Source organism: Amyelois transitella, chromosome 22 (assembly GCF_032362555.1).
Source record: "Amyelois transitella isolate CPQ chromosome 22, ilAmyTran1.1, whole genome shotgun sequence".
Lineage (NCBI taxonomy): Eukaryota > Metazoa > Arthropoda > Insecta > Lepidoptera > Pyralidae > Amyelois > Amyelois transitella.
The window spans coordinates 4,704,868-4,776,956 of NC_083525.1; the positions used below are offsets into that span (position 1 = coordinate 4,704,868).

The 72,089-nt window shown below is 33.9% G+C and overlaps 2 protein-coding genes across 4 annotated transcripts in view; one reads left to right on the forward strand and one right to left on the reverse strand.

The window, feature by feature from the left end:
• The first annotated feature begins 8,965 nt into the window (after window positions 1-8,965).
• LOC106129869 (uncoordinated protein 58-like) lies at window positions 8,966-51,628 on the forward strand. Its single transcript, XM_013328560.2, has 4 exons — window positions 8,966-9,049; window positions 19,630-19,660; window positions 48,999-49,783; window positions 50,457-51,628. The coding sequence occupies exons 3-4, from the start codon at window positions 49,057-49,059 to the stop codon at window positions 51,263-51,265; spliced, it is 1,536 nt and encodes a 511-aa protein (XP_013184014.1). The 5' UTR covers window positions 8,966-9,049; window positions 19,630-19,660; window positions 48,999-49,056; the 3' UTR covers window positions 51,266-51,628.
• Window positions 51,629-67,232: 15,604 nt separating this feature from the next.
• LOC106130028 (alpha-tocopherol transfer protein) overlaps window positions 67,233-72,089 on the reverse strand; it is a 6,809-nt gene continuing 1,952 nt past the window's right edge. Inside the window, exons 2-8 of one of the 3 annotated variants that reach the window (XM_013328781.2) lie at window positions 71,831-71,915; window positions 71,270-71,445; window positions 70,914-71,067; window positions 69,872-69,992; window positions 69,027-69,158; window positions 68,528-68,741; window positions 67,233-67,560 (exon numbers count right to left, since the gene is read on the reverse strand). In XM_013328781.2, the coding sequence (XP_013184235.2) occupies window positions 67,406-67,560; window positions 68,528-68,741; window positions 69,027-69,158; window positions 69,872-69,992; window positions 70,914-71,067; window positions 71,270-71,438 (945 nt within the window). In that variant the 5' untranslated portion in view covers window positions 71,439-71,445; window positions 71,831-71,915 and the 3' untranslated portion in view covers window positions 67,233-67,405. Of the gene's footprint in view, window positions 67,561-68,527; window positions 68,742-69,026; window positions 69,159-69,871; window positions 69,993-70,913; window positions 71,068-71,269; window positions 71,446-71,826; window positions 71,916-72,089 lie in introns of all 3 variants that reach the window. The other 2 variants (XM_013328780.2, XM_060950728.1) reach the window with 2 other exon arrangements.

The following is a 72,089-nucleotide window of genomic DNA, read 5'->3' on the forward strand; positions in this document are numbered from 1 at the left end:
TGCTACATTAAAATCTTGATTTAAAAAGGTATCTATAGTGTTCTAAATTCTCATTTTTGTTTGTTTATTTCAACAGTCATCTTTTTGGTTGTATGTATACATACACATTTTTATGTGTTCACATGGGTGTCACATCTTTCCCGGATTAACAGAATTCACAAGTATTGAAAACTACCTTTATCATCTAGATATTGAAAATAAGATTTAAAAAATAGAGTCAGACTAAATCATCGCCTATGAAGAATCCCTACTGTAACCTTTCCTTAGATTGAATTTTCATAAAACTAAATACTTTCTTCGTCAGACAATATATGGAGCACACACCAAGCTCCAAAACATAGCAAAGAAAAAATGAGTTCTTATAAAATATGAACGTAAGGAATGTGAGTAAACGCATGAGTAGTACATTACAAAGGTTACTAGGTATATAACATAATTCCGCCGAAACTCCAAACATTTTTTGTGCAAACTACAGGTTTTGTGTGAAACGTCAAACTCACTAGCGCTGGTGGTAACAATGGGGGCTTTTTGTTCAACATGACTGTTCGTATTGCGAGACCAACAAATCTGCTAGTGTGTTGAAATTGTATAGTTCAACTTTAAACTTCGAATGTTTTTCAACGAACGTTATTTTTTAGTTCATATTTTGGAGAGAGAGAATATCTGGTGACATTTCATAGACCTTTTCCCATTTTTGATTCACCAATGTATTGTTCATTAGATATACTTAAGAGTATTTCATCCAAAAACTCAGTACATGATGCAACATTTAACTGACTCGCATTTAAGTATAATATGAGAGAGGATTTATGCTTCAAGCAGCTGAAAAAGTCCAAAAATCGCGTCTATTATTTTTCTTTTCTACTCATAATCCTATCGCTGTCATTATCTTTCTAGTTTATTTATTTTTAATTAGATATAAACGGAGGTTTGTTACGTTTGCAAATCGCAAAAAGAGAATGGCCTTATCCTGTTCGGCTGGAAAGCAAACAAATGAATAAAACAATACACTTCTATGTTCTCATTACACTTAGAACCAGCGCCCGAACTATGGTAAGCGCGCCGCCTGAATCCGAGGTGCGTACATTAATCATAGCACAAATCCCTTGAAATGCCGACGTATTAGGAATGCCAAACAGCCTGCTTCGTAACTCACCAACGGCTTATTGGACTACTCAATTTGATGCCCAACTTCAAAAAGGGGAAATATTCACGGCGGGGGTTAGTTAAATTTTGTTGCAAGGAGTTGGTGTTTCAAAATTAAATTTTACCAATGGAGTGCAGGTAAAAAAATATTTATTAATACTAATACGTTTAAGTAACATCCCTCCAAGAAAGAAGCGTAGTTTTATGTATGTATAATGTATGAGTACAAATGCTAAAGTTGGAAGGGAAGGCCAAGACAAACGAACGTAAATGGATTATTTATTATCCTATCTAGTCTGGCCATTTTTTCTTCTTTATCTTCAGTTGTCGGAAAATTGTGAGATTATCATTGCAACTTACACCCTTAAATTCAGTCAAAACACCTAAAAGACAAGCCCAATTTCCCATTCACTCGAAGATCCGGAAAGGTCGAAATGCCCCGTCTCTAATTAGGGGCCGGCCCCGAAAACGTGATAAGATAAACTAAGGCTATTTTCTAGAACACCGAGTACGACAACACTAGTTTACTTCGGAAATCTTATCTATCCCATCCATACTAGCTATAGTGATATGAAATTGTTAGTTGACACAGTCAAAAATATATATAGTGACGTCTATATCCCTTGTGGGGTAGACAAAGACAACAGTCTTGAAAAATTTTAATGCCTTGTTTAGTTGTTTGGCTTAATGATATAATTGAGATTGGAATAGTGACAGGTTGCTAGCCCATCGCCTAAATGAAGAATCCTAAGTTTATAAGCCTATCCCTTAGTCGTCCCTTTGTCGTATTACGACATCTGTGAGAAAGAGATTGAGTGATCATTTTTCTTTTTTATATTTTTGTAGGGCACTGCAATGCTAGTTTAATTTAACTTAGATTTAGCGTCAGAATATTCAATCAAAATGGGCCTTCATTTTAAAATTGAAAGGTAACAACGAGGAACTTACAAGTAAAATAATATAAATATTATTGAAGGGGGTGACCTAACGACTGACAAGCAATCTAACTAAACATGTTCCTGTGACTTTTGTATATATATATATATATATGTCTGTTTTCCTCCTTAGAGGAGAGGGACATAATAGGTAAATAATGAACGGTCAGTATGTGTTTGAGTGAAAAACAAAACTATTCCATTAAATATGAATTGTCTAATCTGATTATTTATATATTTACTGAAGGAATAACTCAATCTGTGTAATTTGTCCCGTTTTAACTACCTTGTTCATTGTAATTAATAATTAAGAGAAACATCTAACAGACTCATCCATCAGTTCCAAAGTCGTTTACAGTTCCAACCGCAGATACAAGCCGACCAAATTATCTGTTTTCTTATGTAACTCAATGAAAGAGCCAAGTTGAAATTAATTTGATAGCCAATGAAATTCCAACACCGTTCTATGTAGAACACTTATTGTATAGAAACAAGGCCCTAACTGTAGTTAATAGATCAATGAGATGGCACACAGCTTTTGAAGAATTAACAAAATTTTTATTTACCACATTTTATTAATTGGATTGACGACGTACCCATTCTATCTGCCACGACTGTTCTTAGCTAATGATGCCTTTTATTCTCTCTTAGTATACCTCAAGACTTCATAAAGAATCTTCTTGCAAAATTTCAAATCTCAAGATGAAGAAGAACCCGCAGTGTATTAAAATACTAGGTACTTAACAAGTTCTCTTTTATATTTTCTAATACAAGTAAAATATATTTAAATTTTACGTTTTACGTTGTCAAGTTTGAACCAGGAGCGATTGTGAAGCGATAATCATCAAATAAAAAAAAACCAGTTCAGAAAGATCAATTACCTATGTATGAAATAGCCATCTTGCTTCTTAATCAGTTTACAAATGTAGTACTTCGCCTAATTACTTCTCGAGGTCGTTACATGCGGGGTGGCCACTTACTTGGTTTGAACTTTGCTCCATACACTAAGTGTTTTGTACCTACCTCGTAGTCAGAAACAGTTAATAACTGCCGTCCTTTGTTTTACTGAAGTAAATAACCTTTTAAGTGGTGTTCCGCTTTAATTTGCTCTGGCATTAAAACCACATCATTTTTATTGCCGGTCTTATAACAAATCCAGGAATAAAGTAGGTGTCAGTGACGCTATAAACCAATGCGGAATTGTAAGAAAACCCCTTTTAATTATTAGCTCAGAAACAAATATTAGCATTTTGGTATAAATTTATGATACTTGACGCCATTAGCAAATTAATTATGAATCAAGAAAACGTTCTTTTATGGTTAAGTAGCATTTTTCCATTCAAGTCCTGTTTTCATATACCTCCCCATCAATTTAAAATTTCTAAAGCACAGGATAATACATCTTGGATATTATTGCATATAAAATTCAAACTATCATTTCTTGATGTTTCCACTTATTATCTGCTCTCTCTGTAAGAATGTCCACGATCATTCTTGCCAATACAAACACAGCTCATGATACAGGTCCATTCCTAATTCATTGGCAAGTTAACTAAATCGTAGTAAACTAAACACGTAGAAAACTTGACAATAAAAACTAAACAAACCAATTAAAGCTTTCTTCCTTATTTATGTGCTATTTTTAATGAAGTGATGGGAAATATCTAAGTGGATCAACCAATGGTTGTATGTAATTAAATATTGATTCTTCATCGGTTCATCTCATTATACCTTCGTCGTGTCTGTCAAATTGTAACTGGATTAAGAAGTATCCTTTGTTGGTAGTCGTGTTGGTAACGCCACCTTAATTCAGTTTGAGCTCGTGTCGGTCAGAATTACCGCGTTCTGAATTCCTCATGAGACAAACGGATACGTACGAGAGCAAATAATTTGTATTATATTTTCGCAAAAATCAAAAATTACCTTTTGTAATGGACTATTAGAGTTTACTAAAATAATGTTATTTATAAGACATAAGTCGTCTTAATCTAATCATATTTCCATTGAGTCAGGTTGTCTGTCATCATTTGGATTGTATTATCTTCTCTCAGAATCCGTTTTATATGTTGAGCCACCAGATCGAATGGTGTCTACTTTTTCTCTCCTAGCATATGTAAAATAAAGCTTGTAATATGTTATCTGCGCTTCACCTCAATATATGATCTTACAATCAGCGTCATTTAACATTTTTTTTTTAATTTTTTTTTTTTTTCATTTATAGGAAGACATCACATTGCAAGATATTGTAATAGCATACTCGATTCTTCGGTTTGCAGTTTTTCATAAGAATAAAGGGTAAATGTTAAATACGGCCTTTTTAGCTAAACAGCTGAACGTGGCCTATCAGTCTTTCCATGACTGTTGGCTCTGATACCCCGCAAGGGATATAGACGTGACTTGATCTTTTGATTTATAGCGACCACGATACATAGAAGTGGTATAAACGAGTGGTTACACATGAAGAAACTAAACGATTGCTCATCAATATTACGTAATTGTCTAAGTCATAGGGCACACTGTGCACACAGAGAGTAACAAGAAAGGCCACGTTATATATGTTAAATACATGAAAAACTTAAAATTTTGAAAAAGTATCAACCAAACGCCTAAAAGCCTCTCAAGTTTATAAACTTTTCCCTTGATTGAATTTTACAATCTGCGTGGAAAGAGAAGCACCTGGCACACGCTTTGTTTTTTTTTTTTTCACTAGTAGTCTAGCATGGATGATAATGTATAGGGCGAAATTAATTTAACTGATTTAGTAGCGGAGTCCCTTCGTGCCTTTGATTAGTTCAATACAAAGCCTAGACGACCTTACGATTAATTGAATTTATTAAGGTTTGATTGAACAATATAAGCAAAATTAATTGACATGGTTAATTGTCTAATGTTTCTTCGTTATTGATACATATTATTATTATGTGAGCCACTTCACATCACAATGGATTTGCTATTGTTTCTAGTTCCATATACTTCCAAAAGATGGAGTTCTTAATGAAATGAATATAAACTGTTGCCTATATTTATAAAAATAAATATTAAATTCAAACAGGTGGGCTGTTTGCTTAAAGTGAAAAATAAACACATTAAAAACGTAACTGGACACTGTAAAAGGTCAATAATACCGCGTTTCAGTTTTAAAAATATTAGGAAAATACTGGCAGCATGTCGAACTAATCAACTTTTTTGGAAAAAAAACGTCAGAAAAGAGGCATTAAATCCAGGTATGCATTCAGTTTCAATTAAGCTAGGGTTTAGTACGAGCTCAAACCTGCGGCGTTCTGGCAGGTTTTTTTAGTTTTCCCAGTTCCAAACTTGAATACAGTCTAAGAGCTAACTGGCTGAGTTGAAAAGTAAAATTTTTGAACAATTTGTTATGTAAAGGTTTTTAGTAAATAAGGTTTCAATAGATTTTCTCACAATATACAAGTATGTATTAATAAAAAAAATTGTGTTAGAAAACTCTATTTCTATCTTTGTTTAAATTGGTCAGTATTAAAAAACTCACTGAGAATATGGAATTTCATTCCAAATATCAATTTAACCGAAAATTCCACTGTAAAAATTACAAAATCTATAAGGTTAGTGTTTCAAATGAAGCCGATATTTTGGCTGGAATCCAAAAGATTTTTACAGGAAACTCGATGTCCGTTTTATAAATTGATTCAGCTTTATAAGCTGATACCTATCTATGCTTTTCCAATCCCACTTTAATGATGGGACTCCATATTTCAAGACGAATAAGATCTTTTTTCTTTTTGCTTGTGAATCGGATTTGCAGCTGCATTTCGAGTCGCTAAAACTGCGGCGTTTTATCAACTTACTTCAAAGAAGGAGAAGATTCTCAAATATAAAAAATATAGATTTATCACTCCCATACTGCAGACAAGCGTAGAAAAAAAAAGACATAGTCTGGCTACTTATAGTGATTAAGAATATTGAGAATTCATTTATGGGATAGGCATATAAGCTTGTAATTCTTATTTTAAGGATGATAGAATTGAAGTTCATTTAGTGACAAGTTGCTTACAAGTCACTGTAAGCTCTGTCTACCCTGTAAGGAATAGAGACATAATTGTTTGTACATTAACCAAGGTTATAGCTTCATCTGCCCAAACTGTACCTACCCTTGTCATAAGAAACGACGGTCAAAGTTTTAATAGAGGTATTGCGTAACACTATCTCGTAATTTTGGGGTTTGATATCGCCATCAGTAATTTTATAGTAAATCACTGAGTATGGACGTTTAAGCTAGTTAGCCGCAGTTAAAATATCACAGAAATATATAAACGAGGACAATGACTGACTAATTGACTAACATATCAACGCTAAGCCCACAACGCAGGGTCAAATTAAATCATTGATTCCTTATTTTGGTCTTGGGGTCATACATGACAGGATAACTCAAAATTTCTGTTTTGTATTATTTACGCAGTTGGTTCCGCTGGTATACTTGAGTTACGAGTAATATTATCGGTAAGAAAAAAATCTATTCCTTTTTAGTGGTTTAGTATTATTTTTTTCTACGACAGGACATCTCCAACCCTAAATTAAAGTTGGTATAACAATTTATATAAATATAAATTATGTACATTAGTTTGATTACGAGTACTAACCGATGCTTTTACGGTGAGGGGAAACCTGCAAAGGTTGCGGAGGTCAGACGGGAGACGCTTCTTGTAAAAACCTGATTCATCAAATCCACGATCCATCTAGGCTCCAGGGCTTACTCCGGGCTCCTCTCCAGAGTGGTGAGGATGCAACCGGGACTACAGCCATGAAGAAGATAAAGAATGATAAACTTTTTGCTTTTCAATATTTCATTTAGGTACCTAGGTAAAGAAGCAGCAACGTAATAACTTCATCTATAGGGATAATAAATAATAACCGTGTAAATTGCACAGAAATTAAAGATATTACGAACAAAAAAATAAATTGAATTTGAACTCCACTGAGAAGGAATTGATATACTTGGTTCATTGCATTATTCCAATGGAATTATTAAATTTACAAGCACAAACAACACAAGTAGCAACAAAACTACTTTAAAGTTTGAGTTATTTACTTATTTCAAAGCATATCTTTGCAATGTAGATATGAATTTATTTTCATTTGGCGTTGAAACAGAGTAGAAATAAAATAAAGATATGCTTTGCATTCAATATTCATTTGCTGAAGTTAAAAAGTTAAAACAACTACACTTATTATTGGCAACTTAATGAAAATTGGTTGTAGTATAAAAGAAAGACTTCAAAACCTCTTCTTGAAAATCTACTTACGACTAGAGTTTTTTTCCCGTTTAGTGCAAAAAAACCGTCAACTGGCAAAACGAACTCGTAAAAATCTTTTTCACGGAACCCCAAAGAAATTTACGTCGTATTTATGAATTCCCCTATTCATATCTCTTGAAAATTTTCCACACATCGTTTGTAACTTTTATGCCATCACCTAACTCCTCTAATATGCGAAGTTTGGAGCGATATCTTGGAGGCTTTTAGACTATTTACCTGCTCAGTCCGTATAACACAGACCCTTTAGAATTTGCATTAATTACGCATTACATTTTAGAATAGCATAATTTTGTGTGAGTAGACGAGATACTACATATTTACTTTTGTTTTGTAAGACTAGATTCATACATTATACTCTATATCCTCTGAGGGGTAGACAGAGTCTAGTTGTAGTAGTCACAGTCTTGAAAAGACTAAATATAAGCATAAATTTGTGTGAGTAAGAGATACTAAAGTACATACATAAAAATCACCTCTTTATTTCTTACCGTGTAGACAACAGAGCCAACAGTCTTGAAAAGACGGCCACGCTTCAGCCGTATGGCTTAATTATTGAATTGAGATTCGAATAGTGACAGGTCGTTAACCAATAGCTTAAAAGTTTTTTAGCCATTTCCCTTGTGTGACTTTTTCTAATTTTTACTTCATTATAATTCATGCTCTGTTACCCCTTTTTGTCTACTCCAGATTGACATACATCTATCATTGCCATGATCCTTACATATTTTTTTTGCTTCTTTTATATAATTTGGTATTGGTAAACCTTCTGAAAAATTGTTCTACTTATGAATTGTATGTACTTCTTCTTTAACCGCTGTGAGAGCATGGCGTACTGTTACACAGGCTTGAGTCTTTAACAGACGCCAGTCCCCACCAATATTTTGTACATTTTTTGTAATTTTTCTGTGCCTACGGAGACGAAATAAATACTTTTTTACTTTTTTTTCTTTTTTTTTACTTATTTCGTCTACGGTTTAATATATGTACGTTTGTACTGGGCGTTGCCCTTCCAAAGTTCCCATTAACACTCGCCTTTCATAATGCCTACTTTTTTACCCTATTGTAATCAGAAATGGCATATCACATTATATAATATTATATTCCATTACGCATCTTGAATTTGTACTATTTGATTGCAAATATAAATCAAAAAAGCCATTCCCATTTTAACCATTACTAGCCGTATCAAAGTAGATTTTGAGAAGTCTGAATTAAAGTAGCTTTTATGATCCACGCGACCTATTAACGTTGGTGAAGTCGTAATAATAAAAAAGTAGTTTTTATGTTCAGCGTTATGAAGTTTTTAAGTACTTCCTGCTTAGTGGGCAATTATTTGTAATGTGTTTGATGTGTTTAATGTAACTGTAAGCATGTTATCTTGTGAAATATCTACAATTAGGTTCCCATCGAGTTGGCCACTTTTAACTGCCTTCAAAAATAAAGATAGTTTTCAGATTAACCTGTATGTATGTTTGTTTATATGCATGTATATTTGTATGTGTGTGTATGATTGTCCGCGATTATCACACGTTTGGCTAAACCGGTTTTAGTGCGGTAGTCAGGAAATTGTTTGTAAGTTTAAGGAGAAGTGTTTAGAAATTTAATCGACTTCAAAAAAGGAGGATATCGATTGGAGGCAGTTCTCTTTTTACAAACGATTTAAACAGGAAGAAAGCAGTGAGTTATTCCATTTAAGTTTCTTTCTCAAAATTGGAAATATGCAATTTATTAATTTATAGGACGTGATTATATGTATGTATGTGTATGCACCACAAATGTACCACAAAAGTCTGATCTGATCTTTAGTCGCAGAGTCGCAAGTCTGTCGTCGTTGTTCCGTGAATTTAGACAGTAAGGAAAAGCCCGCCACATCACTTCGGGATTTAATCTCGCCTTAATAACGCTTTTAACTATAAATTGCTCATGCAGATTATTGCAGACTAGCTTTTGTCAAGGAATACGCCCCCGTGAGATTTTCTGCAATTTACCTTTACAATTAATAACACTTACTATAGAACTAGAACTGTATGATTTATTTATTTTTTGCAATAAATAGCTTACAAACAAACAAATTTACCGTTATATAGTATATGTACATATATATAATCACATTCTTATACCTTATGTAGGAGACTAAGCCCCTATTCTCAAAAAGAAATCATAAATAACATTTTTAAAAGGAGATGAAAAAGATAATTTTTTAGACAAGTTCTCAAACTTTGACTGTGAGAGCGTTCAATTATAGTACTGGATATATATGTATAATAACTAACCGTTGCGTGCGACCTCGTCCTCTATAAATTTTAACTTATTATGTCATTCCAATGTCTAAGCTGTATTACCGCAAACATTCATGAAAATCTGTTAGGTAGTTTATGCGTGAAAAAGGAACATACTCGTACCAATATCCTTACAAATCGTATTTATATATAAGAAGGAAGTCATCTTTCAAAGAATAATTGAGATATCATTTCAGTAGGTGCTATAAGTCATTTAACCAGGACTCAAAAATTGAATACTATATGAAACTAAGGATTATTTCTGCTGGCTCCATAGCCTTTTGACGGTAAGTCGACTGAAATCCCTTAGAAAATATGCACTTTAGCTATGACAATATGGCGGGCTCCGGATCTTTGAGATGCAACAAAGACGCGGACCAGAGATAAAGTATATCACTAAAATTTTACGAAGAAAACCTTCTGAAAAATAAAGTTGCTCGGATGTTGGTGTTTTCATGCGATTCTTGAAATAAAACACCAAATAACTTTTGCTTATAGGTATAAGAACAATAATACACTAAAAATAAAATAAATATTTTCACTTATTAAAACTAAAGTATGGATCATTCGACATATTCGTAAACGTCTACAGATCAAAATAAATCAAAATAGTAAAATCTAATAATGTACCCGATACACTGGCCGCTACTCCCCTTTCGAATCGCCATACTATTTTTTGGGCAAAGTACAACATTGTTTAACTTGCATTTTTTTATATTCGACAATTCTTAAAATTAAACTGTTTATATATCCAATAGTCTAAAAGAGAATTCCAAATTTATAAACAACATTTTACGCATAGCTTTGCCCGCCAATTTAGCCCCACTTATAAAAGAATACAGGTTTTTCGCAAATCCCACGGGAACTATAGTTTTTACTGGCGTGAAAAGACCCTATGTCCTTCTCCAGACTCTTAATTACATATGCCCAATTTCAAAAAGATTGGTTCAGTAGATAACGTCTGAATAGACAACAAACAAATTGGGCCTCTATTGGAGAAGAAAAGCAGCAGGCACACAATATAATTTTTATTTTTCTTTCATACCAGTATAGCATGGATGCTTGCATGTACTTATTCCTTTAGTTACCTATGTGGCATAGAGATGGAATAGACCTGTTCTAATGTGCGTGTCACATGGCAGGCCGAATTTAAATCGCTATTTGACCGCCCATAGTACTACGAGTACATCTAGGTATATTTGCTATTTTTACAACATTGCTTTTTTTGGTTGCATTTATTTATTAATTAATTCATTCATTATTCGACCCGAACGTCTTTGAACTTTTTTAAAACAAACCAAGTATTTATCATTAACAAAATAAGAAATATTCTATCATTTTTCAACACAATCAACTCATCCATTTTTGTAATCGTTTTACATAAATTATCACCTTATCCATAAGTCACGTATGGGGAACTTGGTAGGCGTGTGTGGGGTCTAAAAGCCCTATTTGTCACATGGCAAAAAGCGGTATGTCGTTATACGCGGTCGATACCGCAAATAATGCTGACCTATATAGAGGTACTTGCTGCCAAAAGCCTTAGAGGTATAGGCGGATCTAACTTTATAGATTGGTTAGAAATGTACCTACTCAATGTACAGGCGCATGTACTTTGTATAAAAAAATTGTGCTTATTGATAGACATATGCATTTACGGGTTTGTACGAGAGAGTGCGATGTTTACTGGACATATTGTTAACATCGCACTGGTACTCGTTAATGAATATTCATCCATACTATTCATATTATACGAGTATCATACTTATTGATCTCTTGACGGATTTCGATGACATTTTTAATGAATTTAATTAAAACGATATCAATCAGAGGCTCCTTTTTAAATTCGATATAAGTATGTAGTTACGAGTATGTTTGAAACTGTGCCATAGATAATCTACTGAACGGATATAGGTAGATGAGACTTTATTATTCTATAACCATATAGTATGGTTTCAAAATTAGTCAGTCACCTTTTTATGCAATCAATTGATTTATATGATAAATAATAATATTTATCTAAAACTAACAAAGTAATATTTAAAGTGTGAACTCTTCATATAAAATGTATTGTAGTAATACTCGTATACACGTACTTTGTTGTGATACCTGAACTAGGTTACATCGTGTTGTGCTTCATCGATGATATCGCTTCCTTCCCCTGGCAACATCGGTACTTCTCATTATACGTACTCAGTATGTACGAATCTAAAGCTACAAAATTTTATATATAAGAATCATAATGAATTGCTACTTATTAATTAACATTGCTAACTATAAAACATCTGTTCCTTCTACTCCTGAATTTATGGCCATAGGCGGTACACAACTTCATAGCAACAGGGACAAACGTAAAAATACAAATGAAGATGTTATTTTAGCGTTTTGAATTACATACATCACAATACATTAAATGAAAGATGCTAAGCATCTGAGATTTAAACAAGTCGTCTTTCTAGATTCAATGGACTACAAGGTCGAACTCTTAAGTGGCTAAACTTCGTACATATAAGTTGTACTAATACAGTAACTTCCGACCAAAAATCCAATGATAGATTATTATAAAACCTATAAATTCCTGGTCCCAATCGTACTGACGCCCAGACAACACTCCAGGGGGTGCTTGCAACATCTGTTTATCAAAGTTCCCTCTCTATTGATTTATACAGTCGCAGAAACTTCGGGAAGATATTTAGGATAGTTCTGCCTATTGTAGCAGCATCGGATTGGGCATTTGAGCCGTGTTTTACTTTGAAAGGGATTGTTTTAGTATTTGTTTATAACTATTTGTTGGTAGCCGGTGGAATCTCGTATCCTGAACAATGGGTTAACATAGTTGATGTCTATACATTCTCGTTTATGTTTTACGTGTTACATTTTAATAACATAGTTGAACTCAATAGAATGTGTTATTTATTGTGTCTATTGAATAGGCTAGAGGATGATTGAAAGCAGTTTGACTACTGGGACGTGTGAATGGAAACTTTGGAGTGGGAAGGCCTAGACGAACGTATTTGACCAAATCGGGGACAATTTGATGTAGTCTCCTCCTACTCTTCCGGGAAGATATATAGAGAATTAATTGTATGTATGTTTTATTTTTATCTATGTATTATTTTGCTCCCTTTTTCAAGTTTTCTTTATAAGTGTTTTATATTTTATAAACCTTTATTTTTATCAACTTTTTAACATAAAAATACATTATTAACAGATAGTTTTGGATACACCGACGTATTAGTATCTAGGTTTTCTGCGAAGATTTATCGAGTTGTCAGTATCCAATAGAAAAGTTTCGGAAAGTTGTGATTTCTTCGCGAAGTTTTGTTGTTACTGCAACATACTTGCGGTATATCGGTTCTGGACTTTGATACTTGAAGAGTTTCGATGTTCAACTTGTCTTCAGTAAGAAAATTTGTTGTTTACCATTTGGGTATTGGAAGATCTGTGTGATTGAAAAACTTAGAAGTTATTATTCTTGATTTGGTATTTGTAAATAATGGGTGGGATCTTGATAGGTTTCAAATTGTTTATTTCTTTTTACGAAATATTATAATAAGATTACCCTTTTACTTTAGGGGTATACTTCTCATGATAACACCACTATTTTAACCATCAGCGTGATGTTGATAATCGATATTATAAACATTTGGTATAATAGCTGATTAAGGGGCCTGCCACTTGACGTTCATGCTGAAATCAGATTGTCATTAACCATTTTTACCCACACATATCACGTATTATGAAAAGAAGAAGCGTGAACAAACCAAGCAGCTAGGTGGTCGGATGCCTTTATAAAATCGTCAGGATGAACCTGCGAACTAGGCTAGATTGGAAAAGAATGACAGAGATCCAATAAAGGGTGGACAGAGCCAATCATTACAATACTAGATAGAAGATGAGTTAAAAGAAAGAACAAAAGCAGAAACTCAAAGTTCAAAGTTATTACACATTGATTGACTTTTACAAAAATAAAATCTCTTCGCTTACTACTTTCAAACGCTTATGAGCCTGATATTTTCAGCTGATACCTAACCACTTGACCACCGAAACTACAAAACCCAAATTAATCCTAAAAATAATGCAAAACTTGTGAATTCATAAAACCACAATCAGAAAGCACCACGTGTCACCAACAAGGAGATTACGACACCTCGGACCCTCCATAATCCAATCATGGGTTGAATCGAATCGTAACAGGCGAACCCTCGTCTTGGCAAAATTTAATTGCCCGAGAACGATGTGGACAGATTAAAGGCAGCGTTTGTCTTCGATTTGATATGAAATGGAGATGTATCAGATTACTAGGGTAAAAATAACGTATTGCCATTGGATAGGCTTTGAACATGGACGGAATAAGGTTTATTTAGTATCCAAGGAATAGTTTACTTTAGTGATAATGTGATGGGAAAGAAGTCCGCTGGGTCCGGGTAATAGGGGCAGGCCGAAGATTGATAATGATATGCGTGCAAATCTTCTGAAAACTGAAGACGCTGCATATAATAGAAAGTGGAAAAAAAATGTAGGAAAGCGGACCTCAGGCTCTAAAGCACTATGGTCGAGCTTACAACTAGATATTCGCAAAGATTAGAGAGAAAGAAATGCGAAAGAAGCTGCAGTTACGAAAAAGACATGTGAAAGGAAAGAATAAATCAAGCCGCAGAAAGATATCACTCTGCTGATCTCCGTTATTGGTTCCACATCAGTTCCGCCTTTTGTTCCGAGCAGCGATCTTGAGAGCAGGTGATCTTGATGATCACCAACATTCGCAAGAAGACGGCACCACGAAGTCGTGTGAAGAGAATGAACGAAAACAGGTAGACTAAGCAAAGATACAAGCAGATTGTGAATGGAATCGCTGAAAGGGGAATGATTTTTTGAGTTTATTATTTTAAGAGATATAAGTGTCTTTGTTAGAATTTTAATGCATACATGAATAATCTATTGATCACAACAAAATATTTGTATTCTGAAAATGTAAAACAAACTGTTCGTTGGAATTTTGGCACTAATATTCAGTCGACATAATATTTATAACGTTCCGTATCCAAAAATTTTAAACATAACGAAATATAACTGTGACACTAATGTATTTTGGATATCGGCCAAATCGCCCGCGCGACTGTGAAGTTAGACTTTACTTTGTTTCGCTTTATTATGAGAAATGTACGAATTGTTGAACTTCTGAACCTTAGTTCCATTCAGCTAAACGTGGCGTCTGTGTCTTGCGACTACTCTGTCTACCGCATAACATAAATTAAAAATTTAAATTATAAAAGTTTTAAAAGACTAAAGCAAAAGCACTAGTTCCTACTTTAGGAATTTTTGGGAGTATCTCAAAAAACTATAATTATGGTTATAATTATTATATTTTATAGTGATCATTTCATTTTCATGCCGTGAAATAAATTTAAAGTCATCATTCATATCAGATGCCTGAGAATTTGAGAGAGATTATAATGCATAGGCTTAACAAGTTTGAAGTAGTATTTTGGAGTTTCAACAAGACTCAAAAATGCAAATCACAAGTGATTGTGTCAAGTCTATTCCAAAAAACGATTGAAAAACGAATGGGATTGTGAATTTATAAGAGAGAATTCTAACTTTACTCACATTCTTAAAGTAGTCAGATATACCAGACAACCATTAAAGCTTTCAAAGGCTGTTCAGTTCGCCCTTAAACAAGTCATCGATATCGTAAACTCGATTCAGAGTATCGATTAGACTCGTTTCGGCTGTTATTTGTTACTATCAAAAGGTAACCGAACCCTTTTCCATACCATTTGTCGGGAAACCTATTCCGTTGGAAACGATACATTTAACCAAAGATTAACTGCCCTATTTGTTTACAAAATTCGGCACTATAGTGTGATTTATAAATATTGATCGCTATATAATATGTTACAAATTGTTTGCTCAAGTATTATAAGAAACTATATTTTATTTGAGGTCACTGCAAATTTTTAAAATTTGACGAGACATAATCCTTAAAATTTGTTTTAATCAACTAGGTTTTTCAGGGATAGGGTCGAGTGAGTCTAGGTTTCTAACTAAATCTAAGTACCTACTAATTAAATAAAATTAAAATGAGGTATGCACATCAATTTGTTTGATAACCCATGCTAAAGTTGATATTTTCCTAACACAGTGAGACCTACAATTTCAGTCAACTAGATGTGTAATATTCTGTATTAAGTTCCTTTGCAAAATTATGGAGAGTCAAACGTGAATCGCATCAAATAAAAACCTTATAAAATCACTCCGAGATGGTTACAGGTCATCATGGTGAGTAGGTTTTACCTTTCTATTTTTAAGACGAACGTCTTACAAGGATATCCAGAAAGACCTCGTAAAACTCGAATCCTATGTAAAATCCAAACGGTACTCTGAAAAGAGTATCTAAGTAAAAGAAAAGCACACAATTCTCGTATTTAATTACGTTAAGGAAGAAGAAGGAAGGCGTACGGAAGGGCCACTCATATCGTATAACTTATTTACGTCGGGATTAACTTTGTGGTTCTTCGCTGTGGATTACGCACCCATAAATTTTTTATCATATGAGCTGAACATCGCCACGAAATTATATAACAAAAATATATTTTCTTTTTCGCATCATATTCGAATCATTTATCCTAAGTTTTGTAACTATTGGCTATAATATATTATATTGGCCTGATCAGTAAGGAATAAATATTTTCAATATGTTTTACTTTTTACCAAGCATTTTTTTAAACCAATAATAAAAAAAAGTGTCGGGCACGTGCAAAGCCGTTTTTATCGCGCAAAAAACTATTGCTGTCCCATTTCACGTTATAATAAAAAGCGTAACAGCGATGTTTCGAGGCGGGGCGTTTCGCGTGCTCAACGAGGGCAGAGAAATGACATTTCTCTTACATAAGACGTTGTCAGAATTGTCTCTTAACCTGACACCAATTTCTGAGAAAAGAAAGAAAGACTCCATTTATAATCACTGAACATATTAAAACAGTCTTTCGCTATTTTAATTGTCTATCGATTTGTTATGTGCTAACCAATGAAAATACCATTAAAATAGAAAAGGACGTAGCACGGAACTAACTTTTCGAATTCGCTATTTCGCTAGTGTAGCGTTCCTTAGCAACAGGTTCATTAGAGTGAGCATAGCTACTTATCTCGGTGGAAAGTGGCGCGTAAAATATTCAGCTTCGCATAATGGCGGCCTGCTTACGTGGCGGCAATCTGTACATTACTGGAGTACGTCTAACTCCCAAACGGTTTCATTTTAGAAATCTTACGTGATTTTTAACCAACTTTGAAAATAAGGTTCTTAATATGAATAAATATATTAGATAATTATCGTAGGCATTTGTTATGTGCAAAGCTTTACATTAGTAAGAGTTATGTAAAGCAAATATGAAGAATTTGATTTCTTATTTTCGGTATCACAATATGATAATCGATTAATTTTGCAGATAAGTTTAAATCTGTACATGGAAATCAAGTTTCCGGTAAAAGGTTTAAGAGTACAGTAGGAAGTAGGTATGCAGAAGTCGTAACTAAAGAAAAGATTTAGCGTCTGCCTATCCTAGTGGGAAAAGAGGCGTGATTAAAATAATATCTATCGTTGTCAGATAACATCGGTTGGTATCTGATAGATAAGCATAAAGCAATCATAATTTGACCACAACATCTTCTTTTACTCACAAGGAAAATATATTATTATGCATAGCCTATTTTCCTTATTGAAATAAATAAGATACGTTGCTGGATGGAATCAAATATTTTCTTGCCTTGAGAGAATTTCTCAGAAATTTTATTAATAACACAGACCTTTTCTTAAGCCTTTTTAACATCTACAAATTGTAAAAATTGGTTTTACATAAAATCTTATTTATATCTGGTTTTTAAACTGTAGAACGATGTATCCTTAACCTTATATGGGATATATTTTCTTTTTCATTGTGCATTAAATAATTAAATAAAAATAAAACAACAGCATTATAACAATACCTCAAACTAACGACTAAAAGCTGTCTGAGAACAACATCTACAGCTATTTTCTTTTCTTTAATTAAACCTGTTCTTCTTACTGCACAGGTTCACTATTATTTTATATTCCTATTTCTTATTAAGTTCAGAGAAATAACTAATAGGAGCTAAAGCAAAGACGACATTACTTTGTCTTTAAAAGGAGACGAAGGTCGCTGAAGTACCTCTGGGAGATGCTAGGAAATTAAACGTCACAATAGTGCCAGAAGAAATGTAATTATGTGATGAAGATGTTGTTAGAAGATTTTATATTTCTATGGGTATATGAAATGATATTAATTTAAATAAACTTATTGTAATAGAGTTAAGATGTATGATCGATGTTAAATTGAGTAACAGGATAAGAAACAGTGTGATAAAGGAATGATGTGAAAGAAGATATAGTAACAAATATAAATATATAAATAAATATATACGGGACAAATTACACAGATTGAGTTAGCCTCGAAGTAAGTTCGAGACTTGTGTTACGAGATACTAACTCAACGATACTATATTTTATAATAAATACATATATAGATAAACACCCAAGACCCAAGACAATCAGAAAAAGTTCTTTTCTCGTCATGCCCTGGCCGGGATTCGAACCCGGGACCTCCGGTGTCACAGACAAGCGTACTACCGCTGCGCCACAGAGGCCGTCAAGACAAGACAAGAATAGAGAAGGGTGCTAAGATTGTTTGATTATGTGAAGAGGATAATTGAAAGCAGGTTAATAAAACAAATAAACAAGAAGAGTGTGGATGGAATAGGTAGGAGAGGAAAGGGTTACACGAACGTACGTTGATCATATTAAGGACGAAAGGTCAGGTTAAAAGTACCCGAAACCGCCGAACTTGCATGAAGAGGGTTATGAATGTAGATGTGGCGAGGGAAGTATGCAGATGATGAAGCATGAAAGATGTAGTTTTTGCCTACCCCTCCGGGAAAGAAAAATGATTTTATGTATGTATGAATGAATTGTAACAAGTAGCTAGTACAAAGGTCATGTCATAAATGAAAACAGGTTAACTAAAAAGAGACAGAAAGTGTGAAAAGGAACGTTAGAAGGAGATGGCTTAAACCTTCGATCAAATCGTGGACGCTCTGGCAAAAGGTCAGGTTTATATTTTATAAATCATTATTTATAATGAAACACCCAATACTTAAGCCCGTCAAAGTAAAGATGGGAAACATTTAAACTTTTGTAATAATAGGTCTATGCAAAAAATCGAAAAAAAGTGGAATGATTAATCTCTGCCTGATAATATTGTAATAATACTTCAATAATTAACCTAGTTTAGTTTTTTATGGCACGTAGAAAATATTTGCACTGCGAAATGTTTTTACATGATAAGGCTAAAACAAACTTTTGTTTTTCACTTGAAAAGGTCTCTTTTAAAGATTTCGCCGGGAAGAAGCGGACGCCTGTCAGTCCCGACGTGCATTATTTAAATTACTCTGGAATAAACGTAGAGTTTTTCTTAAAATATTTAAATTTGTTGCTTGGGATTCTTCTTTTAGGTGATGGGCTAGCAACCCGTAATTTCATTATTAAGCCATAAGTGATTAGACTGGCACTGTATGTTCTCTACTTATTTTTTCCACTATATCTCTTTCCCATGAACGTTGTTAAAGCGACTAAGGAAACAAGCAAATTCTTCTAGGGCAAGCTTCCATGGTTTTCAGGCATGCAAAGGTGAATTTTACCAGTTTCCAATAAATCTATCAAATCATTTACTTATTAACCTATACATTTTAACAGTATGTAAGCATTTAAAAAAGTCCAGTGACAGCTAAACCCAATTAAACCACTCCACCATAGTGTATCTCATAGACATTTCAAGATTCTATGTACGAGTATATATTAAAAAAGAATTTATAAAATCGGTTGCGTAGTTAAAAAAAAATACCTCCTGCATTAAAAGTTACTGTCCTTTTTATTAAAGTAAATGTTTTTTCACTTTGTTTCAGATTTCAAAACACGTGGACTTTTATCAAAGTGGTAAGTATTGAATGCGTTAACTGCTCATAAAAAGACTCTGTCAGTTCCAGTATCAAAGTCTAGTTTTAATCTTTGAGGCGTAACTACAGTATGGCTAACATTTTGCTAGCTGTTTTCCTCATTCCGATACAATGTCTATTCATCATCCACTGAGGTCTTGTTTTACACACTTGTTTAATGTTTGTTATACCTTTTCTTAAAAGAGACATACGAGATTAAATTGAGAACCTTCTATTCTTTTGAAGTCGGTCAAAATATATAAAAGTAGGAAATTTTACTTATAAGAGGAAATTCGTGTAAGCGCACATGATGACCTAAAGCGTGTGAAAATTAAGTCTTTGTAAGCTCACCGCGAAAATAACATTAGGACGGGTAAAGTTGCCTAGAGTGTGCAATGTCTATAGAACGCACATAAAGGCTCGTTGTGAACTGCAATTTTTTTATTATGAAAATTTTATATGAAACAACTACATTGTATTGGGGTAGTATAAAGAACAATAGCAGTGAGTTTTGTTATAATCTTGATATTTCTTAGGGTATGTCAGTTGCTTATAGACAATTTTATATGCCTGTTTTATTATTAATTTCATTAATTCTTATAGGAAAAATAATATTAGAAAAATTATATTAATTGCATGATGTGTGAACTCAGATATTACATGGAGTTGCATACATTAATAAACCTATCTAAGGAAGGGAAAGACACCGCCGAGTATAAAACTAAAATAAGAAGTGTGAAGGCAGCCACTCCATCATGAACATCACTATTGTCCCGAGCCGATAAGGAAAAGGAAATCTTTATTTCTATAAAACATTTATCATTGTCACGCCTATTTGTCAGCCAAAAATGTGAAGCAAATATTGAAAATGCTAAAATAAAAAGTTCCCAACTTGCCGGCAGTGCAAAAGCCAAGATCTTTCTGAGTGCCGAAAGTTTGTCACTCATTTGAATAACAAGAGAAACCTTTTTTGTTTCCCCTCACTTTAAGGTTTTTTTGTTGTTCCATATAAAAAAGTTTAAGTGACATGCAATAATATAATATACCTACTTCCATTAAAAACTTAGAGCCAAAGTCAAGACGTTAGACTTGTGGTACATACAATGTCAAAATGTATCATTTTTGTCTTGAAACTAGCATTAGGTAAATTGCGGGGAGGAATGTTATTCCGCTTAATCTATTTCGAGGTTGCAATTTACTTGTCAAAGGTCCGGGGCACCCTCTTGCAAATTGCTGGCCAGATAGCTCATAGAATTATAAATATTTAGAATTGATATTATTAATATTTTATTTAAGGAATTATTTATTTAGCAAATGGAAAGTTGTAGTCTCTGCCTATTCTTCCGGGAAAGAGGCGTGATTTTATGAATTTAAATTATATTTTAACCTTTTATTTTTTTAATTTTATTAAATTAGTATTTAGACATAGTGCTGGTAAAGATCATACCAACTGGAAAATGGCTTGTTAATTGTATAGATTGATATAAGTATATGGATGTAAATATACCTTTTAAGTTAAACTGATCCTTCAAATAATTCTCGAATTTTTAAATAAATTTAACATATATTTTTGTTTAAAACCCACAGGTAATACAGCAAACTTTTAAATGAATTTATTTTCAAGGATGTTCTATCAGTTTATAGCATCTATGCACTACGATAGCCTAAAATGGCCGGAAGCTATTTTGGGTGGCAGACACGTCATCTTATATAATCATCACTATATACGTCTAACAGATTTTCCACTTTCATAATAATTGGCTATAAAAAGCTAGTTATAAATCAACAACATTTGGCAAAACCGGTATGTTTGTTTGTTTGTAAACTCTTTATTGCACATAAAAATAAATGTAACAAAAATAGAACATTCATTGAATATAGAAGAATATGTACAATGGCGGACTTATCCCAATCGGGATTTCTTCTAGTCAACAAAAATAAAAAGGAAAATTCATAATCAAAGCATTGAAAGCATTGAGAATGCGTTACAACAATCAATTAATTACAAACTATTAATTTTTATTTTTTTTTATTTACAAAGTAGTAATAAACATTCATAAATAAAATAAATATAAACTTACATAAATATAAGTACACTCAAATGTTAGATGCATCAGAATACAGTCTTTTGATTAGTGTTTTAAAAGAAACTAGAAAGAACTAAGATTAAGGGCTTATTTCGTGTCTTGGGGAAGTATGTATGTATTTAAACAATCGATTTATCTTTAAGACCAAACACAGAAACATAACTATTTCCAAGTTAATTCCGATGACATTTAAAAAAACTTTTGGACTGGATAGTGGCATGCTACATGTATTAAAAAAAAAGAAACATTAAGTAAAAATGGTAGAAAAACTTTGTAGCTATCAAAAGACATTCAACATACAATTTTCTTTGGAGAGCAGCTATTGTATCACAAACAAAAGCAATCACAGCCCTACAGACTACACATGTTGTTTGTCCCAATTGTCAAAATTGTACAGTACAAGTTCAGTGAACATATGAAACTCCTAACAGATGTGGTTCGTGTTATCTTTAACCTCTTAAGTAAAATCTTGCCGCCGAAACACGTACACGAGTTAGTATAATTGGAAAACTTTAAAAGGTGCTCGGTAGAGAACAATTGAATCAGCCCTTTGAGTACCGCAGCCGCATTAATGAGGCAAGTTTAGGCTCAATTGTAAACCATATGAAGACGATTTTGTCTCTTGGTTTTAAAAATATCGGGTCGAGAAAAAGGTTGAATTAATCAGTCTTGTAGTCTATAGTAGTAGTAGTTGTAGTTAATAGACATTACAGATGGATGAAGCAATGAAAAATTTGCACGTATTTCCCTTATGAAGCGTAAAACACACTGACTGTAATCTCTACTGAACAATAAAATTATCTATATATATATATTAATATCCGCGGCAATATATTTCGATATGTTTCTTAGAATATGTACAAAAATACTTTTTATTAGATAGGCCAGGCAGAACCACATCTTTCCACTTGCCACTTTCCCTGCCTGAATACTTCTTTCGCTTTATCCGTATTCATATCTATATCTTCATGCAACAAGCTCGGCAGTTTCTCTGTTCTCATGAACTGATTTTATTAAGCCTAAATATATTTGCAACAATTTCTATAGGTACTGACTATATTGCAACGACAATCAGTCAAAGAATGAGCTAGGTATGTGTTCTACTACATATATACTTGTGATTTTCAAAGAACATTTCAAAGCATTTTCCGAACCTCAGACTGCTCAATAACACGCCTAATTTAGTTTACAAACGGCACACTCTGATTACTCCTTTTAATTTAACTTAATAATTGACAATTACTGTTTGGACGACTCGCCTTGGAGTAATTTGAGAAATGAAAACGAACTGAAACTCAATCTTCATTGAAGTTTTTTGATTATACATCCAAGTTTATTATTAGATGGCTTTATTTTTTTGATTTCAGTTTCGTGCGGGAAATGTAAATAATCAAGTTAATGAACCGTTTGGGTGGTATTTTATTTAACTAATTCTGCTCAAAGTGGTTGTCGAATATTTGACACAAACCCAATGAAGGACAAAGATGCTATATGCATGTATTTTATGACATTATTATTTACTTTAATGGATAATAAAGCGAGCGCCAGAGCTTAACTTATTCCGATTTTCCCTTGAAAATTTCCAAAAATGTACTCTTATGTTACTCCTGAAGGTCTTTTTTATATTTTGCCAAATTTCACCATATTTTTTCAATTGGTTCAATAGATATTTTTTTAGTTTATTTGTTACAAAAATACAAAAACAAATTATATCTTCAAATTAAAATTATCAACAAAAATTAAATACCAAGAAATAAACTCCTTATTGTATTTTTAGCGCTTCATCAATTCACAAAATTCAATTAAGGCGTTTGTTTATAATTTAATCAAAAATCAAGTCAAAACATTTTCATATTAAAGGATGATACGAAAGCAATACATTTATATATATTTGACTTCTGGATCGTGATTTTAGTTAGATTCATGATCCTTTCCAAGAAGGAGGTGGGACTTCTTTTTTCAATTCATCAAATTAAGTCCATTCCATTGGTTCCATCGACCATTCGTCCTTATCTGAAGGTACTTCACAATTTTAGTATGTAAAATATCACGAAGATGGACCAGTGGTATTGACGTAAAAGACGAGAAAACAAACACATTTGTACATTAATAATATTAGTATGGATTTCGATGATATTTTTTTGTTAAGAGATTGGTAAAAATAATTAATTTTTGCTGTGTTCGAATTTCGTGATGTTCGTGTAACCAGAGAGAAACTGGAGCCAAATCAATAAAAAAGTTATTTAATTTTTTTACCAGTACATAAACATCTACGGCGCCCTCTGTCGGCAATCGCTATAAATCAGGACGCAAAGTTCGGCCGCTGCGGAATTTATTTGAACTGCTAACAAGCTCACACCCCAGGGATTACATTCAATCATTCGTTCATCTGCGAATGAATAGTGTTTTGGCCAGTTCACTTTTAGTATTAAAACAGAAATGAGGAATTCATTGTTAACAAGAAAGCAGTTTAAAAAATGCTTATTGTATTTTTTATACAAAAATAGGTTGTTAAAAATAGTCTAGAATGAATAAGTCTTTTTTTAAAAGGTAAGAGAGTGTCGGCGAGCGAACGGTATATACGGGCCCGAATAAAGTCATGCACCGGGAGGCACAGGTTCAAATCCAACCCAGCTGCAGGTTCTTTTCCAATGACTCCTTTCTAAGTTTTGTAGTTTTATTGCTGATCAATGCTTATAATTATGGTGAGAGAAAAAATCGTAAGAAAAACTGCACATTCTATTTAATGTCTCAACATAATCCGTTATAGCAACTTGCGAATAATGTAAAGAAAAATACGATTTACAAAATAAATATATATTGGATGCTATTTATACAATACACTAACTTAAAATAAAATCGATGGAAAAATTGTGAAAAGAAACAAAAAACTATCAAACAAAAACGCAACGAAATTCATAGAAGACTGCGATTTCAAATTGCCGGGCGCTAGGTATTCTATTAAGGACAGGACCGTATTCTAGGGGCCGGACTCAGCAGAAACTTAAAAATGATATAATTTACAAATAATAAAAATCTTTAAATATTAATTATAATACAAATTTTAAACTTAGCCTAATACCCGCTACACCGTAATAAGGTTAGGCCCCCCTGCAATTATTGTTGACCTCAGACGGGAGTTGTTTCGTGTAATAAGCTGACTTACCCAATCTCCTCTTTTCAGAGAAGTGATAATGTAACAGAGATTCACATCAGGAGGAAGATATGAATCGATATTTAAATTAGATCCAATGGCATAATACAAAGTCCTATAACTACTCTATCCATTTCTACGTCAATAAACCCACTTACCAGCGACTAGTGTCACTAATCAAAACCGCTTCGTGGTTGTGGCTAATGTGGTGAGACCCACCTGTTACACTGTATACAGCTACAGATATTCCTATTTAAAGCTAAATGTAATAAACTTGATGCCCGCAGATCTGCTTGCGCAAATGAAAAATACTGTCAATTCGTGTAACTTGCGCGCTAACCTGTTATACGCTTAAAAGTAAAATTGAAAGCGACTAAGGAGTCGGTTTATAAACTTGAGATTTCTCTTGTAGGCGATGGACTAGCAATCTGTCACTACTTGAATCTCAATTCCATCATTAAGCTAAACAGCTAAACGTGGCCTTTCAGTCTTTTCGAGACTGTCGGCTCTGTCTTCCCGGCATGGGATATAGACGCTTATAAATTATAATACTTACATACGACGTGTTTAAGTATTATAATTTATAAGCCTTATTTCATATACCTACGTCGACTAGTTTCGGCTGGAGTCAGTCAGATAGGCGAGAGTAACGTGTTAATTCACTGATTGATTTGCCGTTATTTTTTACGAGACGCAAATGTACGGAGTTACGTATCGTTATAGTTGTTCGTAGTGATTACGTCGGAGTTAAAGCCCTAACTAGGGCTAGTAATGAAAATGTCCGGATAAGCTTACCAACCAAAAAATAATTCTTAATTTAAAAATCACATTTAACCCATTTCTTCGATATTTGAATAATAATCGTGGAATTCCATCAGCAGGGGCCTACTAAATGTCACTCACGTCGTTTCAAGTGACCTCTACAATCGATATCTCGTCTAATCGAATCGGGAGGACGGTATCACCATCGATTACGTCTCCCCGAACACCAGTATCGATAATGATCCACTCAGAACTTGGGCATCAATCTTATCCGGATCCAAAGATCCCTTTATACGATTTTATTTAAATTTAATCGAATCGCGGATAATCGAGTGGGTAATCGGTTGAATCTTAATATGGTAAAATCAATTTTTGAAGTCAAAATTAATAAATACTGTTTTTTTTTTAATATTTGGGGTTATTTTGATGTTTTATTGAGTTAAGAACGTAACTGGGACTAATCACAAGAAAAATTGCAGCTGACTTATGTCCAATTAAGTCTAGCCCGAGCCAAATAGTTATTGTACTTCTTTTTACAGGAAAAAAATGGGATCCTATGGACTGATTTTGATAACATTTTGTACAAAGAAACACTAAATCTTTAGGAGTAACATAGATAATATAGATTTATGTGGATGCCTACAAGAGCGAAGCCGTTGATTTTAAAACATAAAAAGGTATTTCCGATTTTTTAGATACCTTCAGACCGTCTCACTGTTTTACTTGACTGATTCTCAAAGACTATATTTCCCCACTTTTTCTCAAAGTAATATAAAGTACGTGCCAGATATGAAACAGCAATTTCCGACAACCGTATTTCTTACCTCATTAAAACTTGAAGTGGGAAATCTTCAACTATTTCTCAATATCGGCAAAGTTTAATATTACTTACTTAAGTGCGGTTTGTGTACAGTCTTCTTTAAAGTGGAGGCTTGAAAGATGAAAAATCTTTTTACCAACAAACTTTTTAAAACTAGAAGGTCACAGTGCTAAAAAATACTCTTTTACATTACGTAAATCAATAATTTCAGTAATTTATAATAATGTATATAGCTTCAATGCTGGTCAGCAAATCAGTGATTGAAAAAACATACATAGTGTGTAAAAATAACGTACCTTCTTCTCTCGTGCAGATAAGGTCAATCGAGGGAAAGCCTAACAAAACTCTGAGCTATATTTAGCAAAGCTAGCAATCTACCTTACTCATACTATCTGCCTTATTTCTATACTAGCTTTTGCCCGCGGCTTCGCCTGCGTTAATTTCGCTTCCATAAAAAGATTGCTTAGATAAAGAGCATTGTATTGATATAAACTAATATTATGCAAAAAAAAAGATGTACCTACTACGTAGGTGCGTATTTGAGGATGCTATTCAATCACGCAAATTCTACTGGATGGATTTTGAGGAAATTTACGTACACGGGAAGAATAATGCCTGGAATAGAACATAGTTTATTTTTCCTACAAAATCAAAGTCCCGGGGGCGCAGCTGTTAAAAAACTAATAAATTCTAAAGACAAAAAAAGGTAATTATAATAATGGAAAGTTAAAGTATCTCTTTGTATACAACATTTGCTATCTTGCCCATTGGAGACATCACAAATTTGCCTTCTGACCTCAGCCCATAGGCGAGTCAAAAAGGTTTTGCCTGTACCACCGGGCGCGTCAAGGAAAAATGTTTCACCCTGCTCTTCGTTAACACTTCTCAATACGTTGTCAAACACAGACTTTTGCTCATCGGAAATCATCCCAATACCATTATGTACGATCTCAGCCATTGCAACAGCGTCATAACTTGTCTCTGCTGAATATGCGCGACTCACTTGTGGATCGTCAGAGGTTTCCTGTGGTTCCGGAAGACCGTAGTTGACTCAAAGAATGGCCACCAAATGATAAGACAACATCTTGAAGCGAACAAAGGCAACGATTGATAACTCTTTCATCGGATTCAGTTACATTATCTCCGTAAGAATTTTTAATTAATTAAAAATTTTGCCAGCGTATACAATCATGTTATTTCTTAAATTTTCATGAGGCGCCATCTCGTATCGGGTGGTCACATAATAAATATCTAAACCACGGGAACTAAATAAACAAAGCAAATTGAATTATAAATAAACTAGCTTTCCGCCCGCGGCTTCGCCCACGTGTAATTCGGTTATATACCTATAGCGTTTTTTAATGATCTCGACAGGGCTTTTTCTTCCACAGGCTGAAATCTTGTTACAACTGGAATTAAATATAGCCTGTGTTACTCAGGGATGATGTAGCTTTCTAATGGTGAATGTTTGAAATCGATTCAGTAGTTTCGGAGTTTATCGATTACATGTGTAAACAAATATAGTCTGATAGTCATCATCCCATGTGAATGAGCTGATGATGGAAGGTACAACTCCTCAACGGTTAGGAGTTGAAAGAAAATTCTTACGAAGTTATACGTACATGTGAGGCTATTAGGTTGACCTGATAATAAAAAGTAAATCTCATTAACGTTAAGAATTTAGGTGAAACTGGATGCGGACAAATTTCGTCTCTTCACTTGTTTCCTTTTAGCTGTTTGTATGGGTAGTGTTAACACAAAATAGGGATTTAAAGGCGTGATGTTATTAATGTTATGCATGTATGTACATAATTATGTATGTTATTATGTATGTTAAAGAGACGACTGAAAGTTGTCATACAAAGTCTTTTTTTTTAAGGATGGGAAATCATCAAATGACCTCTCCCGCTCTGGGTGGAACGGAAGGGAGTGTCAGACTTTTACTGACTAAAACCCACCTCGTTCCTTCAGTTGCCCTTTGCGTTCCGGGGCCACGGTATCTCGTTAGAACTTTCCCGCAGCCCCGGCTCAGTTTATCCCGTTTCCCCCCCTTGGGGGTTGACATTTCAAAAATCCCTTCTTAGTGCTCACTTATGTTACTAAAGGAACCTCTGTTCAAAATCTCAGACTCCTATACCGAGCGGTTTCGGCTGTGCGTTAATAAATCAGTCACCCAATCGCACCCCCTAAATCACGATTGGAGGGTAGTTTGAAAAAACTTATAATGTCAAACATATTTACTTGCCTATGTACGTGTTCATGCCAAGTTTCAAGTTTATAAACCCAAGGAATAAGATTTTTCATAGAAACGTTTTTACCCCTTTTCCCCCCCTTGGGGGTTGAATTTCCAAAAATCCTTTCTTAGTGCTCCCCTACATATCCCAAGGAACCTACATTCCAAATTTCAGCTGTCTACGACCAGTAGTTTCGACTGTGCGTTGTCTGTCAGTCAGTCACTCAGTAACGGAAGAGTTTTATATATATAGATTTCATCCAGCTAATCGTGACCTTCGAGTCTTGTGACTGTAGATTCTGTCTACCCGTATCTGTATTAGGACGTGTTGTGCGTGTTTGTGCAAATTAGTTTGTGTTCCAGTGGTAAAACATTAATATTGTTAACCCAGAGGTCGCGGTCTAAAATCCCATGGAACATACTAATTTGTTGAGTTATTTTAAGTTTCAGGATTAAATTTCATTAGGAGCTGATTTTCAATTTAAGTTAGTAACAATCAATCATATAACCGTAACATACATACACACACATATATAACTTAATCACGACTCTTTCCCAAAAGTAGGTAGAGACTAAAACTACGAATTTTTCGTTAAAAATTACTTACAATTTCCTACATGAATTATATCTTACAGCCATTCGATAGGTTACATTTTGAATATTATTACTGACGCTTTTTATTAGTGGGAATGCCTAGTCCTGATTTGTAAGCATATATATGCATGTGAATAAATTAACATTTATAGAGATTTAAGATTGACGACAGCACTGGCAACAGCTTGTAACCCATATAATTCAAATTTTCTTGAACCAAATTACGAAAAAAATCTTACTAAGTACTTTAATTAAGTATTTTTCAGAGCGTCACTAGCCAACTGTGAGCAGTTTTAAGTTTGAAGATATCTATCATTGCATTTCTATAGTCTCTTCTTGAGAAGTTAATAAAACTAAGAATTGAATCGTATCGGCGGTGGTCGGGTTACACAGCAAGGCTTTTATTCGAGCGAAGAAGTTTTCGCGGCAATCAGACCCCGAGAACCAAACTCAACAGAAAGTAAGGCTACATTTATATGGCTTTATACAGAATGCAGATAGATATTATAATCCTTGGTATATTATTTCACTATATTATTTGCAGACGTTCTAGCAAAAGGTCTGGTCAAGAGTACCCGAAACCGACGAGCTTGCATGTAGAGAGTTATGAATGTGGAGGAAGCGAAAGAAGTGTGCAGGGATCGTGGCAAGTAGAAAGATGTGGTCTCTGCCTACCCCTCCGGGAAAGAGACCTGATTTATGTATGTATTATTTCACTAGAGAATGCCCGCAGCTACGATCGCGTAAAGCGAAAAATTCCGCTCATATCCTCTTCTTTGGGAATTCCGGGAAATTATTTCTAATTGCATTTCTAGACCACATAATGAATGTACATACCAAATCAATAATGTTCAGGTATAGTAGCAAGTGAAAAGATCTATAAACCTTTTATTTAGGCAGTGAAATAAAGGTATTTTATTATGGATTTTGCTATTAACCATACTTTATTTTAAAATATATTTATCAAGTTTAGCAAGATTCTTTACCTTTATTTCGATACCAGTATGTACCTAAAGAAATGAATTCTCGTACGTGAATAAATCAATAGTTAAATATTTCACTAGGCATCATACAAAAGATGTGAAATGTCGCGTAGTTACGAAACATTTCTCGAACATTCAAGGACAATCAGTCACCGTACCTTTTGTGCTGTTCCTTTTCGCCCCAGGCTTCTTTGTAACATAGCAGTGAAAAAGAGTAATGACCACGGAAATAGAGTTAGTAACATCCAACAGATTTACCGCTCTATTGTTAATATAATAAAGCACAGTTTGCGTCGACTACAGGTTCGCACTATCGTCTTAAATAAACTCGTAGTTGAGACACTGTATTGTTGAAATGAACTTTTCCACGTGATACTAATTTTATTCTTTGGCATGCCTTGTTTGTTTTAGGAATTTGTTATTATAATCGTTATTTTATGATATAAGATATTTTAATATAAGCAAAAAAAAATACTTAGTCTAGCTTAGTTTGGTGCAATGAAGAGTTGTTGTATTGTATTGGTAGTTTTAGAAAAAAACTTTTTTTTTGGTGCTAGGTGACTTCACTATAGTTATAATGTTACCAAATTCTGTAATATTAGGTAAATTTTTAAAGTAAGTAGTTTGTTTGATGTCGTTAAATTTGTTGATGGTTCCTTAGTAGGTACGTCATGTCAGACAGATCCAATAGTTTCAACACGCACTCAATCTGCACTAGAAGTGTAGCCAGGTCTCGCAAATCTGATTTTCTTTCGCACGATTACATAAAAAAATATACTTTGAGAAGTAAGAACTGGTATAGTTAGGGCGCATAGAAACGTGGCCCACTGAGTAACTGAGATCTGACAACTTTTTCACAGGGTAAGACTGGTCTTTGCTACATTTTTCATGAATTTGGTAGGATCAGATTTCCTTAAACCTGTCATTTCATAACATAACATAAAATCACGCCTCTTTCCCGGAAGGGTAGGCAGAGACTACCTCTATCCATTTGCCACGATCTCTGCATACTTCCTTCGCTTCATCCACATTCATAACTCTCTTCATGCAAGCTCGGCGGTTTCGGGTACTTTTGACTTGACCCTTTACCAGGACGTCCTTAATTTGATCAAGATACGTTCGTCTAAGTCTTCCCACTCCGACCTTTCCCTCAACACTCTCCTTGTATACATGGTCATTTCATAATTTACAATCAATAAAACTACAAGCAACTTATTGATAAAACGAAAATATTATGTACAAAAAGCTGTAGATACTAACTCAGTATAAGGAAGAAACAAACACGAAAGTCAAACTAGAGTCTGAAAGCATTAAATCTTGCACACGTCTCGCTCTATAGTGTCGGCAATACGTTATTGTCTTGGCTGTAAAACAATATGTGTTGTAACAGGAAATCTTTTATGTTAGCAGACTTGCCACCTACAGCTGATCAATGTTGTGTAAGGCTGTTTCTTGGATGTTTGTCTATTTATGTATTATATTTATGACTAGCTTTCCTCCGCGACTCCGCCCACGCGAGAAGTATACCCTATGTCTTTTTCGATGCTAGAAACTGGGAAAATCTCTATTATTCTTTTTAAGTTACTTCTATCAATTTTATTTAGAAAGACTAAACTACAAAATATTTTTTCCGTTTTATGGTAAGTACTGTTGATGTGCTGTGTGTTGATGTGAGCCGTGTGGTTCCCGGCACCAGTACAAAAAAGAATAGGACCACTCCATCTCTTTCCCATGGATGCGGTAAAAGGCGACTAAGGGATAGGCTTACAAACTTGGGATTCTTTTTTTAGGCGATGAGCTAGCAACCTGTCACTATTTGAATCTCAATTCTATCATTAAGCCTAAGCTGAGCGTGGCCTATCAGTCTTTTCCAGACTGTCGGCTCTGTCTACCCCGCAAGGGATATAGACGTGACCATATGTATGTATGTACTGTTGATGTGTAATTTGTTCCGTGTATTATTTACTTACGTAAAAGTAAGTTTTATTTACGTTAAGTACAGTAGGCATAAAGATTTATAAAACTACCGATGTTTGGTCTATTCAGTTCTTGAGAACTTGCTGAGGTACCTAACTGATTTAAAACTTTCGCGTTGCTAATAATAGCAAATATAAACTAACTTTTTATAAATACTACAGGTATTAAACTTGCTGAGATATTCGTGACTTTATAATTAAGCCATCCTCTTTGACTAGGCCTTGAGTCTTATGACTACTGGTTCTGTCTATCCCACAAGAGAGGAAGGCGTGATATTTGCACGTGTTCTTTATAAAATTGACTTCAAAAAGAAGATTCTGTAATTAAGTCATTCGATTAGTTCATTTTTTACGGCAAAATAAGATTGATATTTACTTTTAATGACAGTAAAATATAGGAAGAGTTGAAAATTCTTTCAACAAATAAAAAATTTATGCATGCATGCGAATAAGAAAATAATACTGAATTTTAAATCCCTTATTAAAATACGAGTGCTTTGTTAAGGGGAATATGTTAAACGTTTAGTTCATAAATGCCAGTAGAAAAGGGATTTCCTTCCACTTTCCAAATAACACGTGCGTATAAGAATAAAAGACACTCAAATAGAATGCGTAAAGGAATAACATACATTACCACTTTCATCCATACTAATATTATGAATGTTCGTATGTTCATCCGTTATTCAAGTTAAAACTTTTGATCTGATCTCCTTAAATTTTGCGTACATGTAGTGAGGAGTTCGGCGAAGTACATAGGGTACTTAATACGCGAGCGGAGCCGCGGGCGAAAGCTAGTTAGAATATAATTTATTATATTTACGCCCGCGAATTTGTCCGGGAAATCCTGTTTATTTTTGTTCTCGTAAATTAAGGGAAATCACATCTCTTTAAGTGTTACTAGACTTTCTAAGGAACCTACTACCAAATTACGAATATGTTGACCTACATATGTAGATTTGGGCTGATTTTCGATCAATAATTTTCTTCTTTTCTTTTAAGATTACTTACTCTGACAATACTTATCAATCTAAATATATTTTCATTCGGTAAAAATGTAACATATAAACTAATGTTATTTCGGTACATTCAATTGTAACAATGGTAGATATCTCTAGACACATAGTGCAGATCGTAAAACAAACGAGTTTCCTTTCCGAATTCCCATCATAAAACCGTTCAATGGCATTTAAATCCAAAAGGGCCGTTCCGCCCCACTTTCTTCCCATTTGTCGCATAATTGGTTTGAGGAATTCCCGAAGGATTGATGGATTGTTTCCTACAAGTTTGTCTTCGGCAAATTGTTAATTATGCTAATTTCTGGGTCGACAATTCGATTCCAAAGGGATAAACTTTGCGCGCGACTAAAATATTAATTTTCAAGTAATTTCTTTAATATAATTTGGCAAGTGTAATTTCTATTTTTCCCTTACTTTAATTGAGGATTACTTACTGTAATAATCTTATTAAAAGAGCTAAGATATTTAATAAAAAAGTAAAATTACATTTATAAATTGTGTACCCAAAAGGCTTAAAAATTCTGTTTTGATAGATACATAAATTAATTATTTAATAAACATATACGGGACAAATTATACAGATTGCGTTAAGTAAGTAGGAAATTTGTGTTACGATATACTAACTCAACTATACTAAATTTTATAAATATAAATATATTATAATAGAAGTATTTGTAAACATTAATGTTTACGAATATTTCAAACGACGTCGACCTCGATGTCGACGGATAGGTCAAACGATAAAAAAATTTAAAATCTGATAGCAAACCCTAAAATGCTGGCCGTATTGCGCCTTTTATAAATTATTATAATAAATACTTATATAAATAACATTCAAGACCCAGACCAATTAGAAAAAGTTCGTTTCTCATCATGCCCTGGCCGGGATTCGTACCAGGTACCTCCAGTGTTACAGACAAGCGCACTACCGCTGCGCCACAGAGCCCGTCACATACTTAAATATTTGCGCCTATTGAGGCTTCCTGCAGACGCTACAACAGAACCGGCCTTTGAACTCGTTGCCTGGAGGTGATACGGCACTTACTAGAATACATACATACAAACATATAAATATCATATTTTTCAGGATATTCAGAAAAGACAGTTTCTAAAAGATTCAGAGAGTAACTGGTTGCTAGCCCAGCGCCCAAAATAATAATCCCATGTTTATAATTCTTTATGGGAAATGCTGTTTAGTTTAGGTTTCATTTAAGCGATAATTAGCAACCTGCTGTGGCAACCTGTCAATATCTTAAAATCTCACTTTCATAATAAAACCATTTTTGAACACTTGCTCTGTAAGAGATACATGATAATGTATGTCTCAATATTAAGGCGTCATTTTGATTTCCGTAACCACTTATTTTGCGCTATAAGACCGCATTCTTCATTCATTCATTACAGGAAATTCCACATTCCCAGAATGAGATTTGGCAAATCCTTCGGATTGGCGCACATTTGTCTATATCCCTTCCAGTCCGTGCAGATCCTCGATTGCAGTAAATTACACAGTATTCCTTATCCCGCCTCTGATAAGACGGCTCCTTCTGATATTAATCATTCTTGGATTTATTATTTTCTCTCGCTTCGCAAGTATCATTGAATTTAATGGCGCGTTTTATCTTTCAATGAAGTAATGAGATTGAAAGGTTAGATACTTACAATTAAGTTCTTTGGATCTTGGCTTCACATTCAGTTGAACACATTCTTGCTTACCACAAGGCAGTTTGAGGTCAAGCGCACTGAAATCTTCTTATAAAAAAAATAATGATCAGAAATTTTTAGGATTTTAAATTTGGTATGTAGGAAGGCGTTCTAGGACTCAGAGGATTTCCCGAAACTCCCGCGGGAATGGAAATTAAAGGGATTTCTCTATTAACATGGGCGAAGACGTGGGCGTAATTCAATCTGTCTAGAAAAGAGCAAACTGATTGATATGAAGACCTTATGTAGTCTAGGGGTGCACTAAAGAGATGATTTTCTACTCGGCACTACTTAATAAAGAATAAATAAAATTTTAACGCTTTTTAAAAATTTTAAAGGCTTTAATGCATTTCATGGCATGCCCAACGATGGTTTGCATGTACAGTAATATAATTATTAAATTCAGGTCAGACTTCTAGGATAGGGCTGCCGCCTGTAAAAATCAAAAAGAAAGACATATTGTCACTACTATTCTACTTTAAAATTTTGTATTTCAATAATATTTCGTCACTGTCGCACTGTCGAAAACAATACGTTGAATTCGTATCCCAATACAACTCAAACAAGAATACCTATTTGTCATCGAATGGAAATCGTTATTATTCTGAACATTACATTTTTATGTGTCGACATGATAAAAGGGAAGAAAACGAATTTGTATTGTCATAACACAGTTTTTATAGAAGATAAAGTGTTTAACCGATGTAAATGTGGGTTGTTTGTACTTTATGAGTAACTTTGCTTTTTACGGTCATGCGGACAACGGCATAATATAAAAACACTAATATGAGACTGAGTTGCTTTATATATTAAACAAGTATGTTCGTATTATTGTATATAATCATGTTGGCAGTAAACATACATACATATACATAATAATCACGTCGATATCCCTTGCGGGGTAGACAGAGCCAACAGTCTTGAAAATACTGATAGGCCACGATCACCTGTTTGGCTTTATATACATACATAAGACAGAGCCAACAGTCATGAAAATACTAAAAGACCATATCAGGATCAATATTTTTTTTTTTATTAAGAAATAATAAATATGAAATACATGGAACAAAATATCTTTTATAAATACTAATCAAGCTTAGGAAACTATGTAGATTCTTGAATCGTGAATTCTGCTTGACATCAAGAGCCATTGAAGTAGTCACACGGAAGACTGGCAGCAATATATCGGCTTCAGTCACTGTTTATTAATAATCTTTGTCTTTACCAAGCTTAATACGAAGATAATAATGAATTGTCTAGTCTAAGTATTTCTGGAAGCTATTTTGTAAGTTTATTTATTTTTGATCTACAAAAATAATTTAATTTAGTATTTACTTATATCCGCGGTATCTGATCATATTTAAGTCTCCACTAATTCATCATATTTCATGAATATAGGTACTTTAGGAATAGCTCCGCCTGCTTTTATCAATAATTTCGTTAATTTTCCTTTCTAGCGGGATTATCAGGTAAACCTCCCTTAGTTTACTCCTAGATCATACGGAATCTGTGAAATTTTGAACTCTAGATATATGGCAGTGAAATAAATTAAAAATAAATAGAAGTTTGCACTGCACATGCAAAATTTGTAACATTATAAGTATAAACAATTACGTACCTGCCCTTTATAATACAGTACAATATAATTCCCTATTTCTCCTGCAAATCCTACAAAAGACGAGAGTTAAATTGCAATAATTCCGTACACAAATATATTCCAACTAGAAACAGTTCCGACGCTTCCCTGCGCTAACAGATAAAACAATTGCGAATTAAAGTTGTTCCTCAAAGGTGCAATGAATTCAACTATAAAACAGACTAGTTTTAACACGTAAAATTTTTAACTACCTTAATAGTGGGTCGTTAAGCCACTTGAGTTTACAGTCTTAAGTGAAATTCGCAATAAAAGTTAAAAGCGAATGCTCTGTCGGTTACAGTGTTTCAATGACAAATTAGGTCGTTTTCACTTAGTTTTTAAAATAAAAAAATAAACAAAGTTGGTATATTGAAATTTTTTTATAGACATTTTACACTTATATAGGTTTGCAGGAGGGGACATTCAGATTATCAACGAGTTACAAACGAGTTTCAATTCCTGCATTTTGTGCAGAGACCAGACATTGTGTAATTCCGAATGAAAATGTAAACTTATTTACTAAAAAAATGGCTATCATCACACAGGGTAATCTTTTTTTATCTGCAAAAAGGTCAAATAATCATCGCAATTTTTTGTCAAAAGAGTTGTAGGTAAACGGTAGCAAAGGGTTGCGGCGGGCGCGGCACTAAATTATAAAGTCCGCAAAAAGAGGAGTTAAAAAGGGTTATTGCTCCATAATTGCAATAAATTTGTTCACAGCGAAATCCAACGACCAAGACAAACATTTTTCCATTGTTTGCTTATAACTTGGTTTAATTTATTATATTTTCTTTCGGTACTTTCAAACAATCGCTCGGTATTTCGGGGTTTCGCCTCTGATAAAAAGTTGTTTATTCCCCGCTTATTTTGTTGTCAGCAACCTGTCTCGCTTGTTTATTCAAATAATGAAATATTTCTCTTCTTGTCTGGATTTATTACTTTGAAATCGGAGTCACAAAGATTTGAATGCTATTGCTGGAAAATAATGACTAAAAAAAATGCTTAAAGTTAAGGCATTTTAATTTAGAAGCAAAAAGCAAATGTTTGTAGCTCTCACTTGTTTGTTTATAGAATTGCTATCTGAACTGAATAAAGAACTGGACAAAATTTGATGATATTTAGCACACAGCTAGAACTTTCCTTCAAAAGTATTATTTTTTCTGGAAATATTATTTTTTCTGGAAATAAAACTGGAAGCAAAAGCTGGAACTGCAATAAATTTAGCCTTGACAGTGCAAAAGCGAAGCCTATGTCAACGCGTTTGTTAAAGAAACCTTTTACAATGGAGCCTCAACAAAGATGAGCGAATAACGCAACCGCGACGTAACGTAGATGTGTACACTTATATACAATTCTTTAGAACACAAAACCCGCATTGTGAGTCAAGACAGCTACTAATTTCCGACGCTGTTTTGATACACTTAAAGACAAAATCTCTCCGAAAAAAAATATCGCTCGCTCTATGAAATGCAGAGATACCCGTTTTTGCAAGGATTACTGTTTAATCCTCTAGAACAGATAATTTGTTTTTTGGGGGTTTTTTGAAACTAACAATATGAGTTTTCTTTCATGGGTTTGTTTGAAAATGCAATGAGAGATTAAGAGATGTTTTTCTTAAAGCAAAAGATATTTCAAATATGCAAAATTTTAGCATATTAGAAGCACCTAATGCATATTTACATATATACAAATTTATAAACTCCAAAGGAGGTTTTAACCATATGTTTGCCTTTAATATACTCGTACCTAAAGCCAAATAAAGATATACACAAAAGAAAGCGAAAAACATAATTTTAAAATTTGAAATTACTTTTCCCAGTAACCCTGTCCTACTTATGTAGTTAAGTACTTCTGTATAAGCCCATGATAGATTTCCCAAAATATAAACATCGTTTTCTTGTCACGCCTACACTCTTTTTTAAGAAGAAATACTGAGAAACCAATAATTATATTTCATTGATATTAGATGTATCGCGATATATGTCATCAAATTTTATAATGAAACTTGAGGAAGCCCGCGACTCCGTCCGCGTATTAAAATCACGTTCCCAGGGAATTTCGAGTAATCTTAGCTTAAGACCACATATGGGACATACATACATGCCAGATTTCAAATCGTTAGACTTAACGGTTTGGGCTGTACGTTGTGATGTCAGTCAGGACTGAAAAAGTTTTACTGGAATGTTTATTGGAGAAATAATGATGCTTAGTGTACTATCTTAATATACACTAATAATAATAATTAAAACTTTATATTGCACCAAGACTATTTATATATATATTCATGTTGTGCAAAGGCCAACATATAATACTGATACGAGTAGATAAGTCTGTAAATGGCAAATATTAAATTTCCGATAGAACCCTTAGCAACAAAGTGAAGAGAAACTTTCGTGTTAGCTACTTCAGGCTTACTCTCAAAGCTTTCAGTTGGAATACATAACATTTACATAGAGTGCGTGGAAATACTACGTGTAACAGTAGCGATGTTAGCGCAAAGAGAAGATTTTCCACCAGGCATGATGGAGAATTAATACAACCACTCTGGAGTGGTTATATCAATTCTCCAATGCGTAGATAATTCGCATCCACGACTGAGCATTTTCACAAGGTATTGTTGTATTTATAACTAAGTTTACCGCCGCTTCCAAAGCGTCAGTGCTGAAGAAGCGGTAACTAACTGCACTGCAGCGTTTTCTTAAATAACCTCAACTTCACAACAAACTTGGAGTAGAAATGTGGACGAGAGAACGCATTGAAGTGAAATTGAGAGATAAAAATCAGACTACTTGCCAGTCCTATCATAAGCCTTCCCTAGATTGGCTTTTTAGATCTACGTAGGAAGAGAATAACGTAAAATAAAAACAAAAAAGAAGTGGGACTTGAATTCGTTTAATTTTTTATTTAGTTTATAATGTATCTGTGCTTTCCTAATGTTTGTTTATAGAAACAATCTGGAAAGTTTCAAGTTGGAAACAATTTCCAAAGGCCGCGGATGCAGCTGTAAAGAAAGTTCACAGGAATTTAAACGGTTGTTTGTTGCTAAGTTAGCACATAAAGGTGTTTTATCGTGAGAGCTAGAGTATCGTTCAATCCTTTATGTACTTAATTTCTGTTTAGTAAAACTGATTGCTACCATAAAATACAGTGTAGAGTGTATGTACTTAATAATATTTATTATCTTCCCAATTTTTCTAAACTATACGGATCCCACTTAATCCTCTCCTACAATATCCAAATGTAAAAATAACCAAATAAATATGTATATAAGGGACAGATTACAGTTAGCCTCTAAGTAAGCCCGAAACTAGTGTGACGAGATACTAACTCAACGATACTATATTTTATAGTAAATACTTCCAAAGACAAACATCCAATGTCCAGGACAATCAGAGAAAGTTCATTTCTCATCATGTCCTGACCGAGATTCGAACCCGGGACGTCCGGTGTCACAGACAACCGCACTACCGCTGCGCCACAGAGACCGTCAAAATGAAGTGGTAGGTACTATTACTCTATATAAAACCATGCGACTAACCTGTACATTTGAATTCAGGAGAGGTAAATTTTGCAAGATTGAAAATTATTGTAGCGTAAATTTTCATTGTTGGTACATTGGGGTACTAAACAACGTTGGTACAGCAATAAAATCGGATAGAAGCCAGTTGTACGGATATCCGGATAATATCCGACCATTTTAAACACGTAATGGGTTATCAAATCCCAGTTTATGAATCAATTTGTCATTAGAAATTTACTCCAGGGATTTAAATATAAAAAAAATGTTTTTGTTATACTCAAACCATTTAGGTTCTTTTAATATTTGTTTGATCATTAAGAAGCAAAATAAAAGAAAGACATTATTGGTACCTAGTTATATAAATAAAAATAAACGGAAGTTTGATAATTTATTATTCGTACTAACTCAACAAAACTAAATCAATCAATAGATTATAATAAAACAGTAAAAATATGTCTGCATTTGTAGTCTTCACACCTTTATATATAAAATAAGCATAAATAAATCAAAATACATTTGAAACTGAATTAATTTCGCTAAAACCTGTCATTCTGGTAGTATTATGATTTATGGACAAATGAGGCATCCGTGAAAGAAAAATAATATTTGCAATTCCCAAAGGAGTCAGCTTCTTATTTCAAAATAAAAATAAACATCCCCATTTTGAGCGTAAAGTCATTGTTCCGTGTAGAATACATAATTTAGCATATTACAATGTTATATCCCTTGCTGGGTAGACAGAGTCAATAGTCTTCTTCTTCTTCTTCTTAGTCGTGTCACTCTTGACAGAGTGGTCGTGGTCATCATGTAGTGTTGGAGGCGGGCGCCAATGTGCGCCTTACGATGTCCCGCCATTTCTCCCTGCTAGAAGTCATCCTGCTGCACTCGTTAAGTGAACCGCCAATCACAGACTTTATTTGGTCGGTCCATCGCATGGGTGACCTCTCGCGCGGTCGAGAGCCTTCCACTTTACCCTGGATAACAAGCCGTTCTATGGGTAAATTGTTCTTAAGTGCCGGGAACCACACGGCACCATTCATAATGAAATATGTTTTCAAATTCCTTAGGGAGTAAAAGAAAAAGCCTCTTATATCAAATTAAAATAAACATCCTCATTTTAAGCGCAAAGACATTGTTCTTTCGACCCCGTACAGTATACATAATTTGATTTACAATACACCGAGCGGCATAAAGTGCAACTGCGTTGTTCCGCGCTTTATGTCGTGATAACCTTACCCTGAAAAATGAATTTGTCCAACATTGTCATAGTTTACGACAGGTCTGATATATTTTATTAATGTTGATACCCTGTTTATTGCACCAGTTTTAGTATGTCTGGATATTATCTTTAAAGCCTCACTCGTAGAGACAATTTCGTCGGTTTTGGAGATTATGATGTCACTAGGACAAAATTTTATAGAAAAACGCATTAAGATTTGTTCATGAATTATGAAGTGGGTATACCGATATTTTTGATTGGTACAATATTCTACAGAAATAGCTTTCGAAATTTCCTTAAAGTATTATAAGTATTAATATGTTGAATTTTACAAAAATTTATAAAAAAATGCACGCTTAAAATTCACCACTTTGATTTTAACGTAACGTAAGTACTAAGAGTGCTTTAGTTGTTTAACCGATTTCAACCACATAAGTAAGTCGTCTATTAAAATTATTGATATGAATGGTGTAAAAGGCGACTAAGGCAAAGGTTATCAACTTTTGATTCTTCTTGTAGGGGATGGGCTAGCAACTTCTAATTATTTCCATGTCAATTTTTCTTTAAGCTCATTAAGCCATACAGCTAAACGTGGTCTCTCAGTCTTTTCAAGACTGTTGACTCTGTCTATCCCGCAAGGGATATTGACGTGACAATATGTATGTATGAATAGATTACAATACTACCAGCTGTTAGCTGTTACCGGCTTTGCTCAATCCAATATGTTATTCCAGGTTATATTCTACCAAAATAACTTCTAAATTTCATCGAATTCCACACACCTTCTAACAGACTTTGGCTGTACAATATCAGTAGGAGGAAGTAGGATTCTCAAGTACTAGTTAATTTTGAAACTACCAACTCGAATCCACACAGATTTAGCACTAATTGGTACCGAGTATGCGCGACTTACGTTCATATGCATACATTCTCGTTTTTGTTCCCATGAGAAAAGCGGAGTTTGCTTGTTAGATAGCACAGCCAAGCATAAATCAAATTAAACAGATTTGTTAATGGTAAAACAAATTGATGTAAGATATATATCACAAAATTTTATTTGAGGATTTGAAAGTCGAAAGTTAAAAACTTTTAGTTTTGGTCTCTCTCTTATCTTTTTTTCCGTCATTCATTTGTTTTTAGTCAAACTTTTAGTCACTATTTTTTGGTGCGTGAATTCTTAATTTGATATTTCTCCCTCCACTACTTTAGTCTTTGGCAGTACTAGTACTTTATGACATTTATCTATTTCAATTTTCCTTTATCAATTTATATAACTCCCGAATTTTGAAATAAGACATCGTTAGATGATCCGCAATCAATAATAGAAAAAATAATAATTTAATAACTAGTACCTATGGTGAAGATAGAAAATAAATTTAACTGAGCGTATTTATTACCAAGAATAGTGCCAACAGCGAATGCACATGCGTCTTTATGAGCAGTAAAGATAGATGGCGTAGGTGGTACTTGATAAAATGTCTGACGCAATATTTACGATACTTTGTTCATTTATTACTTTATATTGTTTGTTTTACTTATTTACTTAAATTTTTTTTTCATTCATTTATGATACTTTCATTGACTATTTTTGCAATTCCATCTACATCATGGTGATTCGCTCGATTGGCTCTTTTAACCCCGTATATTATTACTTTTTATATCGGCTCAACATTTATTTAATTCATAATATTAAGAATAAATGCAATAAAATAAACGTGCATGTATGGAAGCATATGCAGGGGAGTGACAGCAAGGATTACGGCGTATCTCAAGCTGCAGTTGCAATAATCTGCAAGCGATGCAGCCCGTCTTCAACTAGGACATATCTATATTATGATATCGTGGTACCATGGACATTCTTGAAAACATAACGATGATTTTTAAGAAATATTATTTAAAGGCACCGTTTGATATTGAATTACAAACATAAATCACACTTCTTTCCCGAAGGGGTAGGCAGAAACTGCATCTTTTCACTTGATACGATTGTACTAGCATTTGTACTTCTTTCGCTTCATCCACATTTATAACTCTCTTCATGCAAACTCGTCGGTTTCGAGTACTCTTGACCTGACCTTTTGCCAGAACGTCTTCGATTTGATCAAGGTACTAAAGTTCGTCTAGGCTTTCCTACTGCACCAGTCCGATTCACACTCCCTTTGTATATTTGGATAGTCAATCTTTTTTTATTCATCCTCTCTATTGATATTTGGTGCGATATTTATTTGTATTCATTACAAACATCCGAATTATATGACCACAATACATCACCATGGCGGTTCGCAAACTAGAAATAGACCAGTCACAAATTTAACGCCACAAACTAATCACGCGACTGAACGCGTCGTTCCCATAGCTAGTAACTAACTCTTTGTAATTATATGGGCATTATTTGCAAATTGAGTTTAGTTCTTTTTACATACATACATACATACATATGGTCACGTCTATATCCCTTGCGGGGTAGACAGAGCCAACAGTCTTCAAAAGACTGAATGGCCACGTTCAGCTATTGGGCATAATGATAGAATTGAGGTTCAAATAGAGACAGGTTGCTAGCCCATCGCCTAAAAAAGAATCCCAAGTTTGTAAGTCCATCCCTTAGTCGCCTTTTACGACATCCATGGGAAAGAGATGGAGTGGTCCTATTCTTTTTTGTATTGGTGCCGGGAACCACACGGCGCTTTTTAGGTATGGCAAAGGTTTGTCGTCAAACCATTTAGATGACCGATTAATTTGGGTACATGCACAATGCACATGGAAGCACAGGTTTAAGTAACCAATGTTCTTACGATAGGGGGAAACATCGTTAGGAAACCTGCATACATACGCATTCAGTCAACTGAATGTGTAACAATGATCTAATATGATTTATCCTCTGCAAAGATTGCGGATGGAAATAAGAGTTGTTTCGTATAAAAACCTGACTTACTCAATCCAGGATTCAGAGGGGTTAATTCCTAGTGGTAACGCGATGACACTTATGCAATTACGTACATATTCACGTTTACTTGCTCTACTCGTTTGATGGAGTAAAATTTTACTAACCCCTCAGGTTATAGACGCACCCTGATCTGTTTTCCTGAAAGGTGAGGATGTAAATCGGACTACCGCCAGGAGAATAAGATAATATAGTTGAGTTAATATTTTACAACACATATACCTTACTTTAGTAAAAGCTCAAATCTCTGTGATTTGTCTCATACTAACGACCCGTCCCGGCTTCACACGGATAGCATTTACAGACACAAACCTTCCTCAAAAACCCCTCTTTTCAAACAGAATCAAAATCCGTCGACAACTCTCCGAGATTAGTGCATATATACAGACACAGGGGGACTTTACTTTGAAATCTGTAGAGATATATACATTAATGCAAAACTGGTGTTGATGGTTAGTTATTAGCTTCGTGGATGGTTCTAAGGATTACTGACTATCTCAAGACGCAGCCACTATAATAATCTGCAAGCGGTATGCACCGACCATGACTTCAAACTATGTTGTATGTATGTGCTCAACTATGTAGGAATAAAAAATAATATTTAAATGTTAAAAAAAATTATAATATGTGCGTTACGTGAAGAGGTCTCTTTGCTACTGCAATTCCTCCAAAGTAAGATTATGGTATAAAAAAAAATTGATTCGCGTGATAGTTAAACGTGGGAATGTTAATGAATCTCTTTCTGTGCCAAATGTTATCGTAATCGTTCCGTTCGTTTTTGAAAACTATATATTTTTTGTTTTTTTGTTTGTAATACCTCTCTTTATTGTACAGAAATTTACACAGTTACAAGATAAAGAATATATCGAAAAAATCACTTGCAAAGGCGGACTTATCCCATGAAGGAACTAGATAATTAAGTAAAAAAGCAGCAAGTCGTTGTGTTATTATAAATGTATAAACTTACACAAAAACACAAATGTTTACTGTTCATAATACGTACATAATATAGAAGTATAGACATATAGAAATACATAATACGAAACCTTTATCTCCATTTATCGGAAATGGTTGATAATCTTTTACGCGCCGCTTCAAAATCGTATTGGACCAAGTAAAACCAGTATTAACCGGTTGGAAGTAACGAAGCTGTTCCCGCAGCTGGCCACATTCGCGCCTCATTAGTGGCCAATCGCATTGCACATTCGAATGCAATTGTCCCGAACAGGCGTTGTAAACAGGGTTGAATTCACCATCTATTTTGTTACGATGGATTTAGGAGGACGGCCTTGTCGCAGTTGCCTGATTTTCGCCTCTGAACCAAAAGGTGCTTCCATTGGCTGTTTATAAGTCTGCTGAAAACCTCTTTTTTTTATTTCACGATTTCTATGGATTTCATCCTACCACTTTAATTTATTACTTATTTAAACTTTATTGTAGGAAAAAAAAATTACAGAGGGCGGTCTTAATGCCGTTTGGCATATATATGTATGTACGAGTATAATGTCTGTAGTAGGAATATAAAGTATCACGACAAACAAAACTTGACATGATGTATAAAATCAATTTTGAATTTAACAATACATTAGAATCGATAAATATGTGAGAACTACACGATATTTCATTGAATTATCGTATTTTTTTCGCCGAAATAATTAAATAAATTTCCTATGACTAAATAAAGAAGCTTAATTTAATCGAGCGAAAGAAAAACCGATCCATCACAGGACGGTCTCCTGAGCAGACTAAATATCCTCAATAATCCATCAGAACTTCGATATCCAGGGCAAAAATATATTATTTTTACTAAAATATGAAACTTAGTTTTGCTCCTATATTTTAGTTTGTGAAAGTCTATAAAAAGATTCCTTTTCATAGCCTTTTTCGGCTTCGGCTTTCATGCTAGTATGGTAGCGAAGAAAATCACGTATAGGTAAATTGCTGCTTGAAAATTTTTTGGCGATGGGCTAGCAACTTGTCACTATATGAATCTCAATTCCATCACAAAATCATCCAGCTGAACATTACCCAGCTTCCAATTTTCTCGAGACTAATCTTTATCTATTCCGTAAAGTATAGAGATGTGATTGATTTATCTTTTTTCGGTCTTTGTATACATGTAATGAACAAACATTCAACAAAGGTACACTGCATTATAATGAATAAATAAAATATATATTTTGCGCAGTATGAAAAAAGGACGTAATAAAAGTATATCAGTGTACTCGTAAGAGGGAAAACATTACTTAGGTACTCAAAAATTCAGTACCTCTGTGAATTAAAATACTTACCTCGATACCTATTCGGCACACAAATTTTGTACAATTTGATCCCAAACAGAGGTAAAAATATTACGTACAACTGACAGCTGAAATTTTCGTCAGGCAAAAGTATGAATAATTCAGACAAGGAACTTTGCCTGTTTTGGTAACGTTTCGTTTATTGTTCCAATTTAGAGCGATGGAGGTGAAAATTCTTAGAGGAAAATGAATGTTTAATAATTGCCTGCTTTAAACTGCCTTCAAAAAAAGTGTGTCTTTCAGTTTGACCTGTACGTATGTATATATGTTTGCCGCGATTATTTCGCATTTCGCTGAACCGATTAAGTAGCGATTTTCAGAAGAGTGTTTGTTATCCATTGGAGAAGGTATATGTAACCGATATCAAAATAGGAGGATATGGACTGGAGGTGGTCCTCATTTAACAAAAGTTATCTCTGTACCTTGTGAAATCAATATTCTAGTAAAAGGTCGAAGAGTATTAAAATTATAGATCTTGTAAAAGATGCAGGGGGGAATGAATGTAGTCTCTGACTAATCCACTGAAAAAGAGGCGTTAGTCATGTATTCTCTGATGGTAAAATGTTTTAAATTGAAGTATTAATTTACTGGATAAATTTTTGAATGCAATTTAGATATAAATTGTAATTTATGTATTTTTCCTCTCCATCTTGTTGTCTGAATGAAATCTCAATAGTGATAATAATGCCAATTGAACTTGTTATTTACCTAATTATTACCTAAATGTTATTTCAAGGTGCAATAGAGTGCATTAATTCAATCACAGTTTTACAAACTTAGTAATGATCTATGCAGCAATTTGCACTATGCACTGTTCATGCAAATAAGCGAAAATTGTAATAAATAACAAACTTTCATATTCACTTACAAACTTTCGGATATGATATTAGCATGAATATTGATAGTATGAAGTATGTTTAGCACAAAGGAGTTTTGCTTACTTATAATGATAAGTATAAGTAATTTAAGTGTATTTACAACCTTAGTGACAGTGTTTAAAACAAATATATAATTCATAATAAATAAAAGAGTATAAAATTCAAACATACACAAAACTTTACGATTAAGTCCACACGGGATAGAAAGAGCTGATAGCCAAAATCACAGGTATAATTTAATTGGGTGACTTTATAATAATAGAAGTGAAATTTACAGAAAGCGACAGGTTTCTTTGACTTGTGCCGTGTGGTTCCCGGCACCAATACAAAAAAGAATAGGACCACTCCATCTCTTTCCCATGGATGTCGTAAAAGGCGACTAAGGGATAGGCTTACAAACTTGGGATTCTTTTCTAGGCGATGGGATAGCAACCTGTCACTATTTGAATCTCAATTCTATCATTAAGCCAAATAGCTGAACGTGGCCATTCAGTCTTTTCAAGACTGTTGGCTCTGCCTACCCCGCAAGGGATATAGACGTGACCATATGTATGTATGTATGTTCTTTGAATAAAAATCCCAAATTTATAACCTTTTCTTTGGCTTGAATTTTACAAAAGACACGGAAGATGGTAAAAGTAAAAATCATTAAGTACTACATAAACATAACTCATGTCAGTACTAAGAAACCGCTCCAAGACAAATCAAACCAATTATTTTAGGGGAAAATACGCTTCGGAGCATTTTCATGATACGTGCACAAAAAAAAATAAAGTCTCAATATAATTTTTCATAAAATCACTCGCGGTGGAAATTTGAAAAACCAACAATGTTATATTTGGTCTAAAACATATTTTGAGCGTTTTGACATAAAAAACCTTATAAAGTTTAAAGGAGAATGTTGTTCATTTATAAATGTATCTTATTTGTAATTTAGGCTTAGATGGTTAAGTTTTTAATGATACCATTTTTTCTTACATAGAAGGTAAAAGGTACATAAGTAGGTAAGTTTAAGGTAACATTAAAAACTATTTGCCCGTAGGTTGGCCCGCGTCAAATGAAAAGTCCCATTTTTTCCCATTTATGTAAATTAGGTTTATGTATTTAAGTAGGTACATACTTATCTACTTAAGTTTTTTGTGCTCACTCGCTGAGACTTTAGTGCCGATCTATAAAAAGTACTAGCGAGTATGTACCAAATATTAAGCTTTCTATGCTCAGATTTCAGCTGTGCATTGTTTGCCAGTCAGTGAAGAAAGTGTTCACCATGTTGATTGATAAGCCACTTGACATTATTCTTCTGTATCCTTAATATTTATGGATTATTATTGATAGCACTCTATTTTATGGCTGTGACAAGATTTCAACCGACCATTAATCATTTTCCTTACATCATACTTCTTCATTTGTCACTTATTCCCCTCCGTCTAAACGGGGCTTGAGAAATGACTATCCACTTAACGGAAAGGAAAAAATCGACTATGTTGTATTAACAGGGAATTGCTTTTTGTTTCAGATAACCGTATACCGGGAATAATGACGTCACTGATCGAAGGTAGAAGGTAACAGCCACGATGGATATAGATCATGTTGTACTCGACAAGGAAGCCATCAGCCGATTCGAGCAGTACACGTTGGCAAAGCCTTCGCTTAATGGAGGGATATCTTTGGACAGATGCCAAGAAACCGACTCGGTAGCATCTAATAGCAGAAAAAAGGCGCAAACTTCCCGCCAAAAAGTTGTTTGCTGCTTTTGTTTTAAAACAACTAAGTATAGAAGAAAACAATTCATTATCGGCTCCCTTACGAATATCGTGATATTTTCTATACTTCTCGCCTACACATTTCTGGGATCGTTCATATTTTTAGCTATAGAAGGAGGGGCCGACGTACCAGTTAGACCTAGAATATTACCAGACAGACAAAAAATAAGCCAAAGAGAACAAAGCAACAGTAGTAAAAAGCATACAGACGACGATTACGAGTATGGTAATTTGACACTCTCAGCAAACTACTTCTGGGATGCTAGGAGTCGAGCGGTGGAGAATATCTGGGAAATAACTGTGTCACTGAATATTTTGTACCGTGAGAATTGGACGAGACTGGCTGCCCAGGAGATACTAAAGTTTCAGAATGAGCTAGTGCAACGAGTAACTACTGAGATGGCGTCGCAGTATGGCGTTAGTTACAGGGAAATGGCGCTTGGAGAGTTCGGTAGCGAACTTAATAACCATTACGAGGAGCACGAGTGGAATTTAGCTCTCGCATTTTTCTACTCACTAACAGTTTTAACTACGATAGGTAAGTTCACTCTTATTTCATTTGGTGTTGAAAAAGTACGTCTACTTTAATGGAATTTTATAAAAGATGAAATGTTTTGAATGAAGTAAAGTAAGCTCGTAGCCGAAGACATAATTTTTATCAATAGGTTTACAAACAAAAAGACGAGAACTTAAAATGCAATATTTTTAATATTATTAAACTTCATACCTACTCAGACGTAATAATTCTATTCCATTACTGTGTAAAAGCTATTTTACATATTTGAATGCCATTTCAATAATGTTTTCCTCAATTATGAAAATACTTAAAATTCTTAATATAATTTATCAAAATGATCTTCTTCCTCCTGGCGTGTGTCTCCGTTATATCCTCACCTTTCTGACGAGAATAATATGTACATAACCCCGCCCGCATATAACCCCGGCAATATTTGCAGGGGAATCTAACTCATATTGGATTATGGTTATACATTGGGTTGCCCGAATGTGCAGGTTTCCTCGCGATGTTTTCCCTTGCCGTAAGAGTACGTATTGGTTAGCACTCAAGTTAATGTATAAAAGAAATAATAGAACCTGCGTCGCCAGACATTACTTGCCCATTTTAATCTTGCACCGGCAATTCTGAATTAAAATGTTATTAAAAATATATGTGGTTTATATATATTTAACATAAATATTATTGTCATTCTCAGGTTACGGAAACATCGCACCGAGGACAATTCTTGGAAAAGGAGTCACAATCATTTATGCCCTATTTGGAATACCCCTGACGCTCGTTTACCTATCAAGTGTCGGATCCTTACTATCAAAAATGGCAAGAAGTGTCTTCAGCAGAGCTCTGTGTTGCTGCCTCTGTTCAAACTGTGGTTATTGCTGTTACGACGAAAGAAGAATGGCGGAGAAAGAACGGCGAATGAAACTAAAAAGACAACAAGAAGAAATGTTAAACAGTCAAAATACTAGTAAAACTCCTACAGAGGAATGCTACGTATTAAAACCAGACAGTCAGAAAGACTTATCCATATCAGAGAGGCCGACAACGAGCACTGCTAAAGACGATATTATAAGTTGGCCTGATACAGATTCCAAACTTTCGATGCATGGTTTGAGCATTCTCGCCCCAGTTTTGCTTTGCCTTGCAGCAATATTTATTTATATTACAATTGGAGCAATAGTTTTGTATAAATTAGATAATTTAAGTCTCATAGATGGATTTTACTTCTGTTTTATGGCTTTAAGTACTATTGGGTTCGGTAATATTATTCCAGGAATGAGTTACACGACTATTAGCGGTGTAAGATACTATACAATTAACTCTGTTACTTTGTGGTTCTGTTCTGCTTATACATTGACTGGTTTAGCATTAACTGCCATGTGTTTCGGCGTTATACATGACGAAATAATTTATAGGATAAAACACCAACAGAAAGAGTGGTCGCATAAAAGCAACACTGTCAACGATGAAGTAAATTTAAATGATCCATTTTATATGCATTCTTGACAAATGTTTAAAGGTAAGTCTGAGAATTTGTATAGTATTATGGAGGATACTTCTGTTGTAGAAAGAAATAGAATTGAAATAGATAATAGGGAAGTAGTTCTTAGTGTAGATGATATGACAGGAGTCGTGGAAACAAATCCAGAATTTCCTCCTCCACCACCTGAAGAGGAAATAGTTACAATCGTAACTAAGAAAGAGCCAAAAGGTTTCGGCAATATGGTTGCATATAACGTCTTACCAGAAATGCTTGAACATGTAAATACATAAATTGATTTTGTACATTTCCTTTTTAGAGGCTGTGAAAGGTTTCTTTTATTATATTTTATTTGGTAATTATATCATGTAACCTGTATCGAATTTATTTTTCCATGATTATGATGTAACTTTGTATATTTGTATATAAAGCAAATTGTAAATATAGTGAACGATGTCTAACATCTTTTATCCGATCTATTTGTCAACTGTTAATATCAAAGTTATCGTAACAATTTTCATGTGAATAGTTTCTTTGTAAAAATAACAATTTAATAAAAAAGAATAAACCATTATAATGTCATTTTATTTTCCCATTAAACTTCCTTACAAAAGGTATTTCAAATTAAATAAACTGCACGACAAAGGATTTCATTATAAAGTAACTTTTACCGGGCATTAGTGGGATTCTGGGTGTTAAATTTTAAAAATGGTAACTTATGCTTGGGAATCAAATTCATGATATTCTAGTTTGGTCCTAAGTTGGCTGTCAGTGGTAATTAATTATGATAAACAGATGAGCCTAATAATGGCTACAGCAGAAAAAGTATGTAAGAATCATAGAAAGTGGAAAGATATAATCTCTGCCTAATTCGCCGGGAAAGGGGCGTGATTTCAATATGTAAGTGCGATAGTTTATAAATTAATTCACCCATAAACCAAGAAACCAAAAGTTCATACTGTTTCCCTTCATATCTCCAATTGAGGGCGAAAATTCTTATTCCTCTACCGTCAATGATCTTACTCAAAGTGAAGCCACTTTCTCCGCTAAATCAAAGTCGTCCCTTGTACATACATGAGTAAGGACAATTGGCTCTGCGCAGTAAGTGATCTATCATTCACATACACAGGAGGGTGAGTAGTGTAAAGGTAATATTTCAGGATTTAAGTGTGACTAAAGACTTGCAGAAATATAATTTACAATTTTATTTATTTTTATTTATTTATATATGTACACAAATATGTTATAGTACAAAGGTGCTACTTATTTCATATTTTAAATCATGATATTTTTATCATGATTTAAAATATGTCAAAGTCGAATAAAATAATCTAAATGTAGAAATAAATGTTACAACGCTGAGTAAATGTCTGACACTTCACTTAGTTTTCAGGATAAGCTTATCTAAATTTCATCAAAATCGGTCAAGTACTTAGTTATTCAAATATATTTCGGTGAAATAAAAATCATTTTCTTTATAAAACAACAGTATAAACAGATATAAGATGGTCTACATATGGAAAATATCAATAAACACACACAAAAAGTAATCTTGGCGAAAAGGGTTGAAGGTTGAGCAAGACAAATAGTGATTTATATTGAGATTGGGGGCTCTTTTTGATTTTCTGCCCACTCAACCATTGTATTGCTTTTATAAATGACTAGCTATTGCGCGGGGTTTCTTTCCCGTGGGAAATTCTAGCAAAAAAAACCTATGTTACTCCAAAACGTCTATTCTGTATCTGTGCCAAATTTCGAGAAAATAGTCCTGAAGTTTACAAAAGTACTAATCTTTTCTCTTCATTATCAGTGTGGATGTGAATGATATCTACGTAACGTTGATTTAATACAACAGTCTTTATCGTGTTGTGTGGTTCCCGGCACTTTCAAATAGGACTACTCCATCCATTTCTTACTGTCAAAGGGGACTATGGGAATAGGAGCATTGATCTAAGACAAGCTTCCATGTTATGGTGGAAGAAAAAACTAGTGTGCGCCAGCTTCTTTTCATCTCATGCAGACTGTAATAGTCAATCAAGGGATAGGCTTATAAACTTGGAACATCCCATTTGAATCTTTTCATTAATTGATCCGACTAATCATACGATTACGTATTGTAATTGCACAAGTTTGTTTCTCTTTCACGTAAACCGTAAGGACGAATTTTGATAAAATTTTGGTAAACGGATAGAATATAACCTGGAATAACATAATAAGTAATTTTCATCCCATAATTCCTACTGTGGCGAAGGTACATATAATACGAAGTTTTTGATAGCGTATGGCAAATGACGTGACCCAGACTATCGAAGAAGGTTCAAGGTGAACGGTAATAGGCATAAGCATGGAATATTCTTTATCAATATTCTAAGTAGAGATTTTCCAACCAATCACTGTTTGTATTTTGTTTGTTCTTCTTCTTTTCATAAAAGAAAAAACAAATTATGTTATCAATTATGGATGAAGAAAATATAACGGAAAATGGGACTTATCTCTAAGAGCGTCGGTAGACGAATCGCGTGATGCGCATATTCATATCCCACCTCGGCCCTGTAACAATGACTATTTACATTCGTTTTAATACTAACCGATGCTCTTACGATGAGGGAAAACATCGTGAGGAAACTTGCACATTTAGCAAATCAATTTGCTAAATATGAAAGTTTCCTCATCATGTGCTTACATGATCCAATTTGGGTTCAGATTCATTTACTCACTTCGTACAAGCCTAACTCATCCAATTTAGGAACGGTTAAGGGCGTACCCTAGGCTCCTGTCCAGAGTAGTGAGGATGTAAAGGGGAGACTGAAATCGCCCTTTAATTTATTTTACTGCGTAGTAACCAGTGCCGAAAAAGCGATTAAAACCAAAATCACGTACATTTTTATAACGAGAGTAAATAGGCAATTTATGAAAAAAAATCCTCTTTACGACATATTTTACGACTCTCTAGACCATTTGATCTCATAAACAGTCGGTTCGAATAATAGGAATCCGTTGTATTGCGTTCCGAAGACAATTTATACGAAAACTTTCATAACAAAAGCGATTTGATTTTCATTATTTACCGGTTTTAGTTCGTGTTTTGTTTATTTAGTTGTAATTGTTTATCGGAAGTCCTGCGGGAGCAATGCTGTTTCTGGGATTTGGACACCCAATTTAACTTCAATCTTACTCACTTGTACATACACATTTTATCATAAAATTTTAAAGATAAGACCAAACTAAGTTCTGTAGGCAACGAAGAAATATGTATAAATTCAAATTCAAAACTTCGAGTTTAAATATGTTGTCTTCTCGTCGTGCATGCTGCTTTTCTTCTTGTGTGCACGAGTACAAGTCAATCATGGAAAATACTCATATACTTGGAATGGAGAAATTTTTGAGCGATGAACTAACTGTCTACTCCGCAAGGGATAAAGATGTTACATGTTAAACATATTTATAAATTATAAATTTTAAGTCAGGTAGAAAATATTCCATTCAAATTCACATTAAAATTGGCGGTTTCGGTCTACGACACTTAGATCGATATCGGCAGTCATATCTTGAATCGAAAATTGAAAACGGAAATCCCGTCACACTACACCTGACTGAATAATATTTCCCCTTAGCAATCTTTTCCCGTTTCGAGTACTCTTCACAAATCATTTCATCCCCAACATTTCAGCCATCCCTTTCCAGTACACATTTCTGGAATAATCTGGATTCAACACACCTACAGATTATTTCTATCACCTTATTACGACCCTTATGTTTAATGTATGATCCTCATCTTTTTTAGAAAACCCTCTTTCTGTTCTTATAAGACCCTCATAATTTTCGATCGACGTCCTAAATATGTATTATAATCTAAAATGAAGTCTCATGAATGAAAATCAAACCAGTTTCCATAAGTCAGCAATATATTTCAGTTTCTGGTTGAGTGGTTTCCAGGCAAATCAATTAGGGACTAGTGTTATATTAGTGATACAAAGGGACGACGGTGAGAGGAAACTGTTTTATGAACAATCTCGATCCACGTTTCATTATCATCACTTTGGAGAGAAATCTGGTGCTTCTTCTTGATCGAGATCTGGGTTCTGTTAAGTTACCGTGCTGGTCTGGGAGCCAAAGTATAACAAATTGTGTGCTAGTAGTTCTCTGCAAACGCAGATTGTAAAGACAATGAAAAGAAAGGTTCACAAACCTAAAATTCTTCACTGATTTTAAACGTTCACGTTGAATGCACTATTGAGAAATAATACAGGTATTGAACGTGCTCGTAATGTTAGCTAATATGAACTTTGTTCTTAGTTTTTTTACAGAATTCTAATGATAATTTTACTGACTGCACACAAAAGATATTACCTAAAACTGAGTACATACCCACATGTGTAATGGAAATTTTGTAATAACTTATTACCATCCTGACCTTAGTATATCTAAATATACTTAGGAATACTTTAGCAAATATTGGTAATTAGGTACCTACATAACCTGGCCGGGAATAACTTTGACTTTCAAAGGCTATCACTGTTCCATTTATCCACTCTATTTCACGCCCCCATACGTGGCATATGTCATATTATGATTTCCGAAGCCATTATTCCAGGTCGCGCTTAGCAATTTGGGCCACGTCACCGCTAAATATCCCATATCAAACGTATGGAATATTATATTACAACGTATTACTTGTGCATCTATTATACATGCTCCATATATTTAACCCTCAATTTCCGATGGTTATTTCTGTTAACGGTTCTTCTACGGTTATATAAAGTATTTGTTTGTTTGTTTGTAATATCTTTATTGCATAGAAATTTACACAGTAACAAGATAGTACATAATTATAAAAGGAACAAATCACTTGCAATGGCGGACTTATTAAGTATTAGAACATTAATTACAATGATATACTTAAATGCCCAATTTGAAACATAACCTTTATAAGGGTTCAAAAGGAGTGACTCCCGTCTGACCTTTGTGATCCTGTTGAATTTGATCTCAGCAGCTTGTAAATGGTAACGACTTGAAAAATATTTGTAGAGGTTCCATTAATTTTATTTAAGTATTGTTTTTATGTAACATACAAACCAACAGATTTTCCAACGGAAAAATACAAGGATGACTGTCTTACATCAAGAAATATATTTCAATAAAGTAATTAATTCCAATCATTTAACGTGAGCCATGCTTTCACGGCCATGGTAGTTTAGTTACAGCTTACGTTAAATTTAACCGGTTACAATGACCATCATAATTAAGTATAACCTCTAAGATGACCATTGCCCTCACCGAGGCTTTCCTACAATGTACACTTACACTGAATGTTTTATAAAGAAATGTCCATAGAAACAGCACTGCTAATTGAATCCCAGACTTTAGCAATATAATCCGATAATATCGATACAACTGAGGTCATTAATAAAAGGATCATAATAAATTGGGCAGATAAAAGCCAACTGAAGTTGAGCGGTTGCTATTGCCTTATATTTTTTCCACTCTACTTATGCTCTTGGGAAAATAAGGGCAAATAGAATAGCCGATAGTGGGCAAACTTATTTAAGTGGAAAAGTGGAATATGGAATATTAATGCAGGTAGGAAATGTTCTGGAGATGAAACCAGGATATTATACATTTTATAGCATTGTACGGTAATGTACCTGATATTGCAAGCTTTCTTGGTGTTTCTTCTTTGTTGCAAATGTAAAGCTGTGGAAAACTATATTCAGACATCGCATACAGTCTACATACATTTACAAGTGTAAACACGTCTTCATATCTTAATAGGTAGACAGAGCTAACAGTCTTCAAAAGACTGAAAGGACACTTATACGAGTAGTCTAGATGTGTAAGCGAATATGAGTTAGTTTCCGCTGCAAATGTTGCAGAGGTCTGACGAGTAATTCTCGTGAAATACCTTACTTTCCAATCCAAGATCGTGGTAACAGGCAGACCCCGGGTTCATCTCCAAAGAGGTAAGGACCCAACCGGGACTAAAGCCAGGATAATAATGACTGCTTTACCTATAAGCGAATGTAGAAGAGAATAATTTATGACATTTTAAACGTACATATGTACGATCTGTCAATCGAATTTTCAAATTCGTAGGAAAACAAAAGCAGTTCAGTCGTTTTTGAGATATCTACAATTTGGTAAAAAATAATCTAAGTTCTAGGCGAACGACTAGTATACACACCAGTTTTGTTTTTTTTTGATGAATTGACGCAACCCTGTCGAACTTGCAATAGGTAGCTTAGCTATACACAGAATAAAAATGCTTTTTCTTAGTGAACCCTTATTTTGCTCTGTGGTGTCACAATTATCTTCACAATGGCAACGATATACTGACAATGCTTTTGCTTCACTGAACCTACAAGAGTCCAAATAGAGGATCCGTTTTTCCATTGTTGATACACAATATGCCGAAATCAATGTGCTTTCCTTATTTGTATTGTAAAGAAATGTTATTATGGTTTAATTATTGTTGGTTATAAGAGCGTGTTTTTGTGCTAAGGGGTCCCACCATCATTTATTTCTAATTTTATGAATACCACTCTTTAAAAAAATGGTCACGCATTCTTTTAATCAATAAACCAAGTGAAAGATAAGGTTCTGAACTATATTTAACCAGCTACGTGTCAGGGCTTCGCTCGCATGGAAATTTCGCGATAAAAAGTACCTACTTATTATGTTATTCCAGGGTATATTCTAAAAATCCGTCTAGTAGATTTTGCCTGAAAGAGTAACAGACATACATCCACACATCGCTACAAACTTTTGCATTTATGATATTCGTTTAGATTTATTTTAATTTATTTGGTTTAACTTCTTTTCTGTTGCTGATGATACATTATCTAATTATATATCATTTATCCTTTACAAAAAAAAAGAACATTTTATTCTTTACAAATAAAACTGAAACAGTTGTGTTATGTTAAGATGATTTTATTATGTGGCTAACGATTAGTCTGATCGATCACTATAAATTCCCCGCTAGCGGTATGAAAAGTAATATTTCAAAATCCCTAGAGAGGCGCTGACAACCAAACTACTAAAATTGTAATCTAAGCCATTAATCGTTGCGGTTCTGTGTCTAGACTGATATCTGAACTTTGTAATATATCATAGATGTATTATAATTCAATGCTAATATGACTTTGTAGAGTTGTTTTCAGTGTATGTAAGATATTTAAGGCGTAGCACATAGTGTTTTGAGTCGCCATTATGGCGTATTTTCATATAACATGGTTTTGCTTTGATTTACCAAGTAGGTATTCATTGGGATTTCGGTTATTCTTTTTTCTAGAGAAAGATCATGGCATGTTTATAGTCTTTTAATCTACATATTGATAGAAACAATAATTATTATCTTTATATATATAATTTAATAGGATATATATATATATATATATATATATATATATATATATATATATATATATATATATATATATATATATATATATATATATATATATATGTATATACCTATATATACATACATATATATATATATATACACACACATATATATATATATTATATATGCTTTAAAAAAATTCTACACTCTTCCTGATATTATCAGTATTTCTTATAATATGTTTATTTACCTGTAGTCTCTACAATCCAGACAGCTGAGAAGGGTCATAGGTATGAGTGTGCATAAGACACACGCTGTCAGATATTCTACGCAAAATGTTTATCTTTATTTTACACATTTAAAATACGGATAAAATTTTCTGTCTTTAATACCTACCGATATCAAAAGAGAAGTGGAGGTTTGATACAATTCTGAGTTAAGTTTTCCTTAGTTATATATTGTTCATTTATTTACATACATACATACATACATATGATCACGTCTACATCCCTTGCGGGGTAGACAGAGCCAACAGTCTTGAAAAGACTGAATGGCCACGTTCAGCTATTTGGCTTAATGATAGAACCGAGATTCAAATAGTGACAGGTTGCTAGCCCATCGCCTAAAAGAGGAATCCTAAGTTTATAAGCCTATCCCTTAGTCGCCTTTTACGACATCCATGGGAAAGAGATGGAGTGGTCCTATTCTTTTTTGTAATAGTGCCGGGAACCACACGGCACCATTTCATTTATTTTCCAAAAGTAAAACAAAAACAGTTTCATATGATCTTAAAATGATGACGGTGATAATATGTATCAATGACAATATCTGATTCTTGTTCCAAATAATTAGACTAAATAATTATAACAAGTACATAAAGTGTGGGAATCCGTGGCGGTGTCGGCCGCGCGCCGTCTCACTGGCTCCCTGGATGTGCGTCGCGAGCGCACGGTGTCCAAGCATTCTGAGACTGTCACAAAATGCGTGTTCATGATTTATCTTGTCTTTAAAAAACATAAATATGTTACGAATTTAGCAGACATTCTGTTTTTAGGCATTCTTTGCTGGTCGAAGAAAAACCGCGGCTATTATATAAACGTGCGTGTCTGGACGGCGCAAGACGCATGACTGAAAATAGCCTAAGGCTGATTATCAGCCTTAGGCTACTTAAACAAAGAAGCTTCTTCAGCTCAGTAATCTCCACCTCGTCGGCTTGGGTTTCTGTTCGTCAATAGTAAACTGCAGATAATAATACCACAATATCAAAACCCTACAGGATTACATTAGCCTAATACTTATATGCTTAACCCCACAGAGAATTCCCTAATTTAATCATATTGCTAGCTTTGGTACTATAAGGCATATACATACCTACTTCCATAATAATATTATAGAGAAAAGATCTTATTTATTTTTGTTTGTAGCTATTAAACTAAAATACTATTGCACCGAATGATAAATTGATATATAGTTGCATTTGATGTTTGGACACTCATAAAAGATCGAATCCTCGTCGAATGTCAAGACAATGTGTAATATGAGAGCATATCGTTTCAATTCACAGTTGAAAAGAAATTAAAACATCTCGCACTATGTCCAAATTATGCCATTCACACAAGAAAGGAAATTACAATAAAACATAGGTATACGTAGGGTTGCTTTCATTGCGACAAATTACTGTTGTCGCGGAGAAAACTTTGATAAACAAAGACAAAATAGTTAACAAAATTTAGTTGATAAACGCTGTTACCCCGTCTTTATACGTACAAGGTCGGAGTTTGAACCCGAACTAGTACATCGATAAGGAGATCACCCTGCGTAATGAACCATTTACCTTGGAAATTGGGTTCTGAACATGATGATTCGATTCACGCCGAGTTAATGATTGTAGCTACTTACATAAAGTGCTTTTAAAAGGAAAACAAAGGGGGAAAGTACAAAATATAGTAGCTATATTGGGAGGTAAATATCATTATCGAGTAAAAGGTTTATCGATCCTGCTCACATAAGATTGAATATCTAAGAAGTAATAACATATAGAATAAATGATTAAAATGTTATACAATGTTAAAACATTCTTAAATATATAACATTTTTATTGATACGCCCGATCGAGCTGTATGGCTTAATGATGGAATTGAATGAGATTCAAATAGTAATAGGTCACTTGCCCAACGCATAGAAAAAGAATCCCAAGTTTATTAGTCTATCCCTTGATTGACATTTACAATCTGTACGGAAAGTGAAGCAGCTAGCACACACCATGTTTTTTCTTCGCATCCAGACCAGCATGAAAGCTTTTAATCAATTTCATATTATTATATACAAATTTTTGCTCTGAATTTAGAAGCCAACAGCAGAATTGAAGCTTTGACGCAATAGTAAAGTTCATCTTTCGTTTAGGAATCGAACCTTGGTCAAGATTTACATTTTTAGAATGTTTTTGGTAAAAATATAGTACCTTTAATAAAGTTTCTCTCAACTTGAGGTGCGAATTTCTATACAAGTTACTTATTGTGTGATTTGACCAAAAATAATCGGAAACACGTTGTGACTAAGAAAACAAGAAAACCCCAGAACACAGTCGACAAATCTTGCAACGCATTTGATAAGAAAAAATATGAGCTATTTTGACAAAGGCAACATAATACAATCGGACACATTTTGGCCCTAACAATAATCCTTTCCCTGACGTAAGAATTGACATGTCTTACCCACAAAATGTCTGCAAGGGTCAGTGGAGAGCACATAAACAAAACGGCACAGGCTTATGGTACTCTATAAAGATTGGGATACAACAAGTTTAATAATAAAATCATGACCCTTTTTCAGAGGGCATCTAGTAAAGTTCCCATTTGTAATGAACGACATCTAGAAAAATATGTTGTAGAATGGAATGCCAGCCAAATTCATTCGTACACAAGATAAGTACATACTTAGATTTGTTTAAAATGGTAAGATATAGTCGAATGAGCTATATATATGGCAATAGCTACCTTTTCCTTATTTTCATTAAAAATAGATTATTAAACTCTTAGTTTATCACTCTGAATATTTCATTCTATTAATAAATCACGGGATGATTGATGTAGACTGGTATTATCAAGTCTTAGGACTATCATCTCAAATGTGTGTATTGTTTTTTTTTTTTAAGCTGTTGGTTCTGTACCCCGCAAGAGATATAGACTTGATGTAAATTTTCTTTTTTGGTTAAGTATGACCCGGACCTTAACAAAGCAACATTGCCATAAGGAAAGGAAAATCTTTACTCAGCCATGATAAATAGCGACCCGACGGCTTTTATTAAAACGGCCAATGAAATTGATGTTCCCATTAATTCCTGGTCAAGATTTATAGCTGGAGACATATGACCCTGGAGGTCAATTAATTGGTGATTCATATAATTACTGCCCGCTTTTACAGCACCTTCTTGGATTTAGGACCTTTAAAATTATCGTTTTAAATAAAAATTACGTTGGGTGATTCTACTGACGCAAAAGGCAGTAAATATGTATGTTCTTGGGGGTTCTTTTTCATCATCACCTAGGGCTTTAGGCTTGATTATGTATTCACCTTTTAGATAGATTTTAGAAGGGACTGGAGTCCGACTTGAATGACGATTCTGTGGTGGTAACTCAGGTTACAGGAAGCGAATCCCATCTGACTGCAATCTTTGCAGAATAACTTAACCTATTATTTTTCAGACTTTAAATATCTGTAACTCTGATTAAAATCATGTAAAAGTCTACATAAGCCTATCCATAATCACAAGACTCGATGGTTAAATCATGGATTTGACATTCAGATACAGCTACTGGTTGCTAGCCTGTCGCCTAGACAAATAATCCAAAGCTTACAAGCATGTCTATTCTCAGTTTAAAATCTGTCATTTGTCTCGTAGTTTCGATGCTGAGCTTCGAAATCGATGAGTCGAAGAAAAATCCAAAACAGAGCTACATTTATTTTGATTAAGTTGGAAGATTATTAAGCATTTTGATCAACGCATTTTTACTGCCGTCCAAAAGAAAATGGGCACAATAACAAACAAGGGAACTTTCAATAAAGGAACTTGGGACGTAAAAACATACAAAATCCACGGTATTCGCTGAGTCGACGCGTAAAACTGTTGATAACGCATGCAATACTGAAATCATAAAATAAAAATGAAACAGAGGGATAACGTCTGAGGTTTACTGAAATTTAATTTCAGACTTGAATTTTGAATACTTAGCTAATCCATATAAATTGCATAAAAATGCAAATACTCGTATGGTTTTAACGTGTACATTTTTAAATTATGCATATTAAATTGATTTAATCAAAAATTTAATTAAAAAATATATATTATTGCTAACTTATAGTTATTAATTACTGCTTTCTATGGTATTCTTTTTTCAATATTTATTTTCATAAATATTTCACGTTTTCATCCGTTGTGGGGTAAACAGACCCTTAAGTCGAATATAGGCCACAAGCTGCATGGCTTGATGATGAAATTGACTTTCATATTTGACAGGTTCAAAGCCTATCGTATGAAAGAATCTCAAGTTTATTAGCCCTTTCTTGCTTTGTACAATGTGCGCGAGAAGAGACACAGTTGGCACACACTATGTTTCTTCTACGATATCTTACCAGCACGTAAGTGTTATGATTTTTTTATTTGTGTCAATATTATTGGAGTTGGAATATAATTCTATGCTATCGTTTTTTTGTACAGAATCTGAGTCTAGGTCGTTTATACACAAACATATATAGTATGTGTTATAAAAGGGACGAGGCTGAATCGGGTGTCTATACGATGAGAAGAGCAATGGTAAATTTAGGTTAACATTTTTTACAATAATTCCGCCACTCGTAAAATTGTATAAATCAAGAAGATTCGTTTAAATACATCAACATGTATACAATTTTAATAGCGGACATTTTGGTTTTCTACCATTTTAGGGGTCCAGAGCAAAATGTTGAAAACGGTTTATATCTTCGTAATGATGTGATGTCATTTTGATTAAGCCAATATTTCGTGTTATTATAATTGCTTCTTTAATTATTAAAACTTCGTTTTACCAGTTCTTTCAACACGTTGTGAATAATACCCCACATGCCAATTTGAATACTAAGTGATGCTCTTACGGTGAGGAAAAACATTGTGAGCAAACCTGCATATTCAGGCCACTGGATGTGTAACCAAGATCGATCCAATATGAATCTGGTTTATCTATAAAGGTTGCGGAGGTCAGATTTCGTGTAAAAAACTGTCTCACCCAATCCGGTACCCGAAATCTATAGGAAAGATATGGAGTGGTTATATGCTAAAGGTGTCAGAACCCACAAAATATAAAACTTTTTTGTTAGTCATTTTACTAGCAAATAGTTTGGACGCGATTTTGCTGAGCACATGTAAAACCCACAGAACATTGTTTTACAAAATGTTTCACACTATTTTTCATTTTGGTTTATGAAAAGCTGAATGCAGAGCGGCCCGAATGAATTTTATTATTTTGAATGTGACAACGGATCTGTTTTATAATCTGTTGTAATCTATTTTTTATGTTTTATTAGTGTGATATTTATTTTACACTGGTATTAGTTTATTGTTTTGAATAGGATTGTGTCTTTTTTTGATTTATTTTAAAGTAGAGCAGCCTGTTCTATGTTAGAATCTCAATTCCGTATTAAGATTTTGTCTGGAATAAATTCATTAACATTTTTGGCATAAACCATTATAGACTTCATATGTATATTGGACTTTTGTTTACTCACGTTGTTTTTTCACACAGTAAGAATACTGGTTTGCAACCAAACTTATATAATTAGCTAAGAAAAAAAAAAGTTATTGGTTAGCGGAGGCTCATAAACCTTATTGAGCCTGTAAAATACAAATCAAGCACCTGTTACATTCAGAAATCAAATTAAACACGGCATTACTTCACATTATTAATATCTCAAACAAATGTCACATCCGACTTGTTCTAATTTAAACCAAATATGACGAAGCACCTTAAATTTCACGATGAGATAGCATTTCCTTGACCAATTTTGGTAGACCCGTCGTTTTCCTTGTAATACTCGATTCGCCTAATAATTTCGCTCCTGAGGGCTCATGTTATACTGGTCGTTGGTTTCAAACTAAGACTCTCATACCCGCAAACTCTTGGTGCATTTAACGAGATAACTTCGTCAGTTCTGAAGATGGTAGCAAAAAGTCGACATTTATTACATGCAGCATAGACACGACATGAACGTTATTACTATGTCATGAGATACATTTTTGTTAAAAAGTAGGTACAAGGTGTGATTTTTTGAGTGAAATTACTGTGAAATATTAAAGAGCAGAAGGGGCAGGCAGAGGAAAGTTTTGCACTTGCTACGTTCTCTAAATTTGTCCTTCTCTCGCGATAGAAATAAATAAACTCAAGCTTAAAAGCTATTGTACCTACTTACATTTCACTTAAAATATACTATTTAATTCAATTTGCGGATTTTTCTAAAACATTCAAAAGTATTTTTTTTTTCAGATTTCGACGTGTTGCATAGTGGTCCTATTCTTTTTTCCGTTGGTTCTGGGAACCACACGGCACAAGTGTATAATAACATGAATATATTAAAAACCTCATTTATTTAGTATCATTCCACTTCTGGCTAAACCAACATACAACAAAAAACACATAAAATCGAACCGCGAACCTCTTTTCTTGCAGTATTTATCCATCATTATAATCACGTCCATATAATTAATATAATCTATAGCACCTGCGGGGTATACAAAGCCAGCAGTCTTGTAATACCTACTAACAATAAAAGTATTGTAAAAAGTGCGAGTATTTAACAATAAACAAACAATATCTTCACATTTAATACAACCTCTGACGCTAGTGTAATTCAACTCAATGTTCCGTTGAAGATATAAGAATAAACTGATTCCAAGTTCTCGGACCCCTGTCAAACTGTCCAACAGCAAAATGGGTGTTTTATATTAAACAACTTTCGTTGGTTGAAGTGGAAAAATGAAACTTGATGGCAGTATCGACTATAGTTAGGTGATATTTCCAATGAATGACTAGTTATAAATCTCTTTTGGAGAACTATATTATAATGTTTTAGTAGTTCCGTTAAGTCAGTCCGTAAGTTCCGTTAGTATTATTATGCCGTGTGGCACCCGGCGTTTTAGAATAGGATCCCTTCATCATTTTTCTATGGATGTCATTAAAGGCGATAAAGTGAATTATCTAGTTAATCAATAAAGGCATTCATCTAGTTGCAGCCCTTTATATTGATACAATATGAGTCACCTTCCCTGCAGATATATGGGAGTCGAGCAAAAACTGTACTTACCCAATCCAGGATAATGGTCAAAAACGCACCATATGCTGAGAAAGTGGATAAAGGGATTATTGCCAGACGGGAGAATTACAACATTAAAAAGGTGTTTTATAATCTTCGTCTTACGAAAGTTGACGATACCTGCACTGTCGAGATCGCCGATCAAAACAAAGATGTGGTACTGATGCTTGATGACCAAGCCAAGATCTCCTGCGGCCTGGTATATAATAAGTTTTGTTTTAATAATAATTTTATGAAAAATCCAAATAAAATCCGTAGCAGTATTTCCCCACTCCACTTTACTTTCTAACCTAAATTAAGATGCTCTCATAAAATAGCTTTTTTATATTTTATTCTGAAATTTTTAAGGAAATTTCACGTCAAGTTGGTATTGTCGTTTCGTTCGGAACAATTATTTTTTATGAAAAGGTCAAGTTCCGACAATTGTTTAACAAGGCTCTTATTTTTATTTAGAAGGTGCTTATTTTGTGCTCCATTTCTTCGGCCCATGTCACGCATTAGTATTGTGCTAGCCTTGTCCCGAATTTCATTGCTGGTCAGGATAAACCATTAAAAAAAACCAAATTATTTATTCTTCATAAAATGGCATTTTTACCATGTATATCAATTAATATTATTTTAATAGTAAATTTTTAGTTGTTTCTCTATAATCAAATAAGCAATAACTTTATTATTTAAAAAAGTAAAATATTATTAGTACCTAGTTATAAAAATTACATCCTTTTATGGGATGAACGGGATTCGCAACCGGAACTTTGTGATACCGGGACATGCGTTACTAACTAGTAATATATAAATATGCTTCGACCTTTACAGCTGAGTAACCAGGTACTCATTCAACTGTTAAGGTCGAAGTATATTTTTCACAGGAACTATTAGTTATATTTACACAATAAAATGGAACACACAATATTTTGTATATTGGATATTTGAATAATTTTAACAAATTAATTTACAGTGCATGCATCTGACATAAATGTTATTTTATGACGAAATGGATAATTTAATAGAAGCGCGTCGGTGGTTGAAAATTAATAAACGAAATAATAAATATATCTAAAAAAAACATCAGTGTAATATATTATTATATTTTCATTACCACATAAAATATCTTACGATTGCGCAAATCTTACCTTAAACCTTAAAGGTTTCTAGAGATTGCGTATAACGAAAAATCCCATTAATTTTCAGTGCACCTCTAGACCCATAGGAAACCTGTATGAAAATTTCAAGTCCTAGACCCAGCGAATTGGAGTTGTTTATTGTCTGTTAGATGGCCAGTCACTCAATAACACAAGAGGTTTAAGTACTTATAAAATATAAATTTATTTATTAGTTGATTTATTCATTTATTACATAAAATTTCATCACGGACACTTATCAATGCGCAATTGCGCAACACTGACCCTAAACCTTAAAGGTTTTGCATAACATTACATTCAGCTACCGTCTAAACCTGTTCAATTGTGAAACATATATTTTAATCTACATTTAATTTCCTGAAAGACCCGGGCATGCCCATATATTCTTGATTGAAAGTAGTCCCGTCTCTTTTTGATTCATCGGTTACCATTTTGTCTGTATTGGCTATTATTTTTGCCGCTTCTTCTGTATGCAGAACCTCTTTCCATTGCTCTGAAATATTATAATAATAAAATTTTTATAAGGAAACGACAGAATATAAATAAAGTTGTTTTTTGTTTGCGAAAATATGAAGTTCCGAGTCCATATACTTTTCATAGTATATGTTCCTAAAGTTTATAAGAACTATATTGCACGTGATTCCAAAAAAATATTGGCTGCTAGTTTAATGATAAACATTTTTACATACATAGGTACTTTTCCTTATTATTTAGAGGCTACACACCCCTAAAACTTTTAGACAACTTATGCGGAACCTACATGCGAAGTTTCAAAATTCTAGACCGGCTGGATCAGTGCAATGAACTGTCTGTCAGTCAGTAACAGTACTGAAAAATCAGAAATAAACTCTCCCTTCAGATTCAGAATAAAAACGAAAGTGAAACGCAAAAAATAATCAACTTTCGCTAAACCTAATAAAATATAATTTTGAGTAATTCGACGAGCAAACCACGGCTAAAAGCTACTACGAATTTATATTTAGAATAACTCAATAGCCGAGTTTAATTATAGTAAATTGCTTTTAATCTAAAGCGCAGTTTCCATTATGATTTTCAATAATGGATTAATTTGGGAACACGAATCCATTTTGGATCACTTCATAATAAGTGAATCTATAATAGGATTGGTACCGATTTGGGGTAGTACAGTATTGAGTATTATTGTTTGTTTGTTTGTAAATACTTTATTGCACATAAAAAGAAATGTAACAAAAATAGAACATTCATTGGATATAGAAGAATACGTACAGTGGCGGACTTATCCCATTCGGGATTTCTTCCAGTCAATAGCAGGCAGCGCACATAAAAAGCATTGAGGATGCGTAGTAGTAACAGTAGTTTGTAATGTTTCGTAGCATATATTATTTAGAAGTGGTAAAACACAAACACTTTAACAACCTACAGTCAGATTGAGAACCTCTTTTTTGACACTACAGCTAATAATATGTCTCTCCACTCACCGGCTAATTTAGCGCAGCTCTTTTCGTCTCCGCCATAATCTTTTGGTAGAATTTCCTTTGGCACATAGCTATACAGGTCCTCATAAGTACTATGAACATGGATGCGGTTAGCCACCTTTTCTTTGAGACTTGCTTTCAGAATAGACACCAGCCGGTCGATAAAGCTTGGCGCGTTTAGGATATGGATACCACTTATTTTGGTGCCAAAACCTTCCTGTAATCGAGACAGAATGTTTTATAAGTGTACTTAAAGCATTAAATAAATTTAGTAGTCACTTAAATAGCTGCTATTTAATAGTCTCAGGGCCACAGATATTCACACATATCTATGCCATGTATTTATCCTTTACTGGGTAGACAGATCCAATAGCAATTTTCTTTAATTGAATTTTACAATCCGTGTGGGAAAAAAAATGACGCACACTATTTTATTTTGTTTCGCAACCCGAACAGTATTAGAGCGACCTTCGGAAAATAATACGAGTATAGAAGTACTTACAGTGCACAACACTTCTGCTTTTTTAATAACAATCGGATTTAATTTAGTAAGGAGACCGAAATGTATGTTTTTCAAATCTATAATATATTGTTCGCTGGATGTATAATCATAGTGAAGTCTATATTCTCCAATCTGTAAAATAAATGTTAACGTAATAGGTTTAAAAATGTCATAGTTTCAGTAACCGCTCATGCATATGCATGCAGCGGTCACAGTCCATATAACCATGTGTTTTATTATTTAAAATAACATTACTTTTTACATATAAAGGTATATAAAAATATGTAAACAAAAACAGGTTTCAAAATGTCATAGTTTCGGTTATCGCTATGCAGCGGTCATGGTCACTATGTGACCACGTCTTTAGCTGTTTAAAACGTACATACTTTTACAAACAAATAACACAATTCATTCACACAGTCCATACTCAAAATGGTCAGGTCAAGGAGTACTCTTGACCGACGATAAAGATAAATAACTATCCAGAAATCGTGGCAAATGGACAAATGTGGTCTTTGCCTAACGTGATTTCTTATGTATGTTGATATGCTCAGATTAGATAGAAGAGACATTTAATTCTATGGAATCAAGTATACGAGCGAACCCAGTAACTACTCCGCCACTGACGGTCTCAATACTAATTCATCATCATACACTGGCCGGGATTCCAACTCAAGACCTTTAATTAATACAAGAAAAAAGAATAGTGTCACAGACAAGCTTACTGCCTGCATCATAGAGACCGTCAAGATATGAGACATCTGTTTGATCTTAAGACAATTTGAACCATAGTCTGCAGAGAAACATAAGTCAAGTTTTTCACTAGGTTAATTTAAAACGCTTACCATAAAACATAATCTGAAATATGTTAGTATACTGAACTCCTCTAACTTGTCAGTAACGAATTGGGTGATCATCACTCTTGATAGGTCCTTCGTGTTTATTTTAGGAAGCGGTATGTAGTTTCTGAAAATGTAATACAAAAATAAGCATGTAATTTTTATGTTTTTTTAGGTTATATAATACACTGTTGTGATTCGCGATCCTAGATTTTATCTAATATAATATGTCAGTCAACGTTTTCTTTATAAATAAATAGTGCGCATTCTCTAGCATCGGATGTCTACTTATGATCCAATATGGGTTGGGTTCGTCTGCACGGCGGGACTCCTCTTTCCTTCCTCTATCCTGAGACGGGAGTCGCTTCGTGTATAAACCTTACCCAATCCGGGTTAATGGATGCACCCCACGCTTCTCTCTAAGGAAGTGAGGATATAACTGAGACTAATGCCAGGAAGAGTACAATCTGTGTCTTACTCGAAAGAAAGACGTCACAAAGATAGGTGATTTCCGAGCTGATGCTAGTTAAGATTCGTAAGATTAATAGTAAGTAATATCTATATATATAAAAGAAAGTCATGTTAGTTACACCACTTATAACTCAAGAACGGCAGAACAGATTTGGCTGAAAAATGGTAGGGAGGTAGCTTAGAGCCAGGAGACGGACATAGGATAATTTTTATCCCGTTCGACAGCGTTCCCGTGTGACTTGACATGAAACGTCAGTCACTATAAAACGTGGTATAACAAAAAAGAATCAGACTTGGAATAACAAAACGCAAATGACAGCTATGTAATTGACGTAAATTCAAATAAATCCTACTAATATTATAAATGCGAAAGTTTGTGAGTATGTCAGTATGGATGTTTGTTACTCTTTCACGCAAAAACTACTGAACCGATTATGATGAAATTTGATATGTAGGTAGCTGAAGACCCAGAATAATATATAAGCTACTTTTTATCTCGGAGTTCCCGCGGGATTGATAGGGTTTCCATGCGGACGAAGTCGCGGGCGGCCTCTAGTTAAATATAAAAACTACTTACACACAATCCAAAAGTCTGTCAAATTCTTTAATATTTCTATGCAATGATAATTCCGGCATCAAACCTCTTGATGTAAACAGTTTCTCAATTCGATTTTTAGTGCCTTCGACTGAGCATCTTGCCAGTAAGTAAAATCTTTCTAATACACCATCCGCTGAAAAAAAACCAGATAATATTCGTAAAACTAAAGTTAGTAACGGCTATACAAGTTTGGATCTTCCTATGAAAGCAAGATTTATAAAACAAAACAATAGTGTGGAAGAAATCCTTTCTAGGAATAAGTCTTGAGCTTTATGTTTTATTAATGTTCTAAAAATGAAAAATAAACGAATAAATTGTTTAGATCTAAGACTTACAAAGACACCTGCTCGCCTCAGCCAAATGTGGCTGCTTCTCCATCCAGTCCCTCACAGATTTGACGCTCTCAGCGATCGCCCGTGTGTCAGACTGGTTGTAAAATTCTCTCGTCCTCCTCATCTCCTCTGCGGTCACTTTCACTATGGGGTGGTATGGCACGGTCTCCATTTTTGAACTGGAAATAGTTTAAGTTACATATATGATGTTTTTTTCTAATATCTTCAGTTTCTTCTAATATCTTTATTTACCTACTTTTGAATGGCTTGCGTAAGTATTAATTGTTTAAGTCGACATGCTGATATCACTTTTATCACAAGTCGTATCAAATTATTTATTGAAAGTTAGATTGGAAAAGTTTCCAACATTCATTTAGTTTTATTTTTGTACTAACGCTGATACGTATTAACACTGCTTATAACTTAAAATTAAATCGGCGTTTTATCATTTACATTAAAATATGTAGATACCCTTATAATATTTTGTATTTTTCACCTATTCGGGTATTTAATTGATGAAATATTGATTTTGATATTATTATTAAAAAATACGAGTATACCTACATTTAGCTCTTGAATTACTCAGTGATGTATGTAACTGGCGAAGAAACTAAATTTCCTCATGTGTTTCTTGAGAACTGTAGACAAGCTTTAAGAGGATATCGCGTGTTTCATATGTAAGCGGAAAATAAAAAAGATATTTAGTTTTATGCTGGCTACGGAAGTAGTAAATAGAATATAATTACATATATTTTAATTATGCGGAATAAGATAGACGGACCTACATAGCTAACATGCCATACTAAACACAGTAATTTCATAA

What these genes read in the sequence shown, in the direction of transcription:
- LOC106129869 (XM_013328560.2), top strand. Translation starts at nt 49,057, where the DNA reads ATGGATATAGATCATGTTGTACTCGACAAGGAAGCCATCAGCCGATTC. An exon ending in AACAGTTTTAACTACGATAG is followed by an intron (nt 49,784 to 50,456) that starts GTAAGTTCACTC and finishes TGTCATTCTCAG; the next exon opens with GTTACGGAAACATCGCACCG.